General features: G+C 40.8%; 3 protein-coding genes across 8 annotated transcripts in view; 2 read left to right on the top strand and 1 right to left on the bottom strand.

The window, feature by feature from the left end:
* srrm1 (serine/arginine repetitive matrix 1) overlaps positions 1 to 5,135 on the top strand; it is an 8,538-nt gene extending 3,403 nt beyond the window's left edge. For 2 of the 4 annotated variants that reach the window (XM_072458036.1, XM_072458039.1), the window contains 14 exons: positions 185 to 355; positions 426 to 511; positions 1,112 to 1,315; positions 1,391 to 1,576; positions 2,086 to 2,205; positions 2,284 to 2,462; positions 2,551 to 2,625; positions 2,702 to 2,788; positions 2,866 to 3,001; positions 3,080 to 3,166; positions 3,505 to 3,933; positions 4,011 to 4,197; positions 4,275 to 4,454; positions 4,528 to 5,135. In XM_072458036.1, the coding sequence (XP_072314137.1) occupies positions 185 to 355; positions 426 to 511; positions 1,112 to 1,315; positions 1,391 to 1,576; positions 2,086 to 2,205; positions 2,284 to 2,462; positions 2,551 to 2,625; positions 2,702 to 2,788; positions 2,866 to 3,001; positions 3,080 to 3,166; positions 3,505 to 3,933; positions 4,011 to 4,197; positions 4,275 to 4,454; positions 4,528 to 4,638 (2,238 nt within the window). In that variant the 3' untranslated portion in view covers positions 4,639 to 5,135. The remainder of the gene's footprint in view (positions 1 to 184; positions 356 to 425; positions 512 to 1,111; positions 1,316 to 1,390; positions 1,577 to 2,085; positions 2,206 to 2,283; positions 2,463 to 2,550; positions 2,626 to 2,701; positions 2,789 to 2,865; positions 3,002 to 3,079; positions 3,167 to 3,504; positions 3,934 to 4,010; positions 4,198 to 4,274; positions 4,455 to 4,527) is intronic. The other 2 variants (XM_072458037.1, XM_072458038.1) reach the window with 2 other exon arrangements.
* A 4,040-nt stretch (positions 5,136 to 9,175) lies between these two features.
* Positions 9,176 to 20,095, top strand: clic4 (chloride intracellular channel 4). 2 transcript variants are annotated; one of them, XM_072457602.1, is made up of 6 exons: positions 9,176 to 9,401; positions 15,663 to 15,772; positions 17,519 to 17,644; positions 17,757 to 17,863; positions 18,393 to 18,574; positions 18,654 to 20,095. In XM_072457602.1, exons 1-6 carry the CDS (start codon positions 9,333 to 9,335, stop codon positions 18,816 to 18,818), a joined length of 759 nt encoding a protein of 252 aa, XP_072313703.1. In that variant the 5' UTR covers positions 9,176 to 9,332; the 3' UTR covers positions 18,819 to 20,095. The 2 variants fall into 2 exon arrangements, with proteins under 2 accessions (XP_072313703.1, XP_072313704.1); XM_072457603.1 differs by having other exon boundaries at positions 18,393 to 18,590; positions 18,669 to 20,095.
* Positions 20,096 to 31,522: 11,427 nt separating this feature from the next.
* Positions 31,523 to 65,280, bottom strand: runx3 (RUNX family transcription factor 3). Of its 2 annotated transcripts, XM_072457146.1 has the most exons (8): positions 65,147 to 65,280; positions 64,787 to 64,889; positions 51,642 to 51,883; positions 51,013 to 51,169; positions 50,085 to 50,189; positions 42,327 to 42,470; positions 37,814 to 37,891; positions 31,523 to 34,098 (listed from the first exon to the last, which is right to left on the bottom strand). In XM_072457146.1, the coding sequence occupies exons 2-8, from the start codon at positions 64,842 to 64,844 to the stop codon at positions 33,617 to 33,619; spliced, it is 1,266 nt and encodes a 421-aa protein (XP_072313247.1). In that variant the 5' UTR covers positions 64,845 to 64,889; positions 65,147 to 65,280; the 3' UTR covers positions 31,523 to 33,616. The 2 variants fall into 2 exon arrangements, with proteins under 2 accessions (XP_072313247.1, XP_072313246.1); XM_072457145.1 differs by lacking the exons at positions 64,787 to 64,889; positions 65,147 to 65,280 and having other exon boundaries at positions 51,013 to 51,200; positions 51,642 to 52,415.
* Between the last annotated feature and the right edge of the window lie 6,302 nt (positions 65,281 to 71,582).

Genomic DNA, 71,582 nt, shown 5'->3' with positions numbered 1-71,582 from the left:
ATAAGGGTGGGGAAAAGTAATGTGCATATATAATAATGGCTGTAAATATTGCTAATGCAAACTATTGAATATTTAGTCAGGACTGGGTAGCCAGTCCTCTATAATGGACTCTACCCCTTCAGTATTTTATTACAGTTATTTTAATGCCTTTACTCTCTTTTTCTGTCCTCCATCTATGTTGCAGCACCCTGATGCCAAAATGATGCAGATCAACCTGACAGGGTTCCTGAATGGGAAGAATGCACGAGAGTTCATGAAGGACTTGTGGCCCTTGCTGCTTAGTGCCCAAGAAAACATAGCTGGCATCCCTTCTGCTTTTCTAGAACAAAAGAAAGAAGAAATCAGACAGAGACAGGTTAGCCAAAACAAAATCACTTCATTTATTTTAATGTATTTCTAAATCAATGTTTTTTTTTTTTTTATAGCTGGAACAAGAAAAGCTTACTTCTCTAAAGAAGGGAGATGAAGAGAGAAAAGAAAAAGACAGGCCGCAGTCAAGGAGCCCAAGGAGGTAAAAATGCTTATTTATTACTAATTCTGAATGTTGCTTCATTAAAACCTGTTACATTGTAACTGAGGATTAAGAATCAAGAGGGACTAATTAAAATTGCGCTCGGCTAAAATCAACTAGTAAACATAAAAGCACATGCAAATAACTGGAAACTAAAGTTAAAACGTGGTGAGCTCTGTTCCTGGCAATATTGAAAGGTGACTCAGATCCACCCCTTCCAAAATTTCTGTGGGTCCAATGGGACTGTTATTTTTGTGTAACCGCACAGGTAGTTCTGGTTCTGGCAACAGCTAATCACATTCTATATCGCTGCCCTGTTGACATCACCATAGCAACAGGTAAACAAATGAGCTACTGTTATGAGGGACTAGCTCAAACTTAAAATGAGAACTGATCCATCTAAAAGCAAACGGACACAATTTGTTAGATTGGCTATTGCAGTTTTTGAGACCATGGTCAAGGCAAATTAAACGACTCATGTCAACAATGTCAGAAATGGTCTCATTTGAATGAAGGGAGAGGAGAGGAAAGCTGGTGCTCGCGAGGGGAAGCGAGGGCCTTAACGCTGTGTGCCGCTTTAATTCATCTTCTTTTGATAAGGAGAAAAACAAGGTCCCCATCACCTCGACGAAGATCTCCAGTGAAGCGGGACAGGAAACGCAGCCCATCGCGCTCACCAAGACCAAGACCGAGCCCTGCACCCCCGGTCTCCTCTCCATCTATGGCCCCCAAAGCACTGGACCCAGAGCCAGACACATCGGGAGTTCTGCCAGAACCAGTTGTTCAAGAAGCCTCTTCTACAAGGTTAGAAATGACCGTGTAATCAAAGTGTCACAACTGTGTCCCAAAAGTGATAATACAATGATTGTTTTAACATAGTGATGCAACAACAGAAGTTGTGAAAGCAGACTCTGTGACTGATGTTAAAGAACCATCTCCAGAGAAGACTCAAAAGAAAGAAGAACGACCAAAGTCTCGTGAAAGAGAGAAAGATGGAAGGAGAGAGAGACCGCACCACCGCTCCCGTTCTCATTCTCGCTCACGGAGACGACGATCTCGTTCCAGGCATGTTCACTTCACTTCATTTTTATGAAATGAGGACATTTTACTGTTTGTAAAAGTCAAATACTTTGTTTTGCATAATCCTACTATAGCAGTTTTGCTTGAGATATTCACAGTATAGTCTGCCATTACTATTTCCATCAGTCATTAAGTGCACTCGCCAACACGGTAACATGCTTGTGCCACAGTTCTTTGTGTCACAAAAAGGCTCTGTGAAAGTCTTGGTTTATTTCAGACTCTGCCCAATACAGTCGCGAAAGCAGCGGCAAGCTACAAATCACTGTGGAGACATTTGAAGTTATAACTACTGTTGAAAATAGTTTAACATATCAATTTCTCCCCAAAAATTATTCCGTCACTGCCTTAGAAAATCTGTTAATAAAGGACAATTATTGGACAGCATATCATACCATATGACTTAAACAACTCTTTACACAACGATTTCCTGAGGCCAGAGTAATGTGTTCCTTTTGAGACTTTGTTGGTGTATTCAAAATGTTATTCCATTGCAGGTCTTTTTCTCCACGCAGAAGGCAGAGCCCCAGAAGAAGACTCTCCCCTCGTCGAAGAAGCCCACCCAGACGTGGGCCCCCCAGCTCTAGACACAGACATAGGCGTTCTCCTGTTCGAAGGTTGGACATTGGTTTATCTTTTCTTTTTCTGAAGATTTTAACTATTTTAGTACAAGAAGTAACTTGTTCATCCTGCAGGAGGCGCTCTCGATCTGCTTCATCATCTGGCAGCAGTTCGTCTGGTTCTCCTAGAAAAGCGATGAGAAAAAGAATCTCAAATTCGCCACCACGACAGCTGATGCATCACACAGGCAAATCAATGAGCCCTCCAATGAGGAGGCGAGTTCGTGGCTCTGTGTCTCCCCCCAGGCCCTTGGGTAAGACAAACTGTTATGTTCACACTCTTTGATGCCCCCCTAACATGGTCTCAACTCTAGCGCTTACTTGGTCAATATTGTATTTCAGGTTTTAAGCCAGGTGCACGAAATGATTCTCCATCTGATAATGCCAAGCCCAGACAATCTGAAGCTTCTGAATCAGGTCAGTTTTTATTTAAAACATATCTGTGGGAAGAAAAAACTGTCAATTATATTAAATTCTATGTGTTCATTTGTAGAAGACGATAAAAATGACAAGGGAGCAACTGCTGACTCCGTTCAACAGCGCCGCCAGTATCGCAGACAGAATCGTCAATCATCCTCAGGTTAATTTTTAGAGCTTTTTTAAAAATGTATTCTGCCATTTACCTCGTCCTCGTGCATTGATGTTCTTGAACTTCAGATACAGGGTCATCGTCATCTGAAGATGAGAGTCCAAAGAGGGCAGCAGCCAGACCTGGCGCTAAAAATGGAGATGTCAAAAAAAGGCGAAGCCATTCACCTTCCCCACGAAGACGGCATCGCGATCCCTCACCAAGGTTTGAGAAATGGATCACAATGGCTTTTGTTTTAGTTCTATTGTTTTAGTTCTTCAATATTCTAATTTTTGTTAATAGAAAGAGGCGTTCTCTATCCCCTGCTGGACGTCGGCGCCGCACTCCTTCTCCACCCAGACGCCGCAGGTCTCCATCTCCCAGGCGAAGGTATACATTTTTTATTTGGTGCTTCTACGAGGCGTGTCGAAAGTATCAAAAATCAGATACTCGTATGAACGTATCGGTACAAAAAAAAAAACAGGATTCAATTTTACCTTTTTTTTTTTTTTACCTTTACCAGTTTAATGAGGTTTATCATAAGAACTAGTACTAGAAAATGACAATCTGATCATTTAAAAAATAACTTTTTAAGGCAAATATTGTGGTATAGAAATTGGTATTTTGTATATTCATGAGTTTGGAATTTTCGCATTGTGACTTTGGAACTACAAATCCCTTAGTACTATGTAAAGAAAGTGTTCTAGAGACATTTGTTTGTTTTCTAGGTCACCATCTCCACCTACCAGAAGACGATCTCCTTCTCCTAGACGCTACTCTCCTCCTATTCAGCGTCGCTATAGCCCTTCACCTTTGCCCCCTCAAAAAAGAAAATTGTCTAATTCTCCAAGACGCCCTTCTCCAGGGGCCAAGCGCAGACCTTCAAGGTCACCCAAAAGAAGGAGCTCTCCAAATCAAAGGCGACGTACTCCTCCTTCTTCCACATCTCCGTCCAGGCACAGGAGGAGCCCCGCGCACCTGTCCGGTCGATCAAAAAGGGATAGCCGTCATTCTCCTCCAGCAATCCGTGGGCGGATTCCTAGGGGTTCTGCGAGTCCTCGAGGACGTTTTGAAACCTCTCCATCCAGTTACCGAAAACCAAGGTCTCCAAATAACAAGGCAATTCGAAGAGTGTCCCGAACACCAGAACCACAGAGGTAGGCATGATTCCAGTCAGCAAATCTTGTGTAGTTTAGCCTTTTTTTCCCCTCACACGTTCCTTTTGTCCCAATAGAGTTTCCATGAGCCCACAGCCTGTTAGGAGAGTCACCTCAAGATCTCGGTCTGTATCTCCTCAAACAACCGCTCCAAAACGACCTGCCCTCATGCCTGCGTCTCCATCTCCTTCACGCTCTGCTAGTGCGTCTCCGCCGCCAGCTAAGAAGGCCAGCAGTGGTTCTGCCAGTCAATCCCCAAGCAAGGTAAATGGGAAATTTGAGCTAAGCTTTATTTTGACCTAAATTGTATTCTTCAAACATGTTTTTTATAACATTTACAGAACTCGGATGTAGAAGTTGCTGGAAAGAAGAAGAAGAAAAAGAAGAAGGAGAAGAAACACAAAAAAGACAAGAAACACAAGAAACACAAGAAGCATAAGAAGGAGAAGGCGGCTGCGGCGGCTGCTGCAGCAGATGGACAAGAGAATCAAGGTGCAGAGGAGGATATCGATTCACGAAAGGTTAATGTTTTACTTGTAGGCCCAAATTTCATATTGCGTAAGAGTTTAATCTTTTATGCTTATGTATTTTCAGGAATCGGAGAGTGAAGTAGAAGACACCCTGGAAGACTTGGAGAAACACCTGAGGGAGAAGGCGCTAAAGTCAATGAGAAAAGCCCAATTGTCTCCATCCGAAATGTCCTGAAAAATTTGTCCCACTTTGTGTGATTTGTCTTGAACCTCATGTGTAGAATGTACAGATTTGCAAGATTTTTTTCTCTTTAAGATTTAGTTACAGACTAAATGTTTCATTTATTACCTTGGTTAAATGTGTTAGTAATCCTAACTTAAAGGTTTTTAAGCAGTTACTGGGTATTGGTTTGAGTTGGTGATTTTCACAATTTACAAAATAAAGCTGACATACGCGATGGTTTCAAATGTGCATGAACCGTACGCTATAACATGCTGATAACGTGGCTCTCAAAAGTAGTACAGATGCGTTTACATGTTCTGTTCAGAGATGTTTGACTTTGTTAAGCCTGCTGATAAGCAGTCCTGTTAAGTCACATGCAGAGGTGGAATGTTTTTTTTTTTTTTAGGTTTTATTGTTTAATCATTTGAGATGTACATGAGTCAACAACCGCTATCATTTTTGTTAAGTACTTGACTCTTGTCTTTCTGAATTAAAAGTTTTTATAGAAATCTGGTCTTTGATAAATGTATTTGCACTTTGATAAACAAAACTTAAAATCACAGGCGGTGCAGTGTTACAGAAGCATTAACCTTTATTTAACCAGATAAAACCCGTGTAACACATGAAAAAGTCTGGCGGTAATGCGACAGGACTACGATAAAACACCAAAGAAGAAGAAGAGCTAGTCTCCGGTCTGGAGAGACGGGAGATGGCGGAGGAGAGTGGATCGGTGGTCGAAGACGTTCTGGACGGCGTGGAGGAGTAGCCTTTTCTGGCTGCTCGTGCCCGGAAACGTAAAAAGTCCCTTAGCTCGTCCGAGGGTTCTGGGAATGAGCAGCAGGATGAGGCTGAAGCTATTGATATCCGGGGTGAGAGCAGAGACTGTAAGGTGATCATAAAGCTTGCACAGGATAGTGCATCCTTTAAGGAGTGGCATTGTCAAAGAGCCTAACTGTAGCTGTGGGAGTGATCAAGAGTGCGAGTGTCCTTAGAGATGGCTCGCTGCTGGTCGTGTGCAAGGACGCGGCTCAGCAACGGAAGGCGATTGGAACTAAACGTCTGGGTGGAAAGGACATTCTTGTGTCTGATGCTGAAAGAAACACGGTCAGAGGAGTTATCGTAGGTGTCCCTACGGCGACGTCTGTGGATGAAGTTAAGGAGAATTTGACTGGAGCTACGGTGGTGGACGCTAGGCGGTTGAAGGTGACCCGGTCTGGGGTAAGATGTGACAGCTTGTCGGTAATGGTAACACTTGAAGGGAGGTGCCTGCCTAGTAAGGTGTTCATTGGGTTCATGTGCCATGACGTTCCACCGCCCCTGCGTTGCTTTAAGTGCCAGCGCTTTGGGCATATTGCAGCGGTCTGTAGAGGGAGGCAAAGATGTGGTAAATGTGCAGGAGATCACGAGTATGGGAAGTGTGACGTGGGAGCAAAACTGAAGTGCTGTAACTGTGGGGAAGAACATAGCTCTGCCTACGGGGGATGCAGGTTTAGCAAAAGAGCTGCTGAGGTGCAGAAAATAAAGGTCTCTCAAGGTATATCCTATGCAGATGCAGTCAAGAAAGTTTCAAGTAACGAGTTTAGAGTAAATACAGAGAGAGGAGCCAGCGCTGCTCCCAGCCAGGGCGAAATGAGAAAGGCCAGCGTGGCTCCCAAGAAGTGTGAAGGTTTCAGGAGTGGAGGTCCCAAGTGTGCAGGTTCCAGAATTAATGAGAATACCCTGGTTGTGGATAGAGAGGATGTTGTACTCTTTATGGTGGATGTTGTAAACTGTGCTGCTCAGACTCAAAGCAGAACTGAAAGGATCAGGATCATTGCTAAAGCTGCAGGGAGATTCCTTGGAACAAAGGAGCTTGATTGGGCAGATATAGAAAACAGGCTAAAGGCGCTAAATGGGAGTCGGAGTGATGGGGGTCTGCTTTTGGGGAGTCAGAGTGATCAGAGTGACGAGATGGGGGTGGGGGTGGTCTCCTGTCCTCGCCCAGTCTCGTAGACGCACGGCTACCAAGCAGCGACATCAGTGGAAATATTAAAGCCTATAGAATGAAGCCTAAAGAATAAAGCTGTACGGTGGAAGCACCGAACGTCAAAGAAGGAGAGGAAGATGAAGAAGAGTCTCCCTGGAATAAAGCCGGTTGGTCTCTGAAACAACAACAACTATTCTAGTCACAAAGACAAATCATGACCTCATGGGCTTTGTAACACCAAAGCAATGGAAGGAGTACTTTTACGGACTACGACAGAGTCTGAGGAATAAAGTCTGGCGGTAATGCAACAATTGGATGCCAACCGCCATAAAACAACAATTGTACAAAACTGTGAGGAGACCTTGCTCAACACCCGGTCTGGAGAGACGGGAGATGGCGGAGGAGAGTGGATCGGGGATGGAAGACGTTCTGGACGGCGTGGAGGAGAAGCCTTTTCTGCCTGCACGTGCCCGGAAACGTAAAAAGTCCCTTAGCTCGTCCGAGGGTTCTGGGAATGAGCAGCAGGATGAGGCTGAAGCTATTGATGTCCGGGGTGAGACCAGAGACTGTAAGGTGATCATAAAGCTTGCACAGGATAGTGCATCCTTTAAGGAGTGGAATTCAGTGGCATTGTCAAAGAGCCTAACTGTAGCTGTGGGAGTGATCAAGAGTGCGAGTGTCCTTAGAGATGGCTCGCTGCTGGTCGTGTGCAAGGACGCGGCTCAGCAACGGAAGGCGATTGGAACTAAACGTCTGGGTGGAAAGGACATTCTTGTGTCTAATGCTGAAAGAAACACGGTCAGAGGAGTTATCGTAGGTGTCCCTACGGCGACGTCTGTGGATGAAGTTAAGGAGAATTTGACGGGAGTTACGGTGGTGGACGCTAGGCGTTTGAAGGTGACCCGGTTTGGGGTAAGATGTGACAGCTTGTCGGTAATGGTAACACTTGAAGGGAGGTGCCTGCCTAGTAAGGTGTTCATTGGGTACATGTGCTATAGCGTCAGGCCATATGTTCCGCCGCCCCTGCGTTGCTTTAAGTGCCAGCGCTTTGGGCATATTGCAGCGGTCTGTAGAGGGAGGCAGGGGTGTGGTGGATGTGCAGGAGATCATGAGTATGGGAAGTGTGACGTGGGTGCAAAACTGAAGTGCTGTAACTGTGGGGAAGAACATAGCTCTGCCTACGGGGGATGCAGGTTTAGCAAAAGAGCTGCTGAGGTGCAGGAAATAAAGGTCTCTCAAGGTATATCCTATGCAGATGCAGTCAAGAAAGTTTCAAGTAACGAGTTTAGAGTAAATACAGAGAGAGGAGCCAGCGCTGCTCCCAGCCAGGGCGAAATGAGAGAGGCCAGCGTGGCTCCCAAGAAGTGTGAAGGTTTCAAGAGTGGAGGTCCCAAGTGTGCAGGTTCCAGAATTAATGAGAATACCCTGGTTGTGGATAGAGAGGATGTTGTACTCTTTATGGTGGATGTTGTAAACTGTGCTGCTCAGACTCAAAGCAGAACTGAAAGGATCAGGATCATTGCTAAAGCTGCAGGGAGATTCCTTGGAACAAAGGAGCTTGATTGGGCAGATATAGAAAACAGGCTAAAGGCGCTAAATGGGAGTCGGAGTGATGGGGGTCTGCTTGTGGGGAGTCAGAGTGATCAGAGTGACGAGATGGGGGTGGGGGTGGTCTCCTGTCCTCGCCCAGTCTCGTAGACGCACGGCTACCAAGCGGCGACATCAGTGGACATATTAAAGCCTATAGAATGAAGCCTAAAGAATAAAGCTGTACGGTGGAAGCACCGAACGTCAAAGAAGGAGAGGAAGATGAAGAAGAGTCTCCCTGGAATAAAGCCGGTTGGTCTCTGAAACAACAACAACTATTCTAGTCACAAAGACATATCATGACCTCATGGGCTTTGTAACACCAAAGCAATGGAAGGAGTACTTTTACGGACTACGACAGAGTCTGAGGACTACGACAAAGTCTGAGGAATAAAGTCTGGCGGTAATGCAACACTTGGATGCCAACCGCCATAAAACAACAACAACAACAACAACAAGAACAACAACACCTTTGTCCACTTTGATGAATACTCTTTGAACCTATGAACTCTTCCAATATTGTAACGTTTAAAATAAAGGTTTAAAAGGAAATTATCAATCATGAGGGAAAGGAGAACTTCTAAAGGATGCAAAAACAAAGACATCTCATGACCTCATGGACTTTGTGACACCAAAGCAATGGAAGAAGAACTTTTAAGGACCACGACAAAGTCTGAGGAATAAAGTCTGGCGGTAATGCAACACTCGGATGCCAACCGCCATAAACCAACCAACAACATGAATTTCAATGTCTTAAAATGAGGCTTGAAATGTGAAGTTGCGCCGCGCGTCTTCCTGAAGGAGGCTCCTCCGGTCACATCCTCCTCCCACATTTCTGTCTCTTTGATGACATCACGTTGCTGATATTCCCCGTTGTTTCTTGGTCCTCCCCATCACCGCTCATCGTAGCCCAGTGTCTCCTCTCTGCCATGTCTTTGTAGATAAAGTCAAAGGGAAAAGTTGACGTGGCCGCGGCTCTCTTTGTGTACGGGACAGTCGCCCTGTGTTGTGCCGGGACCGAAGGAGGAACGAGCGCCGACTGGACTTCGTTGCGGAAAAAATTGGGTTGTGGCTGAGAAACGGACCAAGAACGAGCGGGCGTGGTAGCGAGAAGAAGTCCTCTGAGTTGGGAACACTGCACGCAAGAGCAACTATGTCGCTTTCTGTGCCGCAAAACGGAGTAAAAGGGGACAGCGAACCCGTCATTGAGCTGTTTGTGAAGGTAAGATGACATCGCCACACGCCACATCAAAGCAGTTTAGACATTAAAGCGAAACCACGTTGTTCTTTGGGTAAATTGTGTGGGGAATTTTTCATTTTGACAACATATTTATGTCTACATTTTCGTCTCGCAGAACAGGACAAAGCTAGCGGTAGTGTAGTAGTGACCACTCCGCGTGGTTTGGCACTCACGCGCTAAATATCCCCAAGACAAGAGACGATCATCGCGACAAAAAAAAACAAAAAAAGTGAACATTTTAGTCTTTTAAGTCGTAGAAATTATCTCAAACTTGCTATTTAGCGTCTCAATGCGACGAGGTGGATGCAGCATTGCCTGTTTGCCCCGCTTCCTCCGCCCTGTGGAGGAGAAAGCGTGGGAGACCATGCGTGTGCTGAGGGCGCGTGAGGGGGACAAAAGAAACCTTCTGTCTCATGTTTTTCAATCGGTCACATTTTTGGTTTAGTTTTGTCGATATGTCGAAATGTATTCTGTGACACCTCTGAAAGACAGTTACTCAGATTTTCTTGTGTAAACTTCGGAGGTGACTCGGTACTAGACTCAGTACTAGGCCTGTGCATAACCCTTCCTTCCCAGTACGTTTCATAATAGTCTCTCTAAGCAATATTGTCTGTAGGGCCACTGCTCACTACAGCTGCATGTCTGCAGTGGGAGGCTGCTGGTGATGGTGGAGGGTTGTTGTGAATGGCTGTTTCCCCTTTTTATTGCCTGTTGCAAGGCGGGAAAGCACCAACTGAAAGAAAAAGGGGGAGCATGAGGCTAGAGCACAGGGGATGGAATGTGGGGGTCTGGAATTGGGTGAGCTTTGTATGTATTGTGTATGTGCTGAAAGTACCCACCATAATAACAGCTGAGCAGTTTTCTTTGTACATTTTGGTTCTGCTATTATTCCTTTTTTTCTTTTATGTTATCCATGATTGTTAAGTTTTAATGGGGAGCATTAAAGGGGAGTGGCGGACAGGTAAAAGCTATTACATTGTCTGTCCATGGGTTTCAGGATGATTAAAAAAAATGAGGACAGTTGCCATAATGATTAACCATTAACCACCAAAATATCTTGAATGGGGAAAAAGTCCTCGAAGGTTGCATACAACAGGAAGCTGAAACTCATAAATAACAGCTTTTATAGCTAGGGTTGCATCATTTGGCCCTTGAAAGTTTACTCGTGATGTGGCTTTTCCTTCCCACCCATAGACCACATATATCTCACCCTCCCTAACAGTGAGCTGGTCACCGTAGGTTTCTCCTTGTACATCTGACAGGAAAAATGACACAGCAGTCTATTGCCTTCCTGCTCCGTCAGTCTCGTATGACTCCTGTAGCTGTTTGCAACACATGCACATCCATTATTGATGGCCTTGTTCTTGCTGGTGCGCATTAAACACAGTGGGAGCAGACAATGGCAGGCATGCAGGTTGCCATAGGCACACTGCTGCGAGCGGGGCCTCTGGGAACAGCTGATAACACACTGTATGTTCCCTCTACACAGCGCCATGTCAGATCTGTTAAGACACTGCCACATTCAAAGCTGACAGTGACACCACCAAGCTCCAAGCATGGAAGGCCACCACCAAGCATGGAAGGCCACCACCAAGCATGGAAGGCGCTGTCCCATATCTTCTGCTGGCCAAGCTCATTTAGTCTTTATTGCACCTTTTGTGTTTATGTCAACATTGTCATATTGCTATAGGAACACTTTACTGCTGGGCTGGTCCCTGGGCGTGTAAGCAATATTGGTCATCCTTCACATTTATTGCTGTCCGCTGCAAATGGTATTGTAAGTGAGAAAACCTTTGACCTTGTCATAGTGCAGCATATTAGGTCATGTTTAGCACTCGTCCTGACTTCTAAGTTTCAAATACCCAATTTTTGTATAACTAAATATGTTAGGCTACCACTAATTCAATAATGTAATTAATGTCTCAGTTCATTTTATTTTTGTGTACTTTTTCCTGTGTACAATATGCCTCCATGACTGCATAGTTGATGACTTCATCAGTTTATACTTGCCAAGGTTGCATTATGCTTGTGAAGCCTTCTGCTGCCTCCAGACTTCATGTGCTCATCAGCAGCTTCACCGTGCCAGTAAACACAGTGGAAAGGTCTTTCTCTCATCGTTAAAGACATGTCCTGGATTTGCCCCTTCAAAATGTGATCTTAATTCGTTATTATCCCTGTTATCGTTCTTGCTATACTAAAAATTCTCTGCTGCTTTTGAAGTTTTGTCATTTGTTAAGTGCTTCCTGTGTACTGTACCGTGAGTCCATTGTTATCAGCTGTTGCATGTGACAATCAGACTTGTGCTTTCTGATGTGCCAGTTTAATGAAAACAATCATCTAATATCAGGAATTGCCCTGTTGTAGTTAAGACATGGCCATTCATTCCTGACTTTAAATATTTTCTTCAAACCCGGGACGTTTACTCTGTATTTCACTTTTACATATTTTTCCCTTGGGGTCCGCCTGCTCTAGGCGGTCACAGTCAAGTGCTCTCTCTCTTTAATAGGAAAATCAATAGAGCAGTTCAGCTAGTAGTCAGCATCATGAGTTTCGGTACAAAGATTAATAGCTTGTTACTCTTGTACAATGCTGTTGTTGCAGTGTTTAACCAGACGACTCTTTGTACTTTAACAGTATATGATGTAATCTTATGTATTTTAGCGTTTACAAGAAAAGGCTTGCCCACAAAACCTTTGACCAATAAAGAACTTACACCTAACACAGCAAAATCTTGCATAAGACCCCCTCTTGAAAATCTGTTGTTTCATAACCATTATAGACATCCCTCAATTACCAGACCAAACCACAGTATGATTATGTGTGCATAACTTTAAGTATCACATTCTTAATCCGAGCAAACATGCATTAAAAAAGGCTTTCAACACCAAATTTCCCCTAGCTTGTCTTATAACAATTCAACATTTGCCCACTTTTTTGTTTTTGCATTTAGTACCTCCATGTTAACCTTTTTCACCTCACAAGGTGCAACTGTGACTGCTGTCTTGGACCAGTATATTGCGCAGTGCAAGTCACACATGGGGCAGTGCTGTGCTCTTGAATCCACAGGCTTGGATTGCACTCACAAGACCACATGTTCATGGCACAACTAATCTTTTTTTTCTTCTTCCGGTAAAGATCATGGCTTTAAATGGTCTTCAGGTTGTTTTCACATTACAGCAGCTTTGAATTATACTGTGGTATGTTATATACTTGAGCCTGTCAAAATAAATATTACCGGCGGTATATCATTTTTGGGGTCTTTGTAGTGTTTACTATTGTGGGTACTTTGTACTGCACATTTACACCCTCCTGTCCACCAGGAGTTGTCTGAAGTAGGTGGAGAGTAGGAGCTCTTAACTCGTGCTTAGAGGCAATTAATCCCACTAAAACATGTACATGAGGTCAAAAGACCCATGGTCTTCTGTAAATGAGATTCTGAATTTTAGTGGGACTTTCCTCATTAAATAAAGGTCAAAGATACTAAATCAATTTAAGTCATACATATGTAGATTGTGCACCATGTGGTCTTATGTGAATTTTCCTAACTATTTCTGTGATAAAATAGAACAATAGGAGCAGCCAGGCTGATGTAATGAGTTGAAATAGGTGGGTGTTTGTTTTGGCATGAGCTTGTGCCGTCTGTGAGGAGAGTAGTACTTCTACAGTTGAGAGGATCTGAGGCAGTCAAAATGCTATGAAGCTCATAACCGCCCTAGACCTTTAGTTTTCACAGGGACGTGAGTATCTCGGCTTTAGTGTCACTTCAGCACAGAACGTCTGTGCGAGACTTTCCACAAGTGAAGTGATGTCAGCTTGAGTCATGGATAAGGTTTTTTTCTCTTCGGTTCAGATAGTTAAGTGTGAATTTATGAATTAACGTTATCTCAAAGTATCACAATACGCATTTCTATGGATACAGGGTGTGGCCAAGAAGACTTTCCCGATATATCAATATTTTGAGTACAGTCCTACCATGTCATGTCATCTGTGACCTTGCTAAAATCATAATCTTTTTTAGCTGTGTTCTTTGAAATGAAATATCTTGGAGCGTAAGGTCCTTTTGTTGTGATTTTCTTGTTACCTCTGTTCAGACACTTGTTCGGTTGCCATGACCATGCCATTGCCATGGTGACAGTGTCTCAAACAGATGTTCCTGTAGTGTGCTGCTGGAGCAGTAGGAAGGTTTTAGTGCTCCCTCCACCATCATCTCCTTATTCGGTCAAAGTGTAGCTCCCCACCCAATTTAGAAAATAAAGTGTGTCGAGGAGGGGAAACTTAGGCCATCAAGTTACTATAATTAGGCTATGAGCAGAGGGTGTGTAGCCTGAATAAAAGCTGTAGATTTTTATAGTGGAATGCAGCAATGTAATCCCATTTACTTTTATACACACCTTGAAGAGTTGGTGACTATGCTGATAAACATTTATGTCTCAATAAATGTTAGCATGCTGGACTTCAGAGCTTGTCTTTTAACTTGTATCTACTGACATGGCAGAAAATGTGGGGGAATGGGAAAACTTGCATAGCAGTAAACATTATTGTGCTATGGTTGTATAAGATAAGGAGGGCATTATACTTTGGACGGGAAAGTTTGGTTGTCATTATAATTCTAAAGATACTACTGTTATTCAGTGTTAAAATTAAATTTTAGTTTGTCTAAAAAAAAAAGCGTTATTGTTGAAATCTTCAAGTATCAGGCCTTCTCTTTAGTATTGGAATCAAGTCATGTTAGTATTGTGACAACACTAGTGTGAAGCATGCATTCATTAAAAAAAAATGAATCTTGGTTTGCATTGACGCATTGAAACACAATGGTGTCCTTCATGGTAATGTTGTTCAGTTCAAAATGACAACTTTGTCAGTGTTTAATCTTGGTAAAATGTCAGTAAACATTGTAAGACTTTGCTTTGCTTTGGTAGTGATAAAACTATGACCTCACCATGTTTCTCTGTAGTGGGCTGGGCTCTAAATCTGGGGTCTGATTGTACTGGCTCTGGACGTCCAGGACTCGCTCTGCTCAATACCCTCTGACTTGAGGCTGACTCATGTTGCTGGGCAGCTGTGTGTGCTCTGCATCTGTTCACACACTCACCATCCAAACAAAGCTCAAGTCTGTTAGCAGCACTAGTCATTGGCTGCTTTGGAGACGCACTATTTTAACCATTGGCAAAAGTAGCTACTGGCCAATAAATGGCAAAAAAATCTTTATCTATACATGTATATATCTATATCTATACATCTTAGTAATATCAATGTATATTGCCACAACTATAATTGTCACTAAACAAGGCTGTTGGTGGGAGTAACAGGACATTTCTGGAATAGTTTCTCCCTCCTCCTCCCAAATGGTCAGCCCCCTCCCCGCTCTGTGGAGACAGAGGGGCCCAGGGTAAGGAGAGGTAAATAAAGTGAGAAGGAGAAGAAACATTATGCCAAAAGTGCACAGCCCTCACAGGATAGTCTCTCTACCGATCTTAAGATTCATCCATTACTGCTGCAGTCTCTTCCTCATTTCCTGTAATGGCTCCCTCTCCACTCTGTGGAGCAGCAGATCTCCTTATGCCTATGACCTTTAGCAGAGGAGTCTAGTGCTGTTACAGTTTGGGTCAGCAGCCTGGCTGCTTACTTCAGATGAACAAAAAGTACTCTGATGAATCTTTATTTGAATTTTTGACACACAATATGTTTATTGATAATCTAAGACTATCTCCTCTGCGTTGTATAATGTGTTCTATTGCCATAGGAACAGTTGCTGTGTTGCTGCCACCCTTGATCCAGAAGTGAATGGGTCTCTGTAGGTGCACTGCTGTGGGCAAAATAAAGGCCAATGATGTGCCTCTGAATCTCCACATGAATCTGTTTAGGCACATTTCAGTATAACACTCCAACTCTTCTGAGCTGTACTTTGAAATGGGATCATGTTCAGAGAAAATGAGTCCTTCATTGTTCACCAAGGGCTGTGATCTAATCCCTGCTTTTCAGATACAGAGAAATGGTGGAGCTTGAGCAGTGACAGGACATTCACTATACAAAAGGATCAAACAGAACCATCCCACTGTGTTACACAGGAAAATGGCACCAGTTTGTTCACACCAGCTACAGCGAGAGTTGATATTTCCTGTTGTATAAATGTTGGTCTTGTGTCAGAAACAGTGATTTTTTTTTACAGAGGATGAGTTTCACGTTTTGCAGTAAAAGAGAGGTTTTTGATGCTTCAATTAAGCATGTCTCTTTGTGTTTCAGGCTGGAAGTGATGGAGAGAGCATTGGAAATTGCCCTTTCTCGCAGCGACTGTTTATGATCTTGTGGCTCAAAGGAGTTGTTTTTAATGTCACCACTGTCGACCTAAAAAGGTGAGTTTTCAACCCATTTAATACAGTTATGCTCAACATCTGCTGGTAAACTGGTTGTGTCTTGTAGTTCTTTCTGCATATCCCTTTTCTGAAGAGCAGGCCTATGTCCCATAATGGACTTTCCAACAGCTTATTTAGTTTCCCATGCCATGACCAGTTTAGCTTAGTTAGCCCCATCACTTTTTTAATGTATTCTATATGGAAGATAAAAATCAATCTGAAGGTTTGTATTTTAACACTCATAAAGAGATTTTGTAACACAACATATTTAGTGTATCAGGCTATGACTAGTTATCATTATGTACAAATTTGGTGAAAAATAATGTTCATTATCAATTGTGAAATACTTCTTGTGGCAACAGGACGTGTTGAAAGTGTAAACTGAGGTGTGATTTAGCAGTTGAGGATCAGTAAGTACTTAAGGTCACTAATGGAGGATTCTGTAGTTGAACTGATCTCATTCCTGTGGAGCTATGGAAGGGTCTGTGGGACGCTGCACTGAAGCTTTGGCTGGTGGTGTTTCCAAGATCCTGGGGATTGGGAACCACAGACAAACGCTGAGCCTGTATAAGGCAGTGGAGGATGTTCACTTACCCAGAAGTGTTTTATTGCCATCGTTGAACACAATTTACAAACTAGAAACTTGCTTCAGCAGTAAGGTGCCACAGCAATGTATTATAATAATAATAATAATAATAATAATAATAATAATAATAATAATAATAATAATAATAATAATAATAATAATAATAATAATAATAATAAAAATAATAATAATAATAATAATAATAATAATAATAATAATAATAATAATAATAATAATAATAAAAAAGTATAGACCATGCTAAATAATAAAAAAGATAAGGGCAAGCAAAATAAAAAATTAAGCTGAAATAGAAATGTTTGCATAAAATATCTGTATTGGAAATTGTGTGTTCCAATTTTCCACATTTGATTTTTAAAAATAAGATTTTAGATTAGAGGGTGGCACCGTTAAACGTAGGATTCCTCCATGTAGCTAAACTCCAACATTCATTCATTCATTTTCTACCGCTTATTCTCGTTAGGTCGCGTGTGACTGGAGCTTATTCCAGTGACTTTGGGCCTTAGGTGAGTGCACCCTGGACAGGGGCCAGCTCGTTGCAGGGTTAACACAGAGACATAGACATTACAGACAAACATTCACTCTCACGTTCATTCACTAGGGAAATTTAGAGTTGCCAATTTTGCCTAACACATGCATGTTTTTGGATGGTGGGAGGAAGCTGCTATGCAGACTCCACCCAGAGAGATCATGTGAGGTTGGTCTTACTCCCATTTAGAGTCTGAGGACTGGGCATGAAATGTCCTTGTAGAAAACCTACAATTTTAAGTATTTTTTTTCTTGCTGACTGTAAATAGATTTTCCTGATGGGCTTTTACAAGTATTTTCCTGTTAGATTCTGATGCTCTGGTTACTCTGTGCTTTTGAAAAGGATTCAGTGTTTGTTCACACTTCTCATTCAACACATGCTCATTTCTGTTTGTGTCAACTGCTGCCCAGAGACATCTGGAGTGAAATGTGTTGTGTGGTGTGTGTTTGTGTGAGGCTGCAGAGGGAGAACACTGTCGGTGTTTAACTCTGGTTGGTGTGAGAGGGCCAAGGTGTACCATATGTTTACATAAATAAATGTTACTGTATTTATTTAAATGGATATTCATGCTGTCTAATATACAAGTTATAGCATGTTTGCTCTTTTTGATCAGGAAACCTGCAGACCTCCAGAACCTGGCCCCTGGTACACACCCACCTTTCATCACCTTCAATGGAGAGGTCAAAACAGATGTCAATAAAATTGAAGAATTCCTTGAGGAAGTGCTCTGCCCACCAAAGTAAGAGTTATCTGTCAATGGTCCAGTTATCAAAGTTTAATATGATTATGGGTTTATGATCTCTGCTTAATCGTTCTTTCTAATCTTCTTATCTAATGTTTTTTGTGTTTAGATACATCAAACTAGGGGCTAGGCACCCTGAGTCAAACACAGCCGGTATGGACATCTTTGCTAAATTCTCTGCCTTTATCAAGAACTCAAAGCCAGATGCAAATGAAGGTGAGTTTGTGTGTGTGGAACACCAGAGCATTCATTGATCCATAAATGTGTACGTGGTGCAGGCAAAGTAGTGCAGTTGCTAGGTGACATGGTTAGCTGTCTCTATTGTTAGAAAAGATTATGATTACGGTATCCTGTTCTTTTGTATGGCTGCAATTAGTATACACACAGCATGTTTAAGCGCAATGCAGCTGAAATTAGTTTAGGGTTAACAATCCATTTGAAAGTGGCTTTAATTTACTCATGGGTTAAATAAATATTTTAAGCAACATTCTTCACGTTCATTTTAAGAAATTGAACACACTGAATAGTTTGGACCTTCTTGCAATGCTACACACTTATGGCTATTCGTAACAATGTCATCATGTAGTCATGGAATGCATTTAGTTGTACTGAGTGAAGTCTAGAGTCTTCCTAGTTCGACTTTTGGAGAATTGCTGCCCTCCTGTGGTTGATTCATATTCCACCTGTGCTAATGTCCAATAACTATTTGAAGGTATCTTATTATTTGAGAATGATTTCTTTGCAGTATTGGAGCGCGGGCTGCTGAAGACACTGCAGAAACTGGATGAATATCTTCACTGCCCACTCCCTGATGAGATTGACCACAACAGCATTGAGGATGTCAAGGTTTCCGGTCGGAGGTGTTTGGATGGAGATGAAATGACATTGGCTGACTGTAACCTCTTGCCCAAGTTGCACATAGTAAAGGTTGGTTTGGAAAAACGTTTGATTTACATTTGTATTTATAAAAATTAAAAAAAAGATCTAAAGTATTTCTGTTTGTCAGGTGGTGGCAAAAAAGTACAGAGGCTTTGATATCCCCAAAGAGATGACGGCCATCTGGAAGTATCTGAACACTGCCTACACACGTGAAGAGTTTACTAATACTTGCCCGAGTGACAAAGAGATTGAAATAGCCTACGCTGATGTAGCAAAAAGGCTGGTCAAATAAGCTCAGTTTGAGCTCCTCCTTCCATACCTGCCATCATACGCTTTAAACCCTTTCCATGCCAGCCCCAGGACTGAAAAAAACAAGACTCTTTCTCTGGTTCAATTCTGAGCAAAGGTCCTTGTTTGTGGTCATTTTCTCTGTACTTCTGTTTGGCTTTTATGAAGACAACTTTAGTTGACGCAACATTTTGTCGTATTTCGCCATTTATTTGCTTTTGAATGTTTAAAGGCAGGATAATCACTGATGGCCTGCATGTGTACACATGATTATCAATATTGGGCCATTTGAGACAGGCTCCTTAAGTGGCCTTTAAGATGACCTCTTTGCTTCTTAAAGGGGAATGATCACAACCTATGAGACATTTTCTTGATTTTAATATGAGCTCTTCATGTATTCTTAAGTGCATTATTTTGTCTTTTGGGTTAAGACACGGTGTAAACAGTGTTGAAGCTTGTTTGCTTCTAGTATTGCACAGGGTTTTCATGTATGGCTTAACCAAACCTGTTTAACATATCAAGTTGTTAAAATAAAGTAATTGCCAGAATAGCATCCTTGTTTTAAGATGACCAGTTCCATAGTTTAATAATATAATTGTAGACTCTGATGGTAACAACAACATTTTTTTTTTTTTTGTCTCAGAAATCCTAAAACTTGGTCCTTTAGACACTAACACGCCGCCCAGTTCAGTCCAAATGTAGTGTTAGCAGTAGCAGTGGGTAAACCCGCCTTGTGAACCAAAAAGGGGCAGATTATTCTGTTCTCACTGTGGACAGGGGGAATCAAAAGTACATTTCACTGTTATTGTCTCCATTACACACAAATGGTGGGACTGACACCATGGCAAGTGACTCTGAAGTTATTTATGTAAAAAGTCTCATTGGTATGTACCGGTAGGTCCTCATTTAGATAGTGAATGTATGGCATATTACTGTAGCTCTGAAAGTGCTTTAGTGTGATTAAAGCGAATCTTATTTCATTTGTTGAAAAAAATTTGAAATGAAAATGAAATTGTAAATATTTGTTGTAATGCTAAGATTCAGTTTGTAAAGTTTGGTTATTTTGTCAGAAGTTTGGAAACAAGAGTTTCTGCCTGCTTTGTTTTTAAATTGGGGAAATCACACATGCTCCTTGCCTTATTTCTGTCTTCTGTTATTTTATAGAAACATGTTTCACATACATTTGAAATAGTGTATATTGATACAGATAAGTGTCCAAGCTATGCCATGGCCCTTTATTTTTTAACATCGCCTGAGCAGAAATAAAGTACTTGGCAATCACCACTTCTTCATTTTTATTTGTCTCAACAAATGTAATAGACATGGATTATGTCCCAAAGAACTGATGTCCTTGAACGTGGGTGTCATGTTGGCACACTCACGTTTTATTGTAAAAAATGTGCAACTGGATACAAAGACAAATATTCACAGGAACAGTGAGGGGGAGTTCGACTTTTGGACACGATCCAGATCATTAAAGTGTCACATTTCAGCCACACAGAGAAATGTATCCAGTCAGTCGCAAACTCTGTCTTTTGCAGACTATATTCCAGATGAGAGCTGCAGGTCGGCCGATAGACACAGGTGGAATTCATGAAAAATGAATACATTTAACAAACGTGTTCCTCTCATACATTTTGTTTACTTAGTTTTGTTTGTTGAGTGGTTTACACAGAGATCGGTAGCAAATGTAATCAAGATAAGTAATGTAATGTAACTTTAAAATAAAATTATTCAACTATAGCCTATAGTGACCCAAACATGTACTCAAATAAGAGTAAAAAGGTATTTAGAAAAACGTCTTGTTTAGGTAACAATTTGGACATAAAATATATTATGATTTATGAATTTAGCTTAATTAGAAGAAACATTAAATAACAGGTTCTGGTATGTCCAAAGAATGGAAAATAATCCAGAATCCATATATTAAAAAAGATGTAGGGTGCTCAAATGCTTGAATATTGTAGACTTGTAGGCTTACTCACAGTGGGAAGACGAGTATGAAAGCTTTTACTCAAGGAAGAGTACTGTTTCACTGTTGAATAGATTAAGAGTGAAAGTATAGTGTCTGAAATCAAGTAGAGGCTTACACTACTTCTGTTGTAAATGTAATGATCTTGATAAAGAATTGTGCGAATGCTTGGGCATCAGAAGCAACTGAATTTAATTCTTAATTTTAAAAGTATTTTTTTAAATTCATGCCTATAGGATATTCTTGTTTGCTGGGACTTAAAACCTTCAGACAAGAGATCACAATTATAAACATGCTAAAAATAAACCCCTCAGCCATTTCAGCAGGTGTCAAACTAGTGTAGCCTACTTTTACTTTTCAGTCCAGTTAAGAAATGTAGTATAGTAGGCGTACCTGCTCTCAGTCATGTACAAGTAAAATGTATCCACTTTAAAAGGAAAGTACACACAAGCCTACCTAAAAACTGTAGATTTTCCACCACCAGATCTAAACCAAGTCTAAAACAGGACTATTACAGTAGGAACCAATAGGTCAAAATAAGGGCTAAAATAAGTCTAAAATAGTACTACATAATTGCGACTCTAGTACAAAACAAGGAGGACAAACATTTGGATTCCATTTATTCTAAATTCAGCAGATGTTTGAACTGCAGAGGAGCCTGAGCACCACCAGGTGGAGCTCGCGTACCGTTACTGCACTGACACGCTAACATAACCGAACTAAAGTTAGGACTATTTCCACTTTATTTTTTTTAAGTATAATAGTATTAATGAATAAATAATACACCGCCAGAAATGTTTAAAAGTATACCAGTAGCATATTTTTGATGCTGGATGTTGTTCGTTGACAGGACGCACTTGTGCTCCTCAGTTTCTGTTCTTCAGCTTCAACCCGCTCCCACCAGACAGGGCACGTGCTTTCAGGTGCGTTTACGTTTCTTATTGTATTTTCCTCAATATTTAAGAAATGTGACATCTGTAGTGCAGTCTGTGTACCTAACATGCAAAGGTCACCTCAAAAACCCACGAGGGGATCACACGAGGAAGACCCAGTAGTTAGCTAACTGTGTGAAGCATTTGAGTTGTCTTACATGTAAGTTTGTAAGTTTGGTCTGTGGGTTTAATAAGATCAGAAAACTAAGAAAAATTACTCTTTCCATTTACTAAATAAATATCCTAAGTCATTTCAGTCCAGCTCTATTGCCATCATCCATCTCCTTTTGTAAGTAAGTAAGTAAGTAAATTTTATTTATATAGCACCTTTCACAGACAGAGGTCACAAAGTGCTTCACAAAACACAGAATAAAACAATAAAACACAAAAAACTTACAGTGAACAATACATATACAACAATATACAGTAAAATCAGTCCGTAAAAGGCTTGACTAAATAAAAAGGTTTTAAGCTGACCCAGTAACTGAGTCCAGTGACCGTAGGGAGAACGGAAGATCGTTCCAGAGTCTGGGGGCAACAGCCTGGAAGGATCTGTCTCCTCTGGTCCGAAAACGGGTGCGAGGAACCAGCAACAGTTTCTGGTCCAAGGACCTTAGTGAGCGAGAGGGAGCGTATGGTTTAATCAGATCGCTGATGTACGATGGGACCTGACCATTTAAAGCTCTAAAAGTCAGAACAAGAATTTTAAACTGTATCCGGTAGGAGACCGGCAGCCAGTGAAGGGCTTTGAGAATGGGTGAAATGTGGGCCCTTCTATTTGTGTGGGTTAAGATCCTCGCTGTAGAGTTCTGGACCAGCTGCAGACGAGAGAGTTCCTTCTTGTTAAGACAGGAAAACAAACTGTTACAATAGTCTAAACGTGAAGACACAAATGCATGAATTATAAGTTCCAGGTCATTTTGAGACACCATTTTCCTGAGCTTAGAGATTTTCCTCAACTGAAAGAAACAGTTCCTCGTCAACAGCTTGGAGTGGTGCTCTAAAGACATGTCTTTGTCAAAGACAACACCCAAGTTTCTAAGACTTGGTTTAGCAGTCTGGCCTAAAACACCCAAGTACTGGTTTATCCCTGGAATGACATCATCAGGGGCAATAATCAGAGTTTCTGTTTTGTCAGCATTTAGCTGCAAGAAGTTTTGCTCAGCCATTGTTTAATTTGCACTAAACAACTGACCAAGGAGTTCAGCTTCTGGATCTCAGAAGGTTTAAAAGAGCAATAGAGCTGAATATCCTCAGCGAACAGGTGATAGGACACATCACTAAACTTTTTAATGATCATTCCCAGGGGAATTATATAAAGCAGAAATAGGACGGGACCCAAGACGGAGCCCTGAGGAACTCCACACAACAGATCAGCTGAGTCGGACATTATTTGGTTTGCAGCAACACTAAAGCTCCGACCGGATAAATATGAGGAAAACCAATGAAGAACTGACCCTGATAGTCCAATCAGGTCCCTCAGTCTGTTCAACAGGATATGATGGTCGACAGTGTCAAAGGCTGCAGACAGATCCAACAGAATTAAAACAGTGCATTTCCCAGAATCAGCAGACATCATAATGTCACTGGACACTTTCAACAATGCGGTTTCCGTAGAATGATGTTTGCGGAAACGAGATTGAAAAGAGTCGTGAATGTTTGACTGATCAAGGAAATCTGACAATTGTTCAGAGACCACCTTCTCAAGGATTTTGGACATGAACGGGAGCTTTGATATGGGTCTGAAACTTTTGGGGTCTGTCGGGTCCAAGTTTGTTTTTTTCAGTAAAGGCTCAACTATGGCATGTTTAAATGGACCAGGAAACACACCAGTAGAAAGAGAGAGATTTACCATTTTGGTAACCCAGGGGCCAATAACATCAAACACTTTGAGGAAGAGCCTGCAGGGAAGGGCATCTGATGTACAAGAGGAGGGTTTCATCTTGGTCACCAGAGCTGAGATGTCTTCTAGAGTGTCAGGCTTAAAAGAAGACCAGTTTTGGGAAACAGGCTCCACAGAAACAGAGTTATCACACAAAAAAAGTGTGATTTGGTCTTTGATCATCTTGATCTTATCGATAAAGAACCTGAGGAATTCATTGCTGTCAGCTTTGCAGAAAACAGGAGTAACCGCTGCAGTAGGACAAACAATAGAATTTATAGTGTCAAACAACACTTTTGGGGTTTTTCTTGTTGGATGTTATTAGCTGGCGGAAGTAATCAGATCTGGAACTTTCCATCATTTCATTGTAAGATGACACAAGATCTCTGAAGTGTGACCTATGGACCTCAAGACTGGAGGTTTTCCACAGACGCTCAGTTTTCCGACATAGTCTCTTTAGGTTTAGGATAGATTTTGTCATTGTTTTGCTGCTGCCACAGGTATCCATCTACTGTTTCCATGGCTGGAGTTTTACATCTGTTTTAAAGTCAAGTGGAACATCGGTGTTGAAGACAGTCTGCAGTGTCATATTGATCCCAGTCCAGTATTTATGAATAATAGGACAGTCCCAAATACATGGTTGTGATGAGCTACTTGACAGCCACAGATTCTCCAACAATTAGTGTTTTTATTGTCATTTATTTACAGATTAAACGCACACCTAGAAAAAGCTCATTCTCTGCCACATCGTCAAAAATAGAGCAGGTTGAAGGTTTTGTACTAGTGCATGGAAAAGGGGGAGATGGGCAGAGCAGTGTTTGTGGGCAGCCCAGGGCCCTCCAGATCTCCCTGACAGACCACCACAGGAGCCACTAAAGCCCAGAGAGGGAAATCCTAACCTCACCACTAATAATGAGGAATAAATGTACAAACAACTGCACTGACAAAAACCCATCTGGGCCCCCACAACAGGGATGTGGTTAAAGTGCAAATGAGGGGTTCTTACGTTTTTGTAATTATTACTTCATTTGGTGTGGTAAATATTGATCATAGTTTCATCAGTCAAGTGGCAGTGTGTGAAAAAAATATCAGAAATAAACATTGAAAATTATAGGAAGTAGTGTTGACTCCTCGAATCCCCCTGTGTATGTCATCAATAAGCGACATCCCATCCAAAATGCAGGGGCAAAGTACATACAACATACACAATTTTACAGTTTAAATAATCATTTAACAAAATAAATGTATTATCAGGTAATATTATTTGTCAAATCAAAGCTAGTGGATTTGTTGTGGAATTACCTCTTTGTGTGTCACATCAGCAGCTCATGTCCAAACAGGAAGTAACATAATAAACATCACCAAATGATCAACGTTTTAAACCAAACAGCACCAACTTGAGATGGTATAAAAGTTTGTTTTACCAGTTTGTACTGGTACTTAAGAAGGAGTTACTGTAACCAAGAATTTATACAAAGCAACACAGACCAGGAGAATCATATCTAAACTATATTTATATAGTTGTATTAATAATGGACAGACATTTGTTCATATATATTGGACTGAGATTAACAAAGCTCTGCAAACTTTACTTCAGAAGTATGTATCTGGGCCTCAAAACCCCTTGGACACAATAAATACAATTAAAGAATTACCTCATTTTATTTCATTGGGTGTCTTGACCGTTTGCCTTCTCTCTGTGTTGTGTTCCATGTAGTATTGTCTTTTATGTGTTCATATTTTAGTAGAGGTTGAAAAAAATAAAAAAATAAAATAAAAATAAATAAATAAAAATAATTGTAATAAATTAAAAAAATAAATAAACATAATTGTCAAACTGGGGGAAAATAGGGATAAAAAACAATGACCTTGAATATAATCCTGTTAAGTGTATAGTCTAACCTCTCATATGCACTTTAACTCAGGGGCCCTCCATCATAGGCCCTACAGTCAGTGTGCTGCTATTCACCACATTGATCACTAGAGGGCACTCGGTCACAAAAAGTACGTAGATCGACGCTTAAATGTTTCAATGCGTGGATATTTGTGGCCTTCAGAGTCAGCACATTTGACAGGAAGCAAGAGGGGAGGAAGAGAAGGTATATGAGTGGTCATGAAGCTAGTGTTATGAACGAGCAAAAACAAGAGACCTTTAGACTGCAACTGGAGGCAAAAAATAAGCATTTGACGTTTTAAGAGTTGACAGTTTAAAAAGAGTTATTAAAACCTGCTGTGCATTTCAGTCTGACATGAGGGCAGTTGTGTGCTGTGCATGTGTCAATGTTTGTTCCTGTATATATCAAACGCTGGGGGGCCTCTGCTCTTACCCGCCCCGCTGCATGTGGGAAGGCCTCTATGAGGTTTTGTTTCAGGCTTGACTTTGTCTTCGTGCAGCCGCTGCAGAAGCCAGTGCTGTTAAATGAAATGACCCATACACCGCCCCTGTGACTGCAGACCAGCTCTGCTTAGACTCCTGTTTTGTCTCTGGACTCAGCTGAAAACGGCATGGTCACTGAAATGCAGGCGTAAATATTAGCAAATTATATTACATGGAGGTTTTTTTTAGCTAGGACACATGCAGGTGTTTAATGTCAATCTGCTGTTGGCTTTATTCTGTTACTGGGGAAAGAAAAAAGTGGGATGAGAAGAGAAGTATCGATTGCCCTCAGCTGCCCCCTTAAAGCCTATGCAGTTTGTGTTGGTAAGCCCTCCAGTCTAATGGCTTTTATCCTCCTCCATTACGTATGTTGCACCAGCAGCCTGTTTTAAGTAACGACAGCCTGCGCAAATGCTTTAACCATTAATAACAGTGTAACCACTGCTGGCAGGAATACAAATACAAATAAAGACATGTTAGGCTTGTATATTCACTTTTTCTTAATATTGAAACTAGTCCTAGGTACATATAGCCTACTTACTTTATTTACATTCTCAAATAGTTTCTTTGAATAAAACCCCGGCCTACTGTTGTTCGGCGTGTAGTTGCACTGCTGACTCTTTTTTTGGATAAACACTGGTCCTGCAGTTCTTCAAAACCCTGGATTTTAATTTAGTGGTTACTGCATTTTTCCAAAGAGGACTGTCGTTTGACGGGAAGTGCCCTGCCCCGGGCTGTCCCTGCGTGTTCTTTCACCTCTGCTTCATCCAAACAATCCTCCTTGACCATTCTATTCCAGACAGGACTCTATTAAGGGCAATGCATAACTCTTGAATTACAGCGATTGGTCTTGAGTTGCATTTTTTTACAGTTCTTATTCTGTTTGCCATTTCTGTCAAAACATATTATTTTATTGAACTCCAGTATTAGTATGATTACTCTTTAATGTAGTTATGAATGACACTGATACTGGTGAAGGCTTGTATTGGTCCTTGATCTTGAGATGAGAGAGCTCCTGACTCCTGAGTCCTCGTCAAAGGTTCCACTTCATGTGTCATTTATGAGGGGTCCAAGTTACAAAAAATAAACTTAAATTTTTCCCCTCATAGTCATTAGTCTTAATGTCTGATGTGCAACAATAATATGTATTTGCTCTTGTACCACCGGTTCACAAACGGTTCTTTTCTATATATTCACAATTTTGACACAAATTCACACAGACCGATGCCTGGATGTTTCTCTAGGCTTGTTGTTGTGATTGTCTTTTGGATTTCTGTGTGGACAGGTTTTGAGAATCTGGTGATTGTTGTGGACCCCTTAAGTCTGGCCCACAGTGTCCTCGGCACCCCCCCACCAGCAGGCCGGAGGTAGGAAATCAAACCATTTACAGTTGTATTTAAAGAAAATTGGAGCAGGACCGGAAAAGTGGGGGCATTTCCAAAAACCACAAAAGAAAGCTTCAGGGCCAGTGGGCAGAGAAACGTTTAATGACATAACACTCTATGAATTGCAATGTTTCATTCTTGAATGTTGAAATCCCCAGCGGTATCTTAACCAGCGATACTGTTCCGGATCAACCTTTTAAATAACTCACACCACACACATTTAAATAACTCATTAAGGAATGATTGCCCCATGCCATCTTTTTGAGCATTTGACAAAGTAAACAATAATTTTCAGCAAAAGGGTACTACTATTCCTAAATATTTATTCCTCGTACAGACACAATCTTTAGTTGCAGGTGACGTCTCTCAAAACCAACAAAATGTCTTCTCATAAAATGTTTACTTCACATGCACACAGCATAAAGAGAGAAAGAGAGAAAGAGGATCTCCCATTAAGGATGAAAACAAATGAGTGAGTGGGAGGTGTCCCCCGAGGAGCTCTATAGCTGCTACAGTGGAACCATGGGAACTGGTTATAGAGGCCTGCGGGGCAGACGTGGGGGTGTGTAAGCCTGCCACACACACTGCTCTCCACAGACACACAGACTGTTTAGTCACCTCACCTGTCGCACCATAACAAAGGCTCGGCTGCCTGATTTATTGACGCTTTGATTCGTGTGATGACACTGCTCGGCGTTTAAAATGACAAAATAGAAACTTAAGTAAAATGGACTGACTTTAATTTTTGGACTTGAAAATTGTGGTCAAATCTGTAGCTACGTTATGAAGATAGTAGTTAACCAGTTTCAAGTTAAAGATGGGCTATCGAAATTAAGGCAATATCATGATTGCTGTTTTGAAAATATGCAAAATTTGAATATTGAGTATATTGTTTACAGTAAATGCTAGAAATAGAGCTGATAAAAAATAAAAATGAAACTAAGTTTTGTTGTAAACTTTCAAATACGGGTATGTGGGGATATTTCTGTGATTCATTTTACAGAAATTTCACATTTGTTTGATTATTAAACCTAAACTAAAACATTAAAGACCTGTTTTAACACATTTCTTTTGAACTGTTAGTAAAAAGCATCAAATGTATTTATTTATTATTTTTGATCCTACAGAATTTGCCTCAGTGTCAGTTCTTTGACATTTTCTACTAGTGTTGGTTTCTGCTTTCCCCCATGTGTGTAAAGAGTTTCATAGCCATAGCCAGATTTAGTTCAAATAATATATTTTTGTGACATTTTACTGAAAAGTGCAGGAAGGATCAGTCACTGTTCCCATGTGATTGGCGTGATCTTTATTCTACAGAATGTGAGTGTAGGTGAAAAAGCTCTATTTGTAAAGTGTGTCTATGTGAACAAATGAAATAGCCAGTTCCCTGACTAAAGCAGGAAGTGAATATAAACCCCAACAGGGATCACCCCCGGCCCACCCTGCACAGACCCCTCTTGAGTGGGCTTGCTTAGGCTGGCACAGGGCAGTTCAGTGAATTGTGCTGTGCGTGTTTCTAGTTTGAATGTTTTTGACAAAAACAGCACTCATATCTTGGGATATTATATCTTGTCATGTTCTCAGGGTACAGCATCATGACCTTGATACTATGTAGGCTTTTCATGAAGGAGAGGTGGGCAGTGGTGGGCAGGAACAAAATTTTGACTTATGTACCGTTTTTGAGGATCTGCACTTTACTTGAATTGTATTTAAGTTTATTACTTTTTACCTCCACTACATTTCTAAAAAGGCTGAAGGTCTCGTTACTTTTGTGAAGGAGTCTCACTCCAGAGACTTAAGGTGTGCAGATGTGCTCCTGACAAAGGCTGTTTGAACGAGCTTAGAGACTATTTATTTGTGCTTTTTTGATGTCGTACATTTTTTCTAATTTAATTCTTATTTCCTATTCCTCCATTACACGGCTCTTTTTTTCCTAATTTAATCTTTTCATCATACAAATTTTACAAGACTGAAGAGGATATGACTAGATACAATTTGCATATTGTCTTTAAAAGTAACCTAATGTATTGTATGATTTTTGAAAAAGTGTTAAACACTTATTTAAGAAAAGAAAAAAGGACTTCAATAAAATATAAATATTTCAGAATGCAGTACTTTGCAGCTTTAGTACAGTGTTATATAATGTACAGCATTAGTGAATTACCACGAGGGCCTGGGTGTAGTCCTTTTGAGGATGCTCCATTGTGGGAACCATGCAGTGCCTGGTGTATTGTAAGGAGTGGTCTCTGATGACCTTACAGAGATGAGAACCACCTTCAGTGGGACCCGACTGAACTGGGACCCTCCGTTTCCTCTTTCTGTTCTGTGCCAGTGAGTGCACACTGCTCCGTCACTCGTGTGAGAACAGTTGCATCACAGCTCTCGTGGTTTCCTAGCCCCTGGCCCCTGTGTTTGTCAGTCAATTTGTGGGAACCCCGATGTTGGACAACAGCCTCTGTTCCCACCACTAGTCTGGTTAGAAAATAGACTTCTGTCCATGTACCAAGCACCCAAGCCAAACCAATCGGAGGCTGTTCCTTCTCACGGTTTCAAGGGGTCAGCAGTTATAGAGTCCCAAATCATTTTGTTTGCAGGTGCCAATGATTTTATAACCATGAGAAATGAGAAATCTTTAATGAGTGCTGTCCCTGGGAGTCCTTGAGTTGGTGTCTACAGCTGGGGAAGTCACTGGACCATCAGTACAGGACCTGGATTGCATGGACACTAAACACATGTTATTGGTCAGTGAAATCCAGCTATTCTTCCACATGTTTTTTTTTAACCTCAGGTGACACAGGTCATAGTTCTCCACAATGAAATATAAACAAGGACTGAACTGGAGGTGACTTTGCTGTTCAAACACATCTGCTTATTTAAATTTGTTTCTTTTTGCAAGTCTAGGCTTTGTCATGCTTATTACAACACATACAAAATCGCTGCACGCTGTTTCCGCTTCCTGTAGACATCCGATATTCTGAATGACAGCGGAATGGGAACAAAAGAAAGATGAAAAAGCGGCCCAGCTCGGGTACAGCCATGACAAGGATGGAGCCAGATGGGAGCCTCTGTGCCGCACATGTGGATGAGCGCGTTGAACCTCACAGAGTGTGTGAAGACAGCTGGAACATTCCCCTGAGCCCAGTCTAATTGAAAGCTTATCATCTTTCCCTTTGTGCTTCCTGGGCACGGTGTGATCAACAAGGCCCAATGCGAAGCAGAGGAGCTTATACCATCAGTTCGGGAGGTTAGCGTTCACTACGGTGAGTGTCCAGGACGAGATTTAACAACAGACGGCTGTGGGCGAGTGTGCGTGAGAGGAGGGCTTTTGTGCAGTCGTGAAAATGCTTCGAGTGCCGAGTTAATTGAATACACTGTGTATCAAAGCTGCTAGTGTGTGTCCTAAGACTTTGTTGTCCCACCAGCACTCCCCCCATAGAAGGCCTGACACGGACAGACAGGCACACTGCGGGCACTGTTCAGAGCTGAAGGAACTCAGGAAGAGGAACATAGATCATTGGCCAGGTATTTTAAGTAAATACAAAAATACAACTAATAGAGATAGGAAAACATGCTCGAGTACAGTTTTCTTACAAATATCAGACCACCCCAGTTGCATCTGAAGCGTTTAATCTTCATAATCTAAATGGTTGGACTTCAAATGAGCCAAAGAGATGCCATCAAAGTTACATAAATTATCAACCACAGAGCTGGTAAAAATGTCAGTGACATTCCAAACTTCGCCTGAATTATATGTAACAAGTGACAACTCGCTTGAGTGTGGGAGCTGCCAGGTCTGTGGTGGTTCGCTCATAGATAATAACCCAAAAGAATCATTACAGTTCTTATACTTGGTGTCGAGTTCAGATGATTAAAGTGACAGAGTATCAAACTTAGAACAAAGATTGGATTAGAGTGGATTTGCTGCATGTTCTTCCTTCTCTCATCCCCATTTCACGCTGAACTGTCCCGTCTAATCAAGCCTTCAGGCCAAAAAACCTTCATAGATATTGGATTAGAGTTCCATTTCATTTAAGCTTTTAGTTTAAGTTACAAAATTGCTTCCCACGTTTTTCCATCTGCCGTAAGTTAAACATTTATAGTTAAAAGCTTAATTTAATCATGTGGATAAATTATTTATTTTATGTGAAACAGACAAAACATTTGCATGATTTTTCTTTATTAAAATGATTGAAAATTACATAGTCTGCAAACATGACTTAAGCACTCAGGAGGCTTTAATGGCAAGGCATACATACATAAAAATCATAAATTAACAACCTTTTCTGTTGCACATGCTTTGAGTATGAAGACAATTAGATTGAGATGAAATATTTGTTTTGTTTAAAAAAAAGTCCATTTTCTTTTTCATATTTTTAAACTTTATATACGCCATTCAACATGTTTGTACATTTGGCTTCTTGAATTGAAACATCAGCTGTGTATCACCGTTTTTCTATATACTCAGTTAAACAGGCAGTTGTAAAGCTCTTTGGTTTCTTTGGAATAACCACACAATATTAGTATGGTTTCACTAGCTGCATGAGTTTTGCCCATAATAAATAAAGCATAGTTTGCAGTAAGAAAGAAACAGGAATGAAACTTTTACAATAGCCAGAAGAAAAACGCAGGCTGTCTCCTTCAATTTGCATTCAAAAGCATTGCAGCATAATTATAAATAGTAGAAAATAAATCTGTTGGCTTTATTACAAATTTGTGGTGCTATAAATCATACCCAGGCGCTTACATGGAGTGAAGAACATCCATCATCCAACTAATGTGAAAAAGACCTGGTACTAGAAGCCAGCCCATACAATACAGGACAACATCTATGTGTAGGAGAGTTCACTTCTGGCAGAGCAATAAGCCCGTGGCACTGGCGGCTAGTAAATTAGACTTGAGAAGACAGAATTAGGACCATAAAAGCTTCAAAGAACTAACTGCTGATTATGTAGAACAAAGGGACTTGGCAAGAGTTTTCTTTAGCATAACTGCCCTTGGTGTTTGTAAGAAGACACCGCAGTAATCCCACCTTCTCTGTCTGCCCCTTCATCTACATGTCTTCTGCAGGGATAGCTGTCTTCTAACTAAAGGCAAACAACCGTAAGACAAGGGAAATGTCCACATGAACTAATGATGTATGTTTCTCGTGTTTGTTCTGATTAAAGGGCAGGAATGCTTGTATTTGGCTTCATGATGATAGCAGTACTCAAATATACATACAAATAAAATAGTGCAAACAATGAGCATATGGCATGAACAGCACATCTATAAACGTTTTTGAAAGCTCAGACGACATAATGTAATACAGCCTATTCAAAGAGAGTAGGTAATAGTGCATCAAAGCTGCAATGAGATATTCATTGTTTTGGTTTTTCATAATTTAGTGAAAATATATTACATAGTTCCAAATTTGTATTAAAGAACGTGTGGTTGAAACTTAATATTGTGAACAGAAATGCCTAAATGTGTTGGTTATACATATGTGAGCATTTCCCCAAGGTCTGGCTCAAATAAATATGGAAGAAAGGTAAAGCATCTTTAAAATGTTAAAGTTAATACAAAATAGGTAAACATAACCTAAAAACACACATTAATTTGTACATTCTTTTAAAAAATGCCAAAAAAGAAAGAAAGAAAGAAACTGAATAGATTAGGAAAAAAACATTTTACCAAGTAAACCAAATTTTATAAATGGCTTTCAAGATGTCAGTGATGCAGCAGTTTCTTCTGTATTGTTTGATGAACACAGATGTTTAATTTACTGAATAATAATAAATTAATTGTCACAATGGACTATGAGCAAAAAAATCCTGACAAAACCGACACACGTTGCATTTAGTTTCAAACAGAAATCGAAACGTGAAGGGACCTTTTGCTACAGCAGTACAGCCAAGCTGGGGAACATCGTTGGAGTCAAACATCAGTCATGCATCTCTTCCCCTGTTTGCCAGGTAAGTCTTTTGATGTTTTAGATCATTTCTATTGTTGCCTCCAACGTTTGTTCTTCTGTTTGTATGGCTTTCCAAGGCTGTCCCTTACTTCACTTAAACAATATGGTCTTTTATAGTTTTGATAATGTTTGCTTAGTACCAAGAGTTTATGTGGAAGTACCAAAAAGGCATTGCTTAAAAAATAAAATACAGATGAAAAGTAAATGCTGGTAAAATAAAAGGCAGCCATGCAGCATTACATGAGTCCTTCAGTGTTCAGTTTTGCTCAGCACCCTCTTGGACATTTAACTGTGAAGTTTTCAGTCAATAAGGCCTCCAGACGGACTCGTCCAGGCGCCCTGAGGCGCTCATGGCTGTGGGAGAGTTGCTGTGGCTGCCGTCTGCCTCTACACCTTCACTCTGACTGGTCAGCCCCGTGTTCATCAGGCTGTTGGCCCCTCCAGCGCCCGTGGCCCCCGAGCAGGACAGTAGTCGAGTGGGAGACCGTTCGCCCCCAGTGTTTCCAGGTGCCACCATGGAGAACTGGTAGGAGCCAGAACCAGTACCATAATACAGGTACGAGTTAGACTGGAAGTTTTGGGTCTGATTATTTGAGTATGGTGGTGGTAGGTAGGTGTGGTATCGAGAAGAGGCTGGCATGCCGAGGCCACCGATGCCCGTGCTAGACGTGTTAGTGGAGTAGGGAAAAGCCCCTGGGTAGTGCATGCGTGGATCTGAGAAGCGAGGGTCAGTCAGTGGTGACAATGATGGGAAGGTGGTCCTCTGTTGAAACAGGTCTGTAGTACCTGTGGACACAAAATGGCTTTGACTTAGTAAATATGAACCAAACAAGCATCACTACTTGACTAAAGGGGATGTCGCTGACCAAAGGTCTGAAAAACAATTCAAATATTTATCCATTGAATCCCAACTAAGGTTACGCTACACATTATTCTCCCTGAGAAATGTCTCCTCTGCATTTGATCCATCCTTCAATGCTGCTGTGGAAACCTGTCAGGGATAAATTTAAATCTTACTCACTCCATGCCCTTTCCCTCCTGCTATTGTCCATATTAATACTAAGAACCCCAATAAAATAATAATTAGAAAATTGAACTGATGATTCGATAACAATTGATTTCAAGCCAGGCACTAAACACCAGCATCTTGTTGCTCACTACGAAACATACGTTTACAACAATGGCTGATAGCGGGTTAGAAAGCAGTGCCACATTAACAGCAAAATATGAAATAATATAAATCAACTATTGTTCAGCCAAAATTGTGTGAACTGAACAGCACCATTTATGTATTATAAATGATGTGGAAATCTCGTCTTGTTTTGTTCTCGTAGATTCAATCTTGGGTCTTGTGGGAATTGTGACGGGAGAGCACCATTTAGTTATTTTTGTTTTTTTTGAAGGACTTTTGGTCTGTAGGCTTTATTGGACAGGACACTGCGGCTGGCTACATATACCACTAACCACTCGACCACTGGGCAGCACAGAGCACCATTTAGTATATGACAAATGTTTTGTTACTGATAGTCTGCCACTGTCAATAATCTGGATCTTAGTCTTTTTTCTCAGTTTTTTTAATTTCCCTTGCACTATATTATTTGGTCAGAGACATTAAATCAACAGGTGTGAAGAATCTTGATAGTCAGGTTATTTAATTGTTGTCTGACTCTGATACAACATTAACAAAGAAAGCGTGTCTGAGTATCACCTGTCATCTTAAAATACTCCAACCTGTGGACACACTCTACTAACCGCAAAGGAAGTGCTTGTCATACCTGTTCCCACTGTGCGCACACCTTTATCAGGACTGACAACTTTCATGATTTTTGTCTGCATGTGGCTTCCTCAAGTCTATTATGCTCACATGACTATTAGTGTAAAATGTGGATTTGAATGCTAGAGAAAGGGAGCTTGTATTTGTAAAATAGCAAGCACTTGCACGCAATAAGCCTGAGGGGGGAGCATGCCAAACTTGCGTGCCACAGTCTTGTTGAAATGTCTTTTCCCTATGTCTGGAGGACTGGGTCCATTTTCAGCTACCAAAGTCTGTTCTTTTGCAATTTCCATGACCCTGCTGCTTTTTCCTCTTGAGAACTGACTGCTGCAGCAGAATTCCCTCTTCTTTGGAGAGCAATGTGGGCGTTATGTGGTAGTGGGGGGCTATTTCTTTTTCCAGAGTCACCAGGCTCGAGGCTTCATATCTGATTTCATCTAAAGAAAATTAAACTCTTCAGCCCCTGTTTGATTTCAGAACAGCTGAGTCAGATCTGTATTTTCTACCTATCTCCCCAAATGTCTTTCTCTGATTGCCCTTCATTTGTCTGTCTGTCCTAAGGTCTTTGGTGAAGTTGAGAAGGACAGGTAATTCATGAGCCCACCATGATCATGATCCTGTTGGAGTTGTTGGAAGCGTGTTGGCTAAACTTCTGTTCTCTGTCAGAGGAAACTGAACTAGACACTTATCACAACACTTTAATGGGCTTGTGCTATATCAAAGTCTTGGCTCAGAGCCAACTGCCACCTAAAACTGTCAACAGTGCAGTAGCTCCCTCTGGAGGATAGGGCTAAACAACCCAGAAATGTTAAAAAGCTAAGTTATGCTGCTGCATTTTCTCACTCCTAATCTTAACATACTTCAGTACAACCCCACCCTTTCACAAGCCTCACCATTGACACTGTGGTAACAATCATGCACTGTGCTTTTGGCACAGAGGGTCTTCCCAATTGAGTTTATTGAAGACCTAAAACCACTATGGCTCTAACCACTCATGATTTGTATTAGCCTCATTCGAAATGTGACGAATAAATAGTCAAAATAACAGATTGACTTGATCCAGAGAGTTGGTACATATAATGTGTGATGTAACTAGTGTTAGTGTGTGAGAAGTTATGTTGAGGATCAACTTTTAAGTATAATGAGAACACTTTGTATCTCTTTGCACTTATCCAGTCTGTAACACAAAGGGTGGAGTCAACAAGTCCACTACTCCACAGTCAAGCGTGTAACCCATGTATGACTGGAGGTTTGCCTGATTTGTTTATGGGAGAAACTGATTTTGGTTGTTAACATAAGGCTGAATTTGAGGCGGTCATGTCTGTGTGTGTACTAGAGTGCAGGTTATGTATGTGTATTGTGCTTGTTGGCTTGTGGTAAAGCGCAATGGCAAAATGCAAATCCTGCCTCTCACCTGTGAAATGTTTACTTAGAGTTGATGCAAACTGTGACGGACAGCGCCCAGAGAATGGTGTCCCAGGCAAATAAGTGTAAGGAATGGAAAGGGAGAAAAACCCTACAGGACAATCTAGATTCGTATACTGCACGTAAAAAGTCAATTGATAACAGATGCTTTGTGTGGCATTTAAGCGTGGGCACGAGCAGATAGGGATGAGGTGAAAAGGCACTGCAGCACGCAGCAGACACTGGGAGAGCAAATGAACACAAATGATGCGCAGGTGTTTATTTAGGAGCGAGGGCTTCAGGCCCGAGCATCATGTCACATGCAAATGATAATCACCTCTCCTGTGGCACTGTGGCCAACTGCTTCAAGGCCTAATCCATGTTGGTAGTTTATCATGAGCCTGCTGAACAATTTTGCATGCCCTCATTGTGACATGCAATATGAGCTAAAATGCAAAATGTTAAATGTACTGCATGTTGAATGGGGAAAAAAAATGCAATCAATCATTAACTTCACTGTACTAATGACGTGTCATGGTGCTGTACATTTAAACATTTGATCAATTTTAGCCAATTTGTTTTTAAGATTGTGTTCAAGATCAAAATGATTTTACTGTTGGCGATTTCAATGTTGATTTTGTAAATAATGATAGAAAAAGAAAGATGGCTCTGTATGATTATAGAAATGCTCATTCAATTAGTTTCATGTCTCAAGCTGCTGTTGATAGTGGTATTTTGTGTGGCAATCTCAAATCAATGTAGAGAATGTGGTAGTGAATAGTACTTGAAGAGAAGGAAGAAGGAAAGGTGGTGGCCGCCCAAGAATGTTTTGGATGTAGTGAAGTGCTATGGGCCAAATGAGAACACACTCCAAAATTGTTCTAGCAACTGACAAACCCTGTGATAAGACTTTACAGCTTCTTTGCACAATTCTTTCTTCATTACTTTGACATTGATTTATTTAGTTTATTTGTAGACACTTAAAATGTGGGTTTTGCAAAATGAAAAAATTATGGAGCAGTAAGTAACTTATGGTCTTGTAGATATTAGATATTAATATTTGTTTTAATTAATTGTGTCATAACTTTAAAAGTACATCTTGAAATCATCTTTCAACCCGCAGCTCAGGCTTCGGACCCCCCCACTTTGGGAACCAAAGACAATGTCAATGTCAAAACTACTCAAAACAGCACAGATATATTTAAAACTAAATATTTAAACCTTAGCTTTAACCTTAACAACTAGATTATTTCATCTATTGTCTTTAAAGCTATATTTACAATACTGTAAAAGTACATGACAATGAAATACACGGTATCTTACCTGGCCATGGTCTCAGATCCTCTTCTACCTTACACGTCTTCAGTGTTGGAGTGTCCATTTGCTCTTGCCAGAGCGCGGCTGTAAAACAGAACAAAATACATTCAGCAATGTTAGATAATATATTATATATAAAATGTTTCTCTGTTTTGTCAAGCATTATTTGTGGGCACTTTAATTTAATTATTATAGTTAAAGATAAGATAAGATAAGATATTCCTTTATTGTCCCACGTGGGGAAATTTCATTGATGCAACGCAGGTAGATACAGAGAAGACCATCTGAATCTTTTTTAATATTTATGGTAAATGTGTGCTTTTTGCCACCAATATGTGCCATACAAATGAAAAATGTGATCCAAAACTCATAACATAATATGTCATGAGTTTTGGATCACATTTTATCATATATGATATATATATATATATATATATATATATATATATATATCAAAATGGCGTGGACATCTGGTGGATTGGGAACATTTCTTTCTGTTATTGGCTAAGATTTGCTGACTGAGCTGAAGAGAGATGAGAAGAGTTTTTCGCACTTGAATGAGACCAGCCTTGGAAAAACATGCTCGGTGGCCACATAGCAGATATTTTGGATCTTTGGTACGAGACTTATAGGGTAAGCAGGCACCTGTGAAGCTTGGCTGTCCAAGGTGTCAAGAAGCCAAACAGGGTCAAAGACACTACTGGCCCAACGCGTGGGACCCGCTTCACACTGAGTGGCCACAACACCACAGCATGTCTGCCTCTGACACAAGCTGCTTGTTCCTAGTCTGACACTTTTAAGAGGGACTTTATTGCATATTTTGCTTGTTAAGCTGTTTAAGAAAGATACAACCATGGGGTGCTGTATACATGTTGCTTTGTAGTTGGGTCAGCCTGTCTTAAATTTTTATTATGTATTGCTCCGTCACTCCTCAAATAAGGTTCACAATGGCAATTTTTTACACATACATAGTTGACCTTACTTTAAAGATCCTTGTAAGCAGCTGGTGTGATTTGCTCAAGAAAATAAACACTTGCTTCAAATATTTTGATTGGCTAGCAGACAATATCAATACCAGGAATAGATTTCTTGAGTTAATAAGATGGCGAACCTCAAGGGCGGAGCAAAGGAAAGTGGGATGGTGGAATGTAAATGGCAGAGGCACAGTGTCACTAACAGGCAGCTGTTTATGATGAGGTTTCTGACACAATTAAACAAATGTCCTGCTTTGAAATGTATTTAGATGAAAGATGTTTGAGCCAAAATGGCATCCGTCCTCGTGACTTTGGATCCGGCAGCGCCTCTGAGACGTGTAATGCGCCTGCTGTAATGAAGCGTGTCATTGAGACATGGTGAATGCTGGGCCTTGTACTGGCTTCCTGTTTCTCTTAGGCCCTAGGCGTCGCAATGAGGAGAGAATGTGAGAGAGAGAGGTAGAGCAACAGAAAGACAGCAGCGAGGAAATGGGGAGAAGGAGAGCGTGTTAAAGAAGGAGGTACATGGCCTTGGCTCTGCTATGTGGGACATTTGATATGTCTTTTGAGCCCTCACTTATAATGGGAGCAAAAACAAACATATGGTATATTGTATGATCTCTTGGAAAGGTTCTCCTCCCACCCTTTCCCCAGACTCAAAAGAGAGTGTTCATGGGGAACATGCCGTTTCTGTAATTGCTGAAATGTAAAACTTGTCTGAGTCTGATGTGAAATTAGAACTTACACAAAGTTAAGGCAGGTTAACCAAACAAACGTTTTCACTTTGAAAATGTCATCTCTTGATCACACACTTTTAAGCTCAAGCTATTTTACCCACCATAACAAATAAAATGAATGGTAGTAAATTAGATATAATGTAAATACTGAAGTACAGAAGTATGACAGCATGTGAGCCTCTATTGGCATCAGAGTGTCAGCCTCTTTCTTGAGTTTGGCAGAGGGTTGCATGGAAGCAAACTAGCATGACCCGCTACATCCAAAGCACACAGTGCCACTACCTGACAGTGTTCATTTCCTGAGTTGCTTATGCACCTAATTGGCTGATCGTGTCATTCTAGATGTGTGAATTTGTGTGAGCCTCTCGGCAGCAGTAGTAGAGGTGTGCCACCTCAAACCTGGGGGGCCGTCAGCTTGTTTATATGGAGTAAACAGTGTGGTCACTGTGGATGAGGCAGGAGGGGCTCAACTTTTTCAGGGCCGGTCCTTCATCAAGTAGCTTTTTTCAGTATGTACCAAAATGAAACCTTCTGAATCATGTACTATTTGACCAAAACAAAATTGTATGATTGTATCAGGGTGACAAGCAATCATAAACATTTCATTGAATAGATCAAATTTCACTTCATAACAGGGAAAGTAATAAAAAACAATCAAATTACGGTATATTTTATCAAATCCTAGCAATACAATAAGGCACCCAATCAATGCACATGTATGTACAATAATGTCCCATTGGCAAGTACACACAGATACCACCCACAGTAGCATAAAAGTGATTTCAGAAACCAGAATAACAGTTTAGTACTTGATTGTGTGAGTGTCAGATTTGCTCGGCTGCAATACAATCACACAGTCTTGTGTACACTCTCCCTCCACCCTCTCCCAGAATCATTTCACATGTCTAGCAGGCTTACCTGTGGCCACAGAGGAACAATAACAAGGACTGAATACAACGTCTGCCAGAGTGCAGGGATCCTGTCACTGCATGCACTTTAATGAGCTTTTAATTACCCTGTCTGTCTGGGGCACAAGCAGAGATCTTGCAACACTAGCACAAACCAGTCTGCTGCAGTCTCTGTGTGTGTGTCTACATTTATAACCAGGCCAGTGTTGCAAGGCTGTCTGGAGATGCACTCTGTTGACAAAAACGAGACAGTATTTCATATTTTTCCTAAGACCACAAAATGAAGTAAGGTCTTGGGATGTCACATCATTTTCTTATTTAGTTGTAATACTATTCAAACCCAAGAGCATGCTAAGGATATTGTATGTTGTAATTGCAATACATGAATCTATTTAGTTATATGTTCTGATGGATCAGCTATTGCTTAGCAATCCTCAAACAAATGGGGGCCACCTGGGCCAGGATTAAGAGTGTCTTCTAAATACATCTGAGTCTAGAAGAGCTGCCAGAAGCAGACTTATGTGTGCTGTTGATATGTAAACACCTTCTGTGTCTCTGCATGAGATTTATTACAACAAGTCTATTTTAGTTTGAGCTTGCTTTCTAATGCTGTAATGTTATGTGTCATTCCTAACCATCTTTCAGTCCAATCTCAGACACATGAGATATATTTGACTGTGTTATTTAATTATTTTACTGCTGTTTCCCTGCAATATGATGTCATAATGATAATACCAATGGCCAAAGTTTGTGTTTTTATAACCCTAACTCATTCTCATTCATACACTTCTTACAACACAAACCCCCTCTTACTAGCTATTGTAACATGAAGCTCAAGGCTCCAAATGAGTTGTGTCTGTTAACTCAGTATACTCTGGATGTGTGAATGTGCTTGTGTATGTGTTGCTCTTGCAGACAGACTTTGAAGCTTGTTAAGTCTATGACATGCTAATTCCTGTCCTAATCCTATGTACGGAGAGCAAAAATGCTGCGCTTCATCTCTGTCTGGAGTCTGGACCAAATAGCTGCCTCTGCTCTTTGTGTTCCCTCTGACAACAAATGCCAAGACACACAAACCATTTCTTCCATAAAACATTTTTTTTTTGTTGCTGAATTTATTTTATGGTCATGCTTTTCACTCTTGTTTTAAGTCGGTACCCTTTTGCCAGTGGTGTCTTTAACGTCTAATTCTGACTGTCCAAAGGAACGACAAAAAACAATCAACAATCAACAATCAAAAAGGACATAGAGGGACGGGATTAAACCCCGGTGTTCTGTGCAGTCAGCTGTTAGATAGGGCTAAAATAATGACTCAGCTCAAACACAAGGCCAAGCACTGGCATATAGCAGCTATAGAGTGCCACCCACTTTCAGCCAGAGTCCTAAACAAGTCCTTCTGTGTACAGCGACATACTGATACAAAGGTGATGAGATTCATTAGCTCGCATGAGAACCAGAGAGTGGGCGAGAAAGGAGGGCGCTGTGTGTTTAGTCTGCATGCTTCCAGACATGGCATCCTGTTAAAGAGGCTCTGACATATGACAGAGAGAGAACGCTCACTCCAGCCCTCACCCACACAGCTGTCCACAGCTCCCATACACACAGCCCTGAGTCTCACCCCCGCACATTTGATCGCTCTGACAGTGACATGACTGCCAAGGTAACAGGTGGCTGCTACATTCCCGGTGCTGTAGTAGTGCACCGTTTAGGACAGCTTTGGAACATAGACCAACTTGGATTGGCAGTGCGTATGTGCACCTGGCCGTGCAGCCGATTTGCACATTTAAGGCCTCCAAACAAATTCTTAACAGTCATTTCATAAACTACACTCCCTGCATTTACTGTTGTTGTGGGTGAAATTAGCCCATTGGTAGTGATGATTGGTGGGGATGAGACTCACCTTGTGGAGTGCCAAGGTGGCTTTGATGGATGGAACGGTTATTGTTCACTGAGCCTATCCTCATACTCCGCTGGTAACGCTCAATCTCAGACAGTCTGTCAGAGAATTGCATTTTCTGAGGGTCCTCCATTTTCACTCGGTGTCCTGTAGAGACGGGAAATGAATTGTATGTAAATAAGTCAACACCACAAGTGATGCTCAATTTGTGTATTTTATTGCCAAAATCTGGTTAAAAAATATATAAAAATAATTAGTATCAACACAAATTAATAACATAAATGCCTTTAGTAATCTTGATTACGCTAGACATTTTGGCTATAACACTTTAAACACGCACAAAGACACCAACACACCCCCACAAAATGACATAAGTATGAGGTTGGCTTTCAGTCTCAGCCTCCAAACACAAAATATTATTAGAATGTTATGAGACCTTGAAAAACATTACCCAGACACTAACTGTTATTCGAGCTGCACCTGTTGCAGTGTCACAGCAATAGAATAAGTTGAAAATGAATGACAAAATATGTCCATGTCTAAATGCAGTTTTTATATTTATTATAAAGTATACTATAATAGTAGCAACAGCAGAATCAACCAAAGACAGTATCATCATGGGCCAATCTCCATGTAACTAGTGATCCCTATTCATTATCCCATTCATGGAGGAGGATAAACCCATACATCTGTAGTTATTACACATGTACACATACACATACACATGCATGCACTCAAACTAAATGCCAGACGCGAGTCCGGATGAGGGCTATGCCTCTAATGGGAAGAAGAGATTTTAATGTAACTATCAATGCACCAAAACTATGTGCAATCCAGCATGTATATATTCTGTGGTTTTCTCCTTGGCATCTCTGTAGAGTAGCCTAATGTGAAGTAATGGCTGTATTTGAATATTTTATCACTATATAAAGGGGGCAAGCCAGACGGACCAATATGGATTTTGCCCGTCCTTTCTCCTTACTGACCCATGGGCAATATATCTTCACTCCGAGGGTGACCCATGGGTAAAGTTTCCTCTCGTTTACCGCTCTGTCCATTTGTTTGTGCCCACTACCTCCCTTACATCCTCTTCATGAACTGTATAGAAAGATCCAGCTACTAATCGCCCATGGACTTGTGGTGAGTTTCAAAAACGTGCAGGTTGATGTCGTGTACACTTAAATATCCTACTTCACGCAAAAGGAGAGGTGTCTCTTCGTAAGTAATTAGGCTGAGTAAAGGCTGATTGAACTGATATCAATATTCTCTCCAAAGTTGTCAGAAAATAGATTTTCTGTGTTTTTTCACTTTGCGGCACAATGATTAATTTAGCTGTTTTTGCCCTTCTTTTTAAACAAGATGGAATGAAGACCTGAGCTGTTCCTCAAATAGACTCTGTGCACCTTTGCTACGGGCTTGATTACCCACAGTGTGTCTACTGCGTGCCCCAAAGCAGGGGCTGCCGGGGGAAGCAACCATCCAAATATAGCCCCTCTATGTATCAGTGTGTAGTTTTTATTTTAAGTTTTTTTTTTAAGATATATACACCACCTCAAACATCTGAGGTCAAGGAAATGATACATCCCACTACTCCGAAAAAAAAATAGAATTGGACAGTTTTTCTGTGGCCATTGGTGGTCAACAATTAACATGGATGAAAGTGATAATTGAGCTTCCCACAAACATACACCTGAGTCGGATTTTGATTCCAACTCCAGCTTAAGTCTGGTTTTCTGTCCTGAGGGGAACAGAACTAGAACAGGAGGGTGCACATGTATGGAGGTTTTGGGTAAAGCAGAGTCTTCATAAGAATGAGGCTCACAGTCACAAGCTATTGCCGCTTTTAACACCACTATTTAATTTGGAAGTGGCTCCAAATGCTCTCTTGCTCTTCTTTGTCTTTCAGCTTCTTCTAGAATACTCATTGTTGCTATGACCAAACTGCAAGTAGATGCATAACATAAACAATTTTACTAGATAGAATAGAGTTTGAAGCTATTTGGTTTGTCCTGTGCTGTTAAACCTTGTGTTAATGGTGTTTTTGGCCATGTGACCCCACACCAGCCACAGTGTTTCAGGTCTGACCACCTGCATTTGCCTTGTACTGTATGGATGGGGGGCAAGAAGGGTGCTGGCACTCAACTCTAGCCCTCATTTCAGAGGGGTTTCTGTGGTTAGATGAATTTTTAATGGGTGAGGGTGCACTTAGGAGAGAATGCCCTGTTTTCTCTATGATATCATAACCACAAGATAGAGTTGGGAGATGGGGCCAGTGTGCACATGAGTCCTAAACACTAGTGCTCAATGTGCAGAGCCAAAATGGATGCTAACGTTTGTTGATTTACTAGCCCCCTCCTAGAGCCGTGGTCACATCATTTCAAAGCATTAGGGTAATGTACGAAAAATTAATAAAATGCTTAAAATGTATTAACAATGCACTCCCGAGGCACTAGTATGGAAAAAATATATAGTCACATTACATTTGTCAGCATACTACCATTTCACAACAAAATGTTTCCTTTTCACAGTGATTGGTATAATTATAAGTGATTGTGAAAGTGTGAAATTGTAAAGCTGCCAAGGTCGAGAGCAGCCTCCCCTCCACAAAGCCCATATCAGCTCCAGCCAGAGTCTCTGTTTGTACAGTGAGGTGACAGCCAGGCCTTAAACATTGACAGCTGAATGAGCATAGTCTCTTTCCTGGCTTTGGCTTTTTTAGTTTAGTTTCTTTCAGTTTGCCTGCTTCAATGTCTATGAAAGAGAGAAACATATGTTCATGTCCGAAGGGAGACACATTAAACACAAGCTCTTTTAGTAAAGGGCTGGGCGCTTTTTCAGGAGCAAACTGAAACTCTATCTGGACGGCAAAGGGCAATACGTGCTTTGGCCCTAACCCAAGTCCGCACAGAATATATTTGAAGTGTAAATATTTGTATTCAATGTATAAATGGACTTGATAGGGCCCTGATAACAGACCTGAATTGATTTGAAGTGCATGTATTGCATTTAAAACTATGTAAGGACTGTAGAGTCTTGTTTGTTTTAGAATTGCAGAGAAAAAATGAGTGACCTCAAAGAAACAGCAAAAGGTTATTCATAATTTTCTAAAACCGTATGATGCGGATGACAGTTGAACATATTCTACAGCAGGACTGACTTGCAACAAGAAAACTTCCTTTGCCCTCAACCGACAAGGCGGACGTTTCAACATCTGTTGAGCTAAATCTACACCTGTCTTCCACTTCCTGCTCTTTAGCAGACTTCAAACTCTCTCTCCAACCCTGTGTCTGACTTTTTCTTCCAGTTTTCATTTAGATTTAAAGGGCACTAACACACATATAATGTATGTTGTATCACACAATGCCTTATCAATCACAGTGTGACAGGATATAAAACAGGAGCAATTCAGAGTTTTTCTTTTGAGGCTGACCCGCAAGGATGTGGCTTTTACCCATGGCTGAAGATTGCGGCTGCTATGTCTGGGCCTAAATGACTACCGGAACCTAACGTCGCACCACTTGGAATTATATTCTTTATAACTTTAATATGTCTGTACATTTTATAATTGTGGGACTAAATGTTATAGTGAGAGGTAACATTTATTTAACGTTTTTGAGTGAGGTATACAAATGTGACGTTCTGTTGTGTCTTGTGTCTGTTGAAGGGCTGCACCTCTGCAGGCAGATGCACTAGTCTCTCTGGGGACATTAGTCAGTGTGAAAGTCCCTCTAGAAGTCACAAAAAACTAACCCGGTCACAGCGGAAATTGCTACATGCAACTGTTTGAGCAGCCTTCCTTCTCTGATAAGAACATAAAGAGGAGCAGAAGCGTGTGTATTTGACACAGCAGCAGTCACACAAGGGTACTTCTTCTATTGAGGGCAGGTTCAGGCATGTCGTTTTTTTAAAGGGTGCCAAATAAGGCCCAAAGCACACCCATATTCTTTAACAGGAGGCCCGCAGCAGATTGATAATAATCGTCTGCCTTTGTCCTTCTCTTATTTGCTTTTATGTGTGTGTAGCTGTCTTCTCTTTTGAAATGGAGAAGTATTGTGGATAATGTGTGTGCTGTTTTAGACGATCATGGCCCTGTACGCAAGTTTCTCAGTGCTGCTTTCTTTGGTTTTGTGTAAAAAAAAAGTTTACATTAAAGGTGTAAACTGCAGTCTTTGTTGCATTATGCCGTATATGATCAATGCATCCGTACAGTCTTTTTGGTCTCTAGTTGATGTGTATACTGATGAGGAGGCGGGTGCCTCACAGGGTTGTGGGAAAGGAAACACGGCTCCTGTCACATACAAACAATCTGTCAAACAACGATGCTTCACACCTTAGTGTTTACTCAGGCACCTTAATGTCTAAGCATGTGTCTGTTTCATAACACACCTTTGCATCATGACAATTGTGATTTCAGGGGGCTTTTATGAAATGTGAGAGATCTGTGAATGTTCCACTGAGTTCTAGGCTTTAGTTTGTTCACCGGATCTAACGTGTTGTCACCTTAACAGGGTGTTCTCAGCACATTTTGAAAAAAGCCTATTTGGGGTTATTCTGAGGATTATAACAATCTCTAGCACCTATTATTTTCTAGTTGTTTCTGACCTTTTAAAACTGAATAAATAAATGTTAAAAAACAACAGGGGGTACAGTTCATAATTTCCAATAACCAGCAGGTGCCTTCTTTCTACTAACAGCCACCCGCATCACTAGAGCCTGCACCTCAACACAGAAATGTGTTTATTGTCCTAAAGGACTCAGGGGACATTTCTAAATAGATTGCAGAACTTTCATTCAATTACAGCTGAAAGGTTGTAATGGTTGAATTCTGTATGGGTCCCTGTAAATATGAGAGAGTACATACAGAGTGGGCCTTTTTCTCCCCCCTTAGGCAGGTAAACAGGAACCACAGTTGGTGAGTTCAGAGAGTAATGCCCAGCAAAAGGATGGACAGAAAGGGGGAAAGCATTGCAACACCATTTCAGTAATTATATAGCTTTTTACTTTTCTTCTTTCTTTTTGCCTTTTTTAAATGGCTTTAGTTGTTTCTGCATGTGTTTAGCTTACTGTGAAGCTTTGTTGTGGCACACGATTTTCTGAAAACAGTCCAAACCTACTCCACATTACTGGTGCATTCCTGGGCATTTATCACTTGGCCAATATTTGCTTTTAATCTATTCGCTGGGGCCCAGTATGACGTGTCTGCAGTAACCCCAGGCAAAAGCAGCGCCACAGTCTTATAAAATTATAAAAATCACCCATTATCAGGCACAATCTGTCTTTGGGTGGTTTTGAGGCAAGCTATATCTTGTAACTAAATCATAAATGAAATGGTCATGAGTTGAAATTTCTAGATTTGCCACTAGTGTTTAATTTGTAAAAGCCTGGAATACTGTGTATCTTGTTTATATTGAGACACGCAGACAGGAAAGCACCCAGCATCAGACATGCCTCTGGTTTTCCCCACCCCTGGCACTTCTACACCTGTAGGACTTTCTTTCAAAGACACCCAGCTCCTTTTTCAGACATCAAAGTTACCTTTGAGAGAGCCATTTGCGCTGAGGGTAAGCCTTTCATGTGATTTGTAGATCATGGGCGTGGCTCATGGAGCCAACTTAAAAAGATGGATGCACCTGGCAGGTGCATGTGCACACGCAAATCTGCATGCAGAAACATCATGCTCTTTTTGTTTGGAGCGACGGCAATATCACAAGGAAAATAAAACAGCAAATGTCATTGTTTGTCTATTTGCATACTCTGTACAGTCTGTGTGTCAAATGCAAATAGAATCAACCCGCCATCTCCCACATGCACCTCACAGACTCCCTACGCTCCCTAGACAATTACATAGAAGCAACAAAACACTACAACATGTGTCTGGTTTTGGTAGCTGTAGGGTGTAGAGGATTTAGGTTTATCTAAATATATAGCTATTATTATTTAATTATTTTGTAACAAATGCATTGATTATGAAACAATTATTGAATCATTGATTATTTGTACTATGTAATGAGTATGAGTAATGTTTTGGTTAATGATGATAATTATATGAAGTATGATGAGGAAAAATTACCAATAAAAGGGAGGGCATGTGGGATGAGGAAATTGTTGAAGAAAGACAAATCTACTCAGCATTTATCCTATAAGTGGAACAGAATTCTCTCTGTTTACATTCACTTGAATGCGCTCAAAATCATATATGTGCAACAGTGTATATTCATATGAGATTCTTCCTAGCACTCAAGATGTATTTTGCAAAGCTATGTGTGCTTTGGTATATTGCTGTAGGCGGGATCTGCTGAAGTCCTGTCCATCAGGTTCTGCTGACTGAATCAGTAAATATTAATAAATCTCCTCCCCTTCAGTGCTAGTTCTCGTCACTGCAAGACTAGCAAGCATGCGACTGCAGCCCTTTACACAACAGCCAACACATTAAGTGAGTGTTTGATAACATGCACGCGAGTGGACAGTGACACAGTCTATCTTTTAATCTGACTATAATGAAAAAAATGGTGTGACAAATGTTTCTAAAGTGCATAATAAAATGGGTTAGGGTTCCTAAAAATGTGTTCTGGTCCATCTATGGTCCATGCTTTTGTTTATTTGATATTTTTATATATTTTTTCTGATAACCCATAACTATATTGGTGAATCACTTCACAGCAATGCAATTCTAAATTATCACTGGCCTATATTAAACAGTGTAATTTTATAGTAAGGCAGCGCCAGTGTAAAAGTAGGATTGCTAACTGAAGCTGTTACACATTGATAGACAGAGAGGAGACATCCTTTAAAGCAGAGACCTAAGCAGCGCTGCAGAATAAACATAAATACACAAACATGCTCTGTATTGTGATGAGCACTTGTACTGTTACTCCATAAATCTGAAATAGCCGTGTGTGGGGTTCAGCTGTGCCCCTGTCAGCCACTGCCACCAGAGCCACTCTCCATGGTCATCTGTTTTGACTAGGCTGAACTTACCCTGCCCTGAAATTCATCAACAACATCTGAGTCTACACCACAACTTTCCAACAGTTGACATCTTAAACCTGTATTTTGAATCTCCTAACAAGATCGTTACGATATCCATAGCCTAAAGCTTGTAGTTCTCACCCTGATCTCACAAAACTGTGGACATACAACACCAACTTTGAACAACTGACTCATTTGAGCAACCTACTTTTCAAACACGAACCACATGTAGGCATATACAGCTAGAGCTGCAACTTGTCTATGTGCATCATTTTTTTTTTACTGACTGCCCAGTTGCACCATCCTTATTCTGTGTTAAATCAGGGATCCACTTTTGTTGTCAGCCAGGTAGTCTCTGAGGCCCAGCGGAAAGCACTGCAGGTGCTGAGGGGTGAGGAGGTCCAGACACCTGCTGCTTGGAAGCTCACTCAGCAGCTCTTAGCGGTCGGCCCTATGCTTTACAGTTTCCTCTGGCTGGCTTATGCTCACAGTCACACTCCCGCTGTGAGCTGTGAAGACACTGCCCAGGCTTACCATAACCACTGCCCAACTTAACCAATCCCCGATTCTGATTGCAACCCCAAAAACCAAATCACTTGTAAACCACACTGATAACATCCCACTGAATTAATACAAGGAGTCACAAAGACACAATTAACAAACCATACATGGAGTGCTATATGGTTTGCACAGCTACACTAGTGTGATCATACAATAGCCTATATTTTATTTACTTTTAAAATTAACTTAACCATGTGTGAAACATTTTAGTTGTGAATATTGTCTACTCACTGCGTGGCTCGCGAGGTCCGTCCACGGTGACTTTAATGGCGCGATGGTACGTGGCCACTTGTGGTGGTCCAGTGAACACAGTGATGGTCAGGGTAAAGCTCTTTCCTGCGCAGAGAAAGTGTCAGTCTTTTGACAGCATTTCATTAAAATACACTTTCCCCCTGTTGTTACTCTATTGTTAATACATACATTTAATTATAGCATATTTAGGATTTGAAAAGACTGCGCGTGAGCCACACGGAAGATCGGAAGCGCCTGATCGCTTGAGAAGAAGAGACAAGTGCAATTTAGGGATCACGCAGTTGTTAATTTTTATTTCATTGTCACGCACACATTTATCAGGTTGCCCTAGCAAATTGTCGGTATGTGCTTGAGATAATCATTTTGGAATGACATAAGGGTTTAGACGATAGTTCGTAAAAGCTCCATAATATTTAGCCTGGGCCTACATTTATTGCAGGGACCATTTAAAGGCCAAATTTACAAATTGCCTTAGGGCATAAATTGTGAGGTGACTTGTCCTTCGGACTTTTCCAAGTGAATAATTATTTCTCTCCCTTGGATTAAGAAAATTACCAGTCACATCTAAAGTGTTCAGCGTGACGCAGGCCAGATGTTCCGCGTGATGCCCGCGAACGTCAGATGCAGTTTGTGGGCACTCACTCCACGCATAAACCATTCCACATTTAGGAGTCTAACGTGGCCCTTTCTTATGCTACCTCGGTAAAACTTTTACCGCAGCCTTTAAATCATCAGATTGCCTAATCATTTAAGGCGCAATGTGTAATTTTATGAGGTAAAAACAAATGTTGTAAATCCCATAAATTCAAATTGAAGCCTAGTAATAATTGCACTGGAGTAGACCGAAATACAAAATGCATCTTATGATAATTATTAATTGGCCACTATTATTAGAGAGTGCGCTCACCTCGGCCGCTCCTCCCCACAAAGCGCAGGTCATTGAAGCGGGCCACTTGGTTCTTCATCACGGCCGAAGCGTTCCTCAGCTCAGCAGAGTAGTTTTCATCGTTTCCAGCCATCACGGTGACCAGCGTCCCGTCGGGCACGTCACCGAGAGCCACAACCTGCGCGCGGACAGATAGCGGCCCGGTTATTCTGGGTCACTAAAGCAAATGTGCACATGGTGTGAGTAAAACCCCATCCGGCGTCCAAGCTTTCTGAATATCCACAGTGCGTTAGAATATGGCATATGTTATTGCATTGTTCTATTTTTATTTAGTCTATAGACAATTTATACGTGGCCATACTGCACTTTATTATTTTAATAGAAATATTGTTTCCAAAATAGGCCTTCTTTTACACACTTAGGCCTACATTTATTATATATGTTATATATATATATATATATATATATATATATATATATATTTGAATATTATAATTATTTTATTTTCCAAATAATCACATATCTAGCTGAAAATGAACCAGTAGTATTTTAAAAATAAATAAATAATAACAATAATAAGTGAAATAAAATCATTGTTAGTTAATTTTAGTTGATCAATGACGCAATATTGTTTTACAAAATCGTCTTACCTTGAACGCAACGGGCAGAGTTTTGTTGCACCTCCAGTGAGATGGTAGTACGGAGCAGAGGAAGTTGGGGCTGTCAGTTCGGACCAGTTCTCCGGCATGGTCTGCGAGGACGTCCACCACGTTCCTGGTGTCCGGTCTAGACCTGAGCGTCCCCGGGGTGGCCATGGTCCCGTTTCCGTCTCCAATCTTACTGCAGGGAAAGGACGTGGAGGGCGGCGTGAACCGTCTGGTGGTGGGCGGCTCTACGGGAATATGCATCACAACAGATGGGGTCAGCGCCACCTGACTGGGCTTCTGTCACCAATTCGACAATCTCAAGCGCTTGACGCGTCTCCAGGGACCGGCAGACTCAAGAGTCCTCAGTAAAAACGACTCTCACAGCCTCAACTGCAAACGCGTTGTCCGTGCGCACTGGGTCGTGGACAGTCAGACATAAACAAACTGTCTGGAGCGCATCAAAGTTGCTGCAAGTTCAACAAAAGGAAACGGATGCATACGACAGTCCCTGGCTGTATTTTTTTGCGAAATGGACTAAGAATAATCCAGCAATGTGCAAAAATGTGAAGCTCCAGGCTGCCTATTCTTTCGCTTTTTGACCAACTTAAATAACAGGCTATGTATTATCTTTCTATCGCGCATGAAATGTCCAGATGAGGTTGCGTGTCCGCGCGTCAAAAAAGTTGTTCTCGTCAGATCAGCTTGAGCTGTCGTGAGGCTCCGAAGTGCGCTTGTAGAAGTTATCCTACGCGTGGACGCAGGGAAGGCTGCGAGCTGTACGAGCAGAGTGCCGTGCTATTATTTTACCCGAGTCATTTTAGTGTTTGGTGGTTGGGAGTGCGGAGGTGATTTCCACCAATGATTCTGCTGGGTTGGGCTTCCCCTAGACCAATCACAATCCCCGCTCTCTCCTCCTTGAACCCTTGGGCTATCGACCTGCTTATTTGAAACTTTATTTTCCACAAATAGCATTCAAAATGTAATGCCTATTGTGTTTGGATACATTATCTCGAGTCGCCGTAGCCTGATATATAATATTAGGCTGCAATTTCAAATTACCAAAACTGGGCTTTAAATGTTGTTGAGCGTAGTCCATCATAATGAGCTGCGTGACCCGTGCTTTTACTGTTTAAAATGTGTCCAGCGCAGGGTTCTGTGGTGCTGTGGTGTGGCCCGTTTATTGCAAATTAATTAAACTGGCGGCTTCACTTTCTATTTATGTGAGCAACTTATCATCAAATTTTAACTTAAGAGCAGATGCATATCACTTTAATTGCAAATAATGACTGAATTAGAGAAAACAAGCCAAGGGCCCTCCTCCACATCAAACCGTGCCCTCGCGCCAGAGACTAGACTAGAAGGAGCTCCATCAGCGGCGCAGTGTCCGGCTCCCGCTCCGGGCGCTGCGCTACTTTCTGACACTAGTTGGCGTGTTTGCCTTTTCAATCAGTTCGTACTGATTCAGACACTACAACACAGTACGTTGTTTTATCACAAAGGAAAGAGAGTTAAAATTGTCGTTAGAGATCAAATATTGATCATTTTAATTATCATAATTTGAGCCGATCAGATCAACCTGTCATTAAATGTTCAGCCACTGTGCGCATGTGTGCACAAGCACCTGACCATAAGATATTCGCCGTTGTATTGATGGTTTAAGATATTTTTTATTTTGATATTATCCTATGCCATTTTTAGTGTAGAAAAATCCTAATCTACCTCAGAATATTATTTTAGCAGCCTTCAAATAGACCACATAATAATTTGTCTCGCGCAGATAATGCGCATAGCCTAATTATCGTGCAGCGGTAGAGTTTTCTCATTAAACTGATTAGGACTCACACAAAAAACGAAGGAAGACAGAATGGCAATTTTTTGTGTTGAAACAATGACTGATTATTGGAGAATTCTTGCAAAACAACGTCTAGGATCAAACCAACCGCAGGCCTCACTAATACACGTGCGTCAGTGCAATTGTGTCTAGTTCTGTAGTTATGTAATTTGCTATTATTATGAAACAAAAGGCACATATTTTATTGTTTTATTTTAGTTTTGAGAGCTTAAACATGTTACACCTATTAAATTTACATTTGTTCCTTCATCAAACCATGATATTTCAATCATTTGAACAATTACTTCTTTAATAATTCTGCTTTTTGTTCATCTGACCAGTTCTGTCAGAGAATTATATTGGCAGTATATCCGACTGAAAATATCACCCTCCATCTGATCACCTATCCCATTGCCTCTATTTTAAGTAAGGCTTGACTAGGACAATGACAATGCTGCTGATATTTTAGTCGTGCTCCTACCCTAGTTCATTATTAATATGTGACCACATGCTCCGGCTTTCCCTGCTCAGCCTTAATGTGTGCTCCGGGCGCCTGTCACATTTAGACCTCCGCATTTCAACATGCACTTTCTACAGTTTCAGCCGCACCGGCATTGAGGACAAGGCTCGCTGTGCCCCTGAACGATTTTTAATGATCTGGCTCGGTCGAGTCTGAAATCAAGACAGAACTCATGCAAGATATGTGAAACCTGGGCCCACCTCTAATAGGCCTCAGCATATACAATTTTGTGCCGATCAGGATCAAAAGAAATGGAATCCTTTTAGATATGAATATTAACATAGTTTGTGGTAAATTACAGCAAAGACTCATTGATTTCTTGTATTCCTGTCTGCCAATGTATGAATTGAGGACACTTGAAAAATGTAATCCAAATGTTTCCAATTCTACGTTTATAAAAGCAATGGCAATGCACTATTAGGCTACTACTAAATCAAACTGTACCATGATATAATGGATGTGATTTAGGGGAGAAAGCCATTGAGGCCTTTGGGGTTTGTAAACGTACACCTTGCTCAGTGCCACCCACACAGCATTAGTGCCACTTTAAGGTACTTTGAAGATGGGGACAGCCTCTGATACGTGGAGAGGCCTTTAAAGTTTTCATTTTTCAGAGAATGATCTATTAGTCCATGTAAACTCCCGGTTTATTTTCAGACGTGCACGTAGAAGCTTTTGGATGGGTAGCTATTCATTTGGATACTGGGTTCGATGGCAATTACAAATAGTTTGAGGTTTAGTGATGACATAAGACAAAGATTTCTATCTTTAGAGAAAACTGTGGCCATCACACATTTCTGTACATTCAAAAATTATAGGGCAAGCTTGGCCCTCAACCCACCAAATGCATTCCTTCCGAAAAGTGTCTGCTCAAATTTCAGCCGGGGGTTTCTGCTTGGTGGAAATATGAGTGTTGTGAATGGACAACTTCTATGAAATGGAGTTTTATTCCTCCAGGATTAAATTAGCTCTACTTTGGGGCTTTGGGTATTTTTTGTATGAATGATGAATTTTGCGGTGGCTGGGGAACGCCAGGCTTGTTTACTCTTCCCTCCCTTTTTTGAAACACAGCTCTCTATGAAATAGACTTTTTCTGCTTGATATGACAAGAGTGTCTGTGATTAGAGGTCCAAGCATGATGTAAGTCACCAAAGTCATTTGTGCCAGTCTCCTCAAAGCCAACTCATATTGTAGCGTCAGTGTGTTTATATACGCAAGTATATGAAGAAACTTTTAAACAACAGTGAGTGGCTTCAGACTGTTTGGGTTTCAGGCCGGTGCTGCTCTGATGCCTGATTCCTTCTCAAACTTTGATTATATAACATGTCAGCACATCACAATTGGTGGTCATTTTTGTCCATTTTGATGTTCAGACGAGAAAATAAAAAACATATTGAACCGTTTGGATTGTATAAATTTATTTTTTTTTCTTCACCAGACCTGTCTTTGTTAGTTTTAATTATTGCGTGTGTATTTAAACCGAGTTTTGGGTCATATAATCCACAATAACCAACAATCTTTTTGATCTCACGTCTTTCTATAGTTTGGCCTTTTTCATAAAGCTAGTCTTTGAGTATTTGAAATAGTTCAGATCATATAGTGACATAAAAAAGATGAAGAGCAGTGCAACATATCCAAACCTGGCACCTAATTACCCTCCAAGCGTGATGCAGAGATGCTTAAGTCACCAGAGGAGACAATGAGCACATTCATCTCATACATCTTTAATACTCTACCTACATTTTATAAAAGGGCCAGAGTGGAGCCAGGGGCTTATTAAAGCTCTCTGAATCAATTGAGCAGCATAATGGCTGTTGGGGGACAACTCCAAGTACAGTGTTGTTTAGGCTGTGTTTTTATTTGCTGAATGTAAATGGATGTCTTAATAAGTTCTAAACATATATGACTTGCAGGAGCGTTCCTTATCCTTCCCTCTAGAGCAGCTGCTACGGATCAAATGATGCCAATTAATTGTAATGCAAAATCAAACTCCCTGATAGGATGAAGTTTGTCAGCTCGCTCTGTCCTTTCTATGGCACATCCATTATCTACGCCACACCCGAATTGGCACAGGGGGAACTGTCATCAAATCTCAGTCGTCATTCGTCGGGTACACTCACCCGATGATGACAGTCAGCAGCCTGTGATGTGGTTGTAGGGCCTGTTTATTCTTTGGAACCCACAAAAAGTAGCATAGCAGGCTCACCAAAAGGCCTCACTACTATAAAAAGACCACTTTGGATTGAGTTTTGACCTGGTGGGTTTGTAAATTGGACCCTGCCTTTATTTGGGCTACTACATTGGAGATATATTCTTTAGTGTGACCTGATGGTGGCTTAACGTATGGCAGAGAATAAAGCTTTAACCCGAAACTTATTGATTACTGGAAGAGAGTGGAATTGAATGATGTCCTGTTGTTTTTCATGTTTTTTATGATCTTGATGATGATGGACAAAGGCCATGAAATGTGTCATGATTGACGCTCTCATTTCGTTTAACGGCACGTTGTGTTTTTCCAGTTTCTTTATTTATTCTCCTGAAACTCAGTATAACTTTTAAATCAGCCCCATACATACTTCAACTCCCCTTTTTTCACTTGAGGTTTATGGTGTGAGCTGTAATCATTTCTCATCTCTTTGTCTCTCACTCTATACAATGACACACACACAAAACACATCCACAGAGTCTCACAGTTTCTCTTTCTGGCCAGAGCTTCTGATGCAAAGACGGCAATCTGTAATCTGTAGTAATTGCATGTTGCAGAAAAACATTTTTCCGCTGTGGTAATCGCTGCAATATGTGCAGTTGCATTGCCAAAGTGACAGAACCCCGCCTCACTCACGTATCTTGACTACTTTGACTTTGCCAGACTGCGTACAGATAAAAGATAGTGGTCAGTTGTCCCAGGCCAGAGCGATATTGTCAGATAAATTAGAGTAGCATTGTGACAAATGATAGATGGTGATAGGTGAGCAGTACACACAAACAGCTGTGGCACTGTCATGTTGCATTCACCTTCTGCTAAAGACCTCTGGTTCTTGACAGTGACAGTTTAACTGCCACGAGCCCCACTGCCAGAGCCAGCTGCCATACACAGAGTGGGATAAGCATCTTTCAGACAGACACATCTCCCTCTCCACTTTCTGCTTTACAATTCAAAAGCAACTATCATAGTATTCTCCTGTATTTAGGGTACCATTTAATTATCAGCACTTCTCATGGCCGGTGTCAAAATGTCAAGCCCATTGGTCCACGTATATATTAAAGAAAGTTACCAGATTACAATTTCAACTGAAACAATTGTGTCTGAATGAGGGCAAAGTCACAATATTGCAATACATACACAAAAGTGTTATAGTACAAAGTGAATATGATTTAATTCTCAGCAGCTCTACGCTATTACAATATCATTACCACTACTTCATCACTCTTTCACTCTGCAGATTCCCAAAATATATCACTGCGTGGCACTCTCCAATGTGAAACCACACACACCTAAGCAGAGGACAGCTAATACTCTGAGACATTTATAGATACAAAGTACAGACACCAATATTGCAACCAGACTGTGTGCAAACCTTTTCCTCTCTGGGCTGCTACTCTGACTGCTGAAGCCATCCAACCTCCCAGTGTCTGTAATGGAGTCTCTGTCAGATCAAACAGCTCCCACTGACGAGCAGAGGAGACACATCGCGGAGCTGGAAGCCGTTCAGTCTGACAGCCCCAACACGTTTGACTGGCAATGCAGCCTGTGACTACTCTTCCATTGCTAGAGATCACGCTCAAATATAGTAGCGCCACCAGAGAGGGGAGCTGCGAGAGGAGCAGGGAGGGGGGACAGGAGCCTGGGCCGTCGGCTCACAAAGTTGTGAGGCATCTCTCTTACACAAAGGCAAAAGCCTATAACTCTGTCTTTGTCTCAAAATGAAATTGCATGTGAGACGAATATTAGGAAATGTGTATGGCTTCCAGCAACCGCCAAGCCTTTAGTGCAGAGGCTGTAAACCACATTTTCACCAGCAGACAATGCCCTTTTGTTCTGGTTGGTGGCTGTCCTATCTGAAGCTGTAGAGATGGTTGGCACACAATGCACTGTAAGGATGTAAGGACTGCCGACAAAAAGAGTGTGATAAGAAGAATGAGAACCTCTAACTGAAACGTTTAGTTAATTACTGTCAGTAGTGTCAGGAGGAACAAGAAGGACAGTCTGCCCCAATTCAGCCCTGTGTAGCACAGAACTTTGATGTGGCTGCGTGTGGAATGCTGTTGTTCATTCTTCCCTGCAACAAAAGCCACATGTTTTTATTTTTCAAAATAAGTCTCTACTCTTGTAAGTTGTGAACATGGTAAGGTATGGTCATGACAGGAACGGCATGCCACAAAGCAGCATTAGTGAGCATGATGCCAACTGGGCACAGAGACTTCTGGATTGTTCTTGGAGGTATTCTGCGTTTTACTGAAGATGGCATGGGTTGGTGATAAGTGAGTCACATGTCTACACAAGTGCTTAGAAGAACACAAACATTAAAGACAATTACGCTGGTTTTATTGCCAGAGCTTTTTTACTTAGATCTGGTGTTTTTTTTTCTTTTCATTCAGTTCTAGGGTCATCTCAGGTTTTGCAACACTCCCTAAATTTTTTTTTAGATCAATTTAAATTTGCATTTAATTCCCACTTCACAAGGCCTGACTTCTAGCACAATCATAGTCACCACAGAGTCCGGCTCTGCTGTGTCCATGCCACTTTCTCTGCAGACATGAGACAGCTCTTGGAAAGTGCTGGTCAGATTGAAAGTCTTTTCATCAGAAGAAACCAGGGTGTGGCCTCTCTGAGCCGACTGTGCCCAAACGTTCTCTCACACACGAAATAATGTAATCTCCCATAAATGTGATCTTTTGCATTGTAAGTTATTGAATTCATTTGATTTCAAATTAAGTCAGTCATTAACTGTTCCATGGACATGTATTTTGCCATGTTCTGTTTATAAAATCACTCTTGAAAAACTGGATTATGATGGGCATTATTGTTGGATTTACTATATAAAAGGAACTTAAATCGCAGGTAATTTGAATGGCTTCTCCATTCCAATGATTACTCTTAAATTGTCAAATTACTAATCAGTAATGGCACTGCCAGTTAACAGTTTGGATCTTAAGCCATGTGCTGTAAGACTAGATTTCTCTCTTTTGACTCACAACCTGAGCGCTCGCTGAGGTAACTTCACTCTAATCTTTTGATTGCTGTGTTGAAGCCTGGCACTGCACTGCACCACGTCAAGTTGGCTACGAGCTTATGACACAAAGATTACAAGAAACATTTGCGAAACCGATCAGTTGGCCAGCGTGATTAGGTTAATCAAACCAAATCAAACCAAACAGTCTTTGTGACGGAAAGAATGGCTCCTCTTATGTCATTATGTCAAGAAGCACACCAGTTTCACTAACTGTATAAACACTTTTGAATGTTGAATAAGCACTCTGAACCTTTGATCTGCAACAAGTTTTGCAACAAGTATAAGTTGCCTGCAATTGTATTTATCTTTTTAATTATTTATTTTTAAAGATTTTTGGGCAGAATAAACGCAGCCCTTGTACCTGACTGGCAGTGCATGTCAGCCCTGACCAGCATTTAGAGGTCATGTTTGCTTGTGAGTCAGTGCAGGGAGAGCGTCAGGCGCACAACGTGTGTGTATAAGACTGCATGTGTAATCCATAAGTGCACTGTGTGTCAGAGCTCATGACAGTGGGCTGGCTGCAGACACACTGACCTCACAGCAGACAGGCATACGCAGACGGGTCAGGTCTACTTCTGCTGCACAGCTGAGGGGGAATCCCTGGCTCCACAGAGCTAAAGCAGAAGTGAGCTGTTACATTGAAAGCACAAGGCCAATCCAGTTTACTTCAGCATCTGGTGTTGCAATACAAACATGGCCTAGAAAAGTGCTGCAGAAATGTAGACAATTTTATATATTAATAATATATTAATATTGTATATTGAATGATGTCTCCTTGTTATTGTACACACATACAATGTTTGTTTGTTTATAACATAACAATGAATGTATAATAATAATATATATATATATATATATATATATATATATATATATATATATATATATATATATATATATATATACATATACAGTATAAACTATGATAAGAAAAAGGCTGCCAAAAATTAAACACAAATACTGTTTTGCTGAATATAAATAACTACAGTATGGACAGATCAACAGTGCAAATAGATGAATTATTGTTGAAGTGAGTTATTAAAATGAGGTTCGTTGCCTCCTGCCTGAGGGGAGTGGCTCAAATAGTCCATATCCATAGTGAGAAGGGTCGGCTGTGATCCGACCTGCTGGTCCCAGAGTCCTGGAGACGCACAGGTCCAGGACAGATGATCACCTTCTCAGCAGAGTGCACAATGCAGTGTGATTGAGCTGAGGAGGGACTCAATGAGGGCTGTGTAGAACTGCACCATCATCTGGTTGTTCCACAGTATGGCATTAAACATCCATTCTCAAAACAATGACACAGCATCTCCAGACCAAGTTACAGGTCAAAATAAATATGCATGTTTTTTTCATTGTTTTCATGCATTTAACACATGTGTAATTGACTAAATGTTTAATGGCATGCTGAAAATTTCAGGCAAAGCTATAACCTCTCTATGGAGAAAAGCATATGTTGAACCCTCCCCCACCCAATACATGACATAATGCACCTAAAATTAAATAATAATAAAATTAAAACTGTGTTAAAAAATAAAGTACGAGCTAGAAAAATAGAGAATCTAAAAACATCTTTTAGCCTTCAGCGCCTCGTGTCCTATCATTATGTGCATTTTTTCTCCATTGTAATTAACTTTTTCTTTATTGCTTATGGGAAGCGGGGAACGAGTTGAGGATGTTTTGAGCATGATTAAAGTTGCTCGTAATGAAGTGAAGATCCAGTCTGGAGAAGGGGTTTGTCTGCGTGAAGCATTCCTCCTAATCCTTTGATGGTGACAGAATGAGTTCCTCCGGCCTCAGATCTTTGCTAAACTTTCACACATGATAAAATAAAGCCCCCTTTCCGTCCCGTGTAACAACCCAAGAAAAAGAGGAACAAAAGTGATTTTATTTGCCGCTCCAGACCCATACCCACCCATTTAAGTCATTTGTGGTTTATGTGCAACTGTAATGTTAAAAACAAAAGTGCGCTGCATCATACCTTGTGCTTAGTCATTGGCCATTTTTACTCTACAAAAAAGAGGATGTTCTCGCCAGAATCTAAAGTCAACCCATTATATTATATTATAATCGAATTATATTAAAATTAAATGAGTTATTTTAGATGTGAGCTGTAATAGGAGGAAAATGGTTTGTTAATGTAAATAATTACTGTTAGTCATTTCTTCTACTGCTGTACTAATATGTTGTGGAGCAGGTTAATGGTTTTGGTTGTAGATTGAAAATAAGAAACATAGCAGGAAGGCCTTTTTCTTAATGTTGCTGCAGGAAAAATGAGATCATGTAAGTATAACGACAGGAATGGAAATTTACTGTGTAATATTGTATTTGTGGCTGGTTATCCCTGTAAAATGATTCACAGACATAGGGTAACCTATCCTATTTTTTTAAATGAGCAAAAGCATTTTAGATCACAACAATTTCCACTTCCATATTATTCAATTATCGTAGTGTCTGCAAATTTTCAGTCCGGTTTCAAAATAGTCTAGACATGACAAATTCCTCCACTCTGTGGAGCCATTATTATCGAGTGCTATAATAATGTGCACATTAAAAACACTCTGTTACATATGTGTATTTGGTGTTAATTTTAGAATAATATAAAATGTAGTTTTATCAGGTTTGTGGCTATCAACACAGAGCAGCTCATGGACTTCCTGAGGAAACGGCTCAAGAAATAAAAATATTTATATTTATATTTTTTTATTTATATTTTTATATTTATATATATATATATATATATATATATATATATATATATATATATATATATTTATTTTCAAGCCACAAAATACATTCTGCACGTTAATATCTGATTAAAAATACCTCTTAGTATTTTTGGACTGTCAAAATAATATCGACTATATTAAGTATTATTACTCCATATCACTGTTACTGTACTCAAAATTACTTCACAGCTTAAATTTGTATTATCATGTTTAGCCGCTGAAATCTGGCCTTTGCGGTTGCTGATCGACCACCAGTATTTACTACTACACTTAGCCCAACTTTAGCCTTGACCAACGCAGAGTAGAGTGTGGCAGTTAGGGCCAAAAGTAAAAGGGCGTAGGCAGGTTTTGGATTAGCCGACCACATAATCAACACAGCCACTTGCATATACTACCTGCAAGCCGTCTTACTGGCAAGTCTGGCAGAAGTGTTTCCTATAAAGTCATGTTGACAGACGGTGAAAATGGCGAGACAGACCAAAAAGTAAATAAGTACCTCCAAAACGTTTACAAGCTTAATCAAGTCCAGAGGTTTTTTTGTCTTCTGTCCAAGATGCCTTCAGAGTTTTATAAATAGATATTATACTGGACTAGATTGAAGACAGGATTTTACTGTACGGTAACCATCATAAGTTTTCTATTATTTTATTTCATTATAGACTATAGAAACTCCTACTATCTGATTACACATTTCAACACAGCACTTGTTGTGTCATCAGTCCAAGCCTGCGACACAGCAGGGCTCAGAACAGCTTCCAATAAAGCACATTGATGAAATGAATATTTCCAAATATAGTTTTATTAATGAATCCCCTAAAGACAAACATATGTTTTGACACATCTTTTAGGGCTACAGTTAGGGGGCTTTTTATTTGTCAGTGGCTTTGTGTCTGAAATGTATCTGCATTTAGGAATTTTCACTGTATCACTGCACACACATGTTGTGTCTGGCCTTCCCAAAAGTGGCAAGAACAAAGCAGTCCCATAGAATTGTCCAAAATAACACTGCTGCAACTTCTCACACACAGTCCCACACTTCCATTCATGCAGAGCAATAAGCCAAACACATAAAACCATTCCCACCCTAATAAACCTAGAGGATTTTTCTGTGCCACAAAGAAGCTGGCTCCCAGCAGCGTAACACTCTAAAATGGACCCTCATATAAAAGAGTAAACTCAGTGGAAGGAAATGTGGTGACAGAAACTAAGCCAAGGATGTGACCAACCACACAGCACAGCTGCTACAACCCACTAACATAGGTACCCCAAATGTATAGTGCCCTATTTCAATCTGTGATATGTTTGTGAGCAGGTGTATTTGGTCAGGGGCTCCTGGCATCACCTTTCCGTTATCTTGGTCAGGGGTACCTCAGTCTTTTCAAAGTTGTTTTAATTAATTGCCTTTTATTCTGATTCTATTGCGTTTGATTTTTTGTGTACATGTATCATATGCTTAACGTGTGCATTTCCCGAGCTAGAACAGAAGACTGAGGTTTCTGAGGTGAGCTGTGCTCTCGCTTCTCACGCGAACTGCATCTGATGTTTGCACATCACATGCTAAACACTGTCTATGCCGAGACATATCAAAATAACATCTACAGACGATGTATTTTTAGAAGCGTGTTGAGATCTAAGCATATCTAAAATATTGTGTATCTATGCTTCTGTCTCTTAAACATTCTGACATTCAAACATTCTCCGTGTGAATTCCCGGATGAATGAAGAAAATTCACTATGATTTCCAGCGGTGATCACAACTCCAATCCCAATATCCATTTACACTCTTGACCTATTCAGGCTCTGTTTGTGAATCAAATGAAAATCAGACGCTCTCCATGGTTCTCCAGCTCAGTTTGATAGTGGGAATGCATGAAACCTGAAATGAGTGACACACCAGTCTGTAAACAGTGAGGATATAAAGCGCTGCAGATCCAGCGGTTACTGTGTGGAAGGGGAGAGGCCATTGACTTGTCAAGGGGAAACTATAAAGGCCTGGGTGTCTGCAGAGGCATCCTCCCCTGTCAATGCACAACCATATCAGAGGAGCGCTCTCATGTGAGACGCAGATGTACTGTACTGCTCTGGGCGCACAGGGCTGCAGAGTTTAGGAAACACTCTGCAAACAATTAGGAACTGCTCCTGCTTCTCCTGTGCGTCTCTCTAATTAACAATGCAATGAAACCTTAATTGAGAAGTTATTTTATTTGTATCTTTTTTCTGTGGGGGATTGAATGTTTGTACAGCATGAATATGAATAAAGTATTATGCACACGTAAGTTCTGTTCCAAAATATATCAAGACTGTCAAAGGGAAATGGGAGAATGCATGTAAAGTACAATACTCTGATAAAACACTGATTTCGATGTTACATTTCTTCACTTTTAGAAGCACTGTTACAGATCCAAACCCATTTGATTGGAATCACCACGGCAACTAATGGGTTTCTTCTTGAAGCTGCTGTGTAGCACTCACCACAGACCAAAAGTACCTCTCACAAGTAAAGCAGAGCGAGAGCGAGGTCCTAATATGTTTTTTCTTTGCTCTTTTATTGTGTTGCTGAGTTCCAGTAAAGACTTAGTTGCTTGGAGCCTCTGAGCTCGTATTCTTCACTGAGATTCACTTGATAATGAATGTCTGTGGTGAGAATCCCATTATGGAGCTACTCCACACAGAACACAGGGGCAGAGAGGCAAAGGCCTTTAAGGGCCATATCAGTTAAGTCAATGAGGGCTACTCTGCTTCTGTAAACCACCTCAGATAAATGCATTTATACTTTAAGAAGCTTACTTCCCAACTGGAGGAATACTAGCAGCAGGCTATAGACACACACTCACCTCGGAGAAGACTGCTACTGTAGTTGGAGAACGAGTCAAAGATGCTGTTAGATGCCATGACAGAGGAGCCAGCAGAGTCAAGAGACAGCCACTGTCCACTGACCTGAAACAAAAATCAGCACGGTTGACTTCCAAATTGAATCAGCTCAAAAATAGGTAGAGAACAAGGACCCTGCTCAAAGCTGTAGCTTAAAAGCCCACTCGCAACCAAGAATCTAAGGGTTAGTGACGACCACAGGAATCCCAAGCCACAAGCCTGCAAAAAGCAGCAGCACTGTGTGTTAGCAGAGCCCTGAAAGAGATGAGAAAACAAAGACCAGTGCAGAGGTTAGTGTTGTGTGTCTGTGGAGTTGGACTCACCGGGCTGGGACACAGGGGCCCACCTGAGGTGCGTGGGTAATGTAGGGCCTGGTGGCTGAGAGGTCTGTGGTCTGCTTGCCTGGAGTTGTGAGAGGTTAGCCGGTTAGCCTGAGCGTGGTCTGTCTTTCCTTCAGTTCACCGTGGTGGTGGCCTAATTTGAGCGTCAACATTAGCCACAGTCTATCTGCATCTTCCTCGCCATCCTCCACAACTCACTTCTCTGTGAGTGGAGGAGGCAACGTCACATGTCACGTGAGGTCACAGGCCTCTCCCTCCTACCTCCCTTCTGCTGCTTTAGCCTTCACTTGTATTCTCTTTTTTTAAGTCCACATTTTCCCTACTTTGATTTACTTTTATTTGATAGGTTATTCATGTTCTAAACCAATAATATAAAAATTTACATAAGCAGTTTACAAGGGCAGATTTATTCAAAGCATTAGAATTTAAGAACTAACCACAAACACACATTTTGCAAAACAATGCAGAATGAAAACTGAAGTTCCTGTGCTGTTCCTGAGGACAGAACAGGAGTTGCCTGGCGCTGTATGTTCCTGACTCGATGTCCTGTGCTACTTTTATGCTGCTCTGAGTCATAGCACATCTGTGTTTGTAAGAAGCCGTGGTTTTGGCCCTGAAAAACCTCCACCCTCATTTACCACTCAGTATCATCATCTTGGTTTCATTAGAACTACATTTGCAAGTTATTGTGAATTACCTTTGTATTTTTGGTTTGAACACATTATTTGTATGTTGCAATTGCTGCATGTGTGTATGTGTAATTGGTCTGAAAGACATGCATTTGAGACGGAAAACCAATGTACAACATAAAACGTTTTGCCTCTTTGAATGTGCAAAGCAATTTAACCTGATTGTGGTTTTCACACTTTTTCATTTTCAGGTTTGAATTTAAGGGTAGAAGGGCTCTTACTGATGTGGCTGCTGGTACTATCTACACCCACAGAGAACATATGTGATTTGAGGCGCATGTTGCTTTGTCTTTGAGTGAGTGATGTAGTATTTTTGGTGCAGTGCTGTAAAATAATGAAATGAAATTTAATTTGCTGCAATGGTCTTGCACTTACATGTGATTCATGACACCATTTGAAATGAAAGAGATTGTGTGGTATCCACACTTCCCCTCTGCTTTCTCCTGTCTGAGTGACACACGGACTGAGTCTGGCCCTGGGACACAAGGCTCTAACCACAGTCTGGTCACTCATGTGATCCTTTTCACAAAACGTGAGGATTTCAAAAATGTTGACACTGCAGGCCCTGGCATATACTGCTGCTAATTTCTGGACAAACAACAGCCTGCACCACAGTCTGTGTTGTATGTGTATACCTCCATGGAGTGTGTGTGACAGAGGCACTTGGTCCTGGTTGGCCACACTGCCCTGTAAATGAGCAGTTGTTGCAGAGTTAGGCGGCGACGCGGCCTAAATGACACGGCGCATCGGCGAGTGTGGCCGTTCGCTGAGGCCACAGCCGCGGCCCCAGGGCTTTTATCAGAGCGTCCACATGGCCGCTGCAGGCCTCCCACCTAACCTCATGTACAGAGAGCCTTCCTCTTCTCACACCTCTGCTGCCTCCAGCAGAGTGGGGCCTGTCTGAGCCAGTCTGCCAGTCCAGTGAAATATTACTGTATGTCCCTCGCTTTGTTACAGTTTCATAGCACCACAGACACAACATATTCACCTCTGAAACATTAGAAACAGACATCAGTTTGTTTACACTGTGTGTTTGGTCTGGTACTTTTACAGTGGTGAGCCAGGCTTACTTTGAAATAGAGGTGTACACAGCTCTGTATCTGTATATTATCTGTTTCCATAACTGGGGTTTGTGGCGATGCCTGCTGGTAACTCATTTTATTTTGTTTTCAGAATTTATTCAAGTGAGGAATTATTTATTGGCTCTTTTATTATTTAGACTGTTTTAGATTATTGTCAATTTCCCTGTTAGTGTCCAAAGAAGTATTCTGTGTCTGAATTTATAGTGAGGATTAGAGAAAAGCCAAACAAAAGTGGGATCACCTCACAGCATTGTGCAATAGCAGGATCTAGCTCCTTTGTGATGTTGTCCAAAGTTGACATTCGAGCAAAGCGCTGAAGTTTCTGTTTTTCAAGATTTGAACGTTTTTCTTCTTTGTCTAGGTAAACATCTGCTTCATGTTTTGAAATGCATCTCATTCTGTTGCACTGCCCATGACCGTGAGGGTAAAATAGTCTGAAGATCATTGTGGCTGTCCTTCACTGAATTATTTTTCCCCTGCCCAGGCCTTGTTTATCAAGCCCCTGTATTTAAGCTTAATATAACTCCTGTTTTGCTGAGAAAACTGTGGTGGTTTAATCACTGTCAGTGGTCCTACGCCTCTCGGGCGTGGCTCGTGAAGCAAAAAGGACCCAGTGCGGTTGTGCGTCCAGCTGCAAAGGGGCTTATTTTGTGGTCTAAAAATTGCAGGCTTCCCCATATGTTCCCCATAAACGTGGAATGCAGCGTGGGACTTGAGGAGGCTTTTATAATGAAGTGGCCGTCATTGCATCAAACACCATAGTCCTGCCTGAGATTGGCCATGGAAGCACTTTCAGGCCACTTGCACAACTGCTCACTCACACTGGGATTTTATGTGTTTTATTCTGCTTCGTACACAAATATGTTAATAAATTCTTAAATGCAAAAACAAACAAATAAAAAATCGTTGTGACCATCTCAGCCTGTTTACACATTTTGTATCTTTGTTGTTGTCATTGTGAGTGAGGGCGGCACTCCCACATGCAGTGGTTTCAGTATGCACTATTTGAAGTGATCACCAGGCCCATTATTTATTTATTGTTCTGAGCAGACATGGAGACTGTGGTAAGCTCATGGAGAGGAGGGGAAGGAGCAGTGTCACCACACACACTGCAGTTTTATCCGCACAGCCACCAAACAGCATGCATTTAATAAAGTGTGAAAGCATTGAGGCTAAGACTGCACATTTTCAGTGTAAAAATACACAAGACAGGCACCTTGCCTTTCAGTGACACTAGATTGTATTGAAAATATATGCTTCTGTTACCAGCGACCATGCCACCTTGAGAATGATCTTCTCAGAACTCCGAGGCTAATGAAGGTTGAGCCTGGTTAATACTTGGATGGGAGACCACTGGGAATACAAGGTGCTGTAATGGCAGTGGCTGCAGTACAAACTATTGTTTTTTCTATAGGCAAGACACTTAGTATTGAAGTACACTGGCGTATGAATGGAAAGATGGAAATTAGCCCATGTCTGCTACTACAATTTGATGTGTTTGCAGCATGTGTGTTAATAAGCATGCATTGTCCTAATTATAAATGATTAATAAACTGAAACTCAAATACCGGTAAAAGAAAATGGGTTGAAAAAATATTTTTTTGCAATATTGAGGTGAAGGTTAAGATGCACTTTATTGTCGGGAAATTTGTTCTCTGCATTTGACCCATCTAGCAATGCTATTGGGACATCTCGTTAGGAGCAGAGGTCGCTGCAGTGTAGCACCCAGTTCCACATTCTTGTGCTAGGCTTGGTCAGGACTACATAGCCGACATAGTGATGTTTGGATATTAGCATTTCAGTCTAGTGTTTCATCGACACGAAAAAATATTTTCAACTTAAGATAAATATTGTTAATTCAAGTACAGTAATGGTAAATTTATTTTTCTTCCAGTTCATTGCTGCACACTGTTTACAAATGTATATTCTCTTTTTTTGCAGGAGTGTTCATGATAATAATTTATGTAGAAACTTTTGATCACATCCAAAACACTTTAAAATACCAACAGTTCAGCAATGACAGAGTACACACAAACATATGCACATAGAAGTAATTGAAGTGATGTTAAAGGTTATTTAATAGGAATGTTAAGAAACAACACATGAGAAAAAGCAACAACTCAAAACCTGTTGCAAACATTTTAAAGGAAAAGGAATATTTTTGTCAACTTGCATGATTCATAAACCACACTCATCTTTGACTCATTTATTTTTACTGATGACCCTGAGCACATTTCATGTCAACCTTTCCTAATGTCCCTTGACTCATTCTTGAGCACTTGTTGTTGCCTAATTTTACCTACTTTTGCCAGTACCTTATCATTCGCCTTTTTATTTTGTATTGTTTGTCTTTTTTATCAAATTAAAATTACAGTGCCTGGCTTCCCTGCTCTTATCGCCTTGTGCTTGTGTGTTTTGCGAACCGCTTGTCTTCACCAGAGTGGTAAATTTACAGCCGCGCTGAGGTACAAGCGAGGCACCACATCACGGCTCCAAAGGCAGCTGGAGGGTAAAGTGATGCAGCCTCACATAAAAGCACCCGTAAACCCGAGACCTCAGTCACCCCAAATGCCCCAACACACAGACCAGTCACCAGAATAGAGGTGAATCATCTGATCCGTGTGACTACTTCCACCGGGGCGCTCTGACACAACACAGGTGAAATGCTACTTTATATTCACCTGTGCACTTCACTTACAAGAACTGAGATTGTTAATTTTGCTATTCATTCTTAAAAGTACACTGAACATGACCAGGCACAATACCATTTGAGTGATGACTGAAATATAAACTGCTAAACTACAGGGTTAGTTTTATACAAGATGAGACGCTATGGAGACGAAATATTCTGTTGTTTGCAGAGGAGTATTTGCAGACTTTGTGACGTATCATTTAAGTGTAGAAATTGAAATTTGAAATATAGATTTGATTGAGATTAAACGTACAGCCCTATCTCTTAGAGAAGAAAGAAGAGCTACATTATGATATGTCGCTTGCACTCCCACGTTTGTCACCTTGCCGTGTAAGTTGTGCGTGTTTGTGTCGGCGCTTGCGCACATCGACTTCCTGTGGTGCAGACATGGTTTTTGATATGATAGACGAGCTCTCAAGCGCGATGCAGGATGTGCCTCTATAGCAGATGCACCGTGGTTAACTGTGTGCGTGTGAGCGTCATTTTAGGCTTACAGTTTGTTACAATTGTTCAAAGGAAATGCGTCTGGGGCAAACACAAAGACCTGAAAGTTACACTGATGTTAAAAGAGACCCAAGATAATCTGCAGCAGTTTAAATTAGCTTTTTGGATTAGCTTTTTCACAGAAACAAACTTTAACAAAACTAAAATGGTAATTTTTGACTCGCATATCATTGCTTCATCGTTGACTTTGAGCAGCTTTGACCTGCTTTCTGGCAACCCACACATTTGAGTACTTTATGGGTTTTACTGACCTAGAATAAGGAGAAGGGGCTTGAACTGTTGGTGGCTTCATCTGATGCACTCTGCATGTGTGCGCTATAGCCTGTGTGTGTCCCTGTAAAATATATGCATATGTGCATGAGCCTTTTATAGTCTTTGGAAAGCCAGTAACATAATAGCACACACCATTTTTCTCCAAAATGTCATTTTCACTTTATCTTTCACTCCTCCTCCGAGTTGACTCTCTTTCATTTGTCTCTCTTTTTGACAAATAGGAGCCAGTCCATTAGGATGTTTTATGAGGTGATGGTGACACAGGGCGCTGCTGTCGGCCCCAGCACCATCTCAGCTCCTCAAACAGATGCTGGGCTCTCCCTGTTCTTCCAATATGTCTATAGAACCAGAGCACATTTATATGTCATTCTCTGCTGGGTGTCTCCCACTGTGAGGAGGGTCCGTCTCACCATTCAAGAATCATGTCTGATCTATCACCCAGGACTGGCTTTTATTGTGAGGCAGACGTACAGTGGGCCTTTGTGGGAAAGAGGGGGGGTCGGCTGTTCCTAATGAAGGCCACTCAGGGCGGCCTCTGCCCCGGCCTCTAATGCATCCCAGGCTGCTCAGACTGGCAGCAGACAGGGCTTAAACCTGTTCATGCTGCGCTCATTGGCTCATGTAGCATCTCTGAGAGCAAATTAAATGTGTTTCAGAAACTATTTATACATATTTAAGTTATTTAGTTGTATAGAATGTTCTGTTGATCCCACATTATTTTAGCATACAATGAGGATGTTACAATTCTAACATTGCAATTCAAATATTGCTATAAATAATATTAACATAATATGTGTTCAATTTTAATTATTAATTTAATAAAACTATAAACTAATAAATATTTTAGTACTTGTTTTATTAATGTATTCCTTATTTTGGCTTGAAGATTTATATTGTTTTTTGGGTGCCACACTGCTTATCATAAGCAAATCTCTCTAATAGTCTCTCAAGCATCCTGTGTGCCACATTTGTCTTTCACTTTTTCTAAGCATTATCTGCTTGATTCATATTTATTTTTTATTTTGGCTACTGAGCTTGTGTGGTGATGGTACTTATAATAAGATATTTGTGTCTGCTGTTATATTCTTTAATAACTCAACTTACACAATGCAAGTGATTTTATATTCAATATGTCACAGCTGAATATTTATCTTAGGTTACTAATTGATCTGCCACTT

Source organism: Eucyclogobius newberryi, unplaced genomic scaffold (assembly GCF_026437365.1).
Source record: "Eucyclogobius newberryi isolate DKJ021-1_F unplaced genomic scaffold, fEucNew1.0.hap1 SCAF_21, whole genome shotgun sequence".
Classification (NCBI taxonomy): domain Eukaryota; kingdom Metazoa; phylum Chordata; class Actinopteri; order Gobiiformes; family Gobiidae; genus Eucyclogobius; species Eucyclogobius newberryi.
This window is presented reverse-complemented; position numbering and strand designations above follow the sequence as displayed.

What these genes read in the sequence shown, in the direction of transcription:
- clic4 (XM_072457602.1), top strand. Translation starts at nt 9,333, where the DNA reads ATGTCGCTTTCTGTGCCGCAAAACGGAGTAAAAGGGGACAGCGAACCC. An exon ending in TCATTGAGCTGTTTGTGAAG is followed by an intron (nt 9,402 to 15,662) that starts GTAAGATGACAT and finishes TTTGTGTTTCAG; the next exon opens with GCTGGAAGTGATGGAGAGAG. An exon ending in AAAGCCAGATGCAAATGAAG is followed by an intron (nt 17,864 to 18,392) that starts GTGAGTTTGTGT and finishes ATTTCTTTGCAG; the next exon opens with TATTGGAGCGCGGGCTGCTG.
- runx3 (XM_072457146.1), bottom strand. Translation starts at nt 64,844, where the DNA reads ATGGCATCTAACAGCATCTTTGACTCGTTCTCCAACTACAGTAGCAGT. An exon ending in CAGTAGCAGTCTTCTCCGAG is followed by an intron (nt 51,884 to 64,786) that starts GTGAGTGTGTGT and finishes ATATTCCCGTAG; the next exon opens with AGCCGCCCACCACCAGACGG. An exon ending in GGATCTGAGACCATGGCCAG is followed by an intron (nt 34,099 to 37,813) that starts GTAAGATACCGT and finishes TTGTGTCCACAG; the next exon opens with GTACTACAGACCTGTTTCAA.